Source organism: Solanum lycopersicum, chromosome 1 (genome assembly GCF_036512215.1).
Source record: "Solanum lycopersicum chromosome 1, SLM_r2.1".
Lineage (NCBI taxonomy): Eukaryota > Viridiplantae > Streptophyta > Magnoliopsida > Solanales > Solanaceae > Solanum > Solanum lycopersicum.
This window is the reverse complement of record NC_090800.1, coordinates 27,381,225-27,438,568: the sequence shown is the minus strand read 5'-3', so window position 1 is coordinate 27,438,568 and position 57,344 is coordinate 27,381,225. Positions and strand designations below refer to the sequence as shown.

General features: G+C 32.0%; 2 long non-coding RNA genes and 1 pseudogene across 2 annotated transcripts; 1 reads left to right on the top strand and 2 right to left on the bottom strand.

Moving 5' to 3' along the window:
- Positions 1-7,274: 7,274 nt before the first annotated feature.
- LOC104645985 (uncharacterized) lies at positions 7,275-9,751 on the top strand. Its single transcript, XR_740223.4, has 2 exons — positions 7,275-8,275; positions 9,098-9,751. It is a non-coding gene; the product is annotated as an uncharacterized lncRNA (long non-coding RNA).
- A 1,827-nt stretch (positions 9,752-11,578) lies between these two features.
- LOC112941099 (uncharacterized) lies at positions 11,579-18,097 on the bottom strand. Its single transcript, XR_011220837.1, has 2 exons — positions 12,491-18,097; positions 11,579-12,401 (listed from the first exon to the last, which is right to left on the bottom strand). It is a non-coding gene; the product is annotated as an uncharacterized lncRNA (long non-coding RNA).
- A 24,188-nt stretch (positions 18,098-42,285) lies between these two features.
- Positions 42,286-45,146, bottom strand: LOC101256405 (dirigent protein 22-like; annotated as a pseudogene).
- Between the last annotated feature and the right edge of the window lie 12,198 nt (positions 45,147-57,344).

The following is a 57,344-nucleotide window of genomic DNA, read 5'->3' as shown; positions in this document are numbered from 1 at the left end:
CTGCTAGCAGGCCTGATATTGTTTATAGTGTTGGAATGAGTGCCAGGTTTCAAGCATGTCCTCATGATTTACAACTGAAGGCTGCAAAACGTATTCTTAGATATCTGAAGAAAACAGGGGACCTGGTTCTCTTCTATCCAACATGTGACACATTTGATCTAGTTGGTTTTGCAGATGCTAATTTTGCTGGTTATCAAGTTGACAGGAAAAGTACTTCTGGAATGGCTCATTTCCTTGGATCATTACTTATCTCTTGGGGAACGAAGAAGTAGAACTCTGTGGCTCTCTCAATTGCTGAAGCTGAGTATGTAGCTGCTGCAGCCTGTTGTTCACAGTTGCTGTGGATCAGAACTTGGAAGATTTTGGGATTCACATCAAAGCAATTCCTCTTATATGTGACAATGCTAGTGCTGTTAGTATGGGAAAGAATCCAGTCCATCATAAGAGAACAAAGCATATTGATGTTAGACATCACTTTTTGAGAGATAATGTTGAGAAGGGAAATATTGTGCTTACATATTGTCCAACGGAGGAGCAAATTCCATATATCTTCACCAAGGCTCTCAGTAAAGATCAATTTGAGAGAAATCGGTTGAAGTTGGGCATGTTGATCTCTAAGTGATGTTCTTAGCTTCCAACAATTGAATTCCCTTTATGGCTAAAACTGTAGTGCAGGTATCCTTTGTGTGAATATTAAATATCTGAATAAAGATCCTTTTTGTACCTTTTGTAGGTATACTTTCAGGAAGGACTTGCTTAGCAAAGAAAATGACTAGAACAACTGGGGAATGAGGATGTAACTGTGTTATGGTACCTGGTGCCTGTCCAGGTTAACATTTCTACATTAATTTGAAACTGATAATTATGACCGTTGATAATGCCACGTGTTAGTCATCGGTCAGTCTGACCGTTAGTCCCATCGCTTCTCTCTCAAGCGACACATCCAATCACGGACCTGGCACCTTTTCATGCCTTTTAAAAACCCTCTTTACTTCTTTTTGAAATCCACATCCGTCCTTTAGCATTCCTTTTGTTTCAAGAAGGGTTTAAACAAAAGTTAAAAAGGCAAACTTTGTTTCTTCTTCTTCCTCTCTCTGTTAGAAAACCTTTCTTCCTTTGTCCTTCAAACATGTCTTCTCCTTCTTCTACCTCTAAACAGATGCTAAATGCTCTTAGCGAAATAGAGCCACTTGCTTTCTACTCTCCGTCTACTGTACAGTCCATACCCAATGCCCCTTCTAGTTCTCAGCAAGACACACCCGACAATCCCTTCTATGCCATAGATCTAAACACTACATGCTTTCCTACTGGACCTGGTCCGTTGCAAGAAATGCTGCCTGATAATCTCTTTGAAGGAGATCTACCCAAGCATAAGGCATCTGAGTCCAATATATTGGCAGCAAGTGAAGAGTTGGTGATTGAGAGCTTGGCTATGATGCTGGAAGAAGCAAGGGCTGAGCAAACTAAAGTTTTGCAGAGGGAAGAGGTAAGAAACACTCAACCCATTTTTGATAAAACTCCTGATATTGGAAGGTATTGCTCTTCCTCCTCCTCCTCTGAAAGTGATGAGGAACCTTTGAAATGGAAGGTTGAGTGAAGAGAAGTTGAGATATATAGAAAAGGGAAGGAGAAGGTTGTAGAAGAGACCCCTAGGAGAAGACCTACCACTAGGTCTGCTGCTCAAAAATTGATGGCCGATGCCTTGAAGGCTAGTGCACGTTCTACTGCTGCAGTTAGAAGTGCAAGAGCCTTCAAGGTATCAAATTTCAAAATACCTGAGACTTATGTTGTTGAGTTGTCCGCTGAGGAAGTGGAAAAGAAAAGTAAGAAGAAAAGGGCAGAGAAGAAAAATGGGAAGGTTTCAAAGAAGGTTGAAAACACAAAGTCCAAAAAGAAAAGTTCTGGAGGCAAAACGAAGAGATCACAGGGACCTGGTGCCCAAGTCAGGATATATGAGAGTGTCAACATGCAGGAAGTTGTTGACAGCCTGAGAAAGCAAGCCGTCTTGGCTGGGAGAGTTTTGATATGGGAATCATAACTCTTCCTGGCATGGACTCTATTCATGATATGGTTGAAATTCAATCATGGCTGCATTTGTTCAACAGAAAATCCCCCATCCTCTATGAAGAAGAAGTGCGCGAATTTTATTATAATGTTCAATTCAAAGAAGATGGGAGTATCCTCACACGGGTCAATGACATTGCTGTATATCTAGATGAGGGTTTTGAGCAAAATTCTCAGGGTGCCTAGAGAGGAGACCCGGTCTGTGCTAGGAAGAACTTGCTCTTGTGAGTTTGCTTCCTTAATTTCTAAGATACCCCAATCAAGGTTGCTGGAATTTATAAGAAGATCATGAAGAGCGAGTACCAGTTAGTCTTCGAGTTCATCAACAAAGTCCTCCTTCCTTGCACTGAAAAGAGAACCTCAGCAACTGTTGCTGTCTTGTTTGTGATGGAGATGTTGTGTAGCTTCGAAGCCCTGAATCTCCCAGGTCTTATGCTTGAGCATATCTACAAAACCGTCATCGAGAGGAAAGGTGTTCATGGAATGGGATACGGGTACTTTCTAACGGAAGTATTCAAGCATTTTCAAATTCCTCTCAGTGTTAAAAGGGTTGGGACGGTTAAACAGACTATCTCAGAGAGTACCCTGGTCGAGTGTGAGTATATTGAAGGGAGAGGCAATCCCAAGAGCAAGATGACTCAACTCATCGAAGATCAGGATCAACTTAAGCATGAGGTTGAAGAGCTCACTGTGCGTTTGAGTCGTAAAGAGGACGAAATTGCTATACTCAAAGCAGAACTGCTTACTGCACAGAATGAGGGACCTGGTTCTTCAGTGGTACAAGCTTTGGAGAGAGAGAATGCAGAGTTGAAGGCTAAGATCACTGCCTTGCAGGAGAAGGCTATTAAAGATAATGATGCTGCCAATGCACGAATCACTCTTATCATCCAGTCCCTGTCTCATCCTCTTCCCTCTTCCTAGCCTATTAAAAACCCTCCCTTGTGTCGTTCTTTTTGTGGCTTATATTTGTGTTGTTGAATAATCATTTTAATTTTAATGTATTAATGTTATTGTGGAATGCTTGTTAACTTATTCCTCTGTTGTTCTGATTATAGTCTTTTGTGAATGCTTTTCCCTTCTTGATCGATTGCTTCTTAGCTTTGATCTTATTCTGTATTACTGTTGACATCACTGGTTTACTGCATATCTTTTTATGATGCCAAAAGGGGAAGTAAAACTGGTAAGTAGCTGAATGATCATACAGTGAGGGGGAATACAGTGAGGGGGGAAACAATAAGGGGGAAAACAGTGAGGGGGAATATAGTAAGGGGGAACAAAAGTTGGAGGAGATCTAAGTCCATTGTTTGTCATCATAAAAAAGGGGGAAAATGTTATTTGCAGTTTTGATTATTTTACAAACTTAGGGACCTCGTAAAGGTACCAGGTTTCTTACTTGAATGTTGAAGATGAAACAAACACAGGGACCTTGTAGAGGTACCAGACTCTCATTGTGACGAGCCAGTTTTTTGTCAGCTGGAGACGGTACAGTAAAGTAGGTGCACACTTCCCGATGGCGTCAGAAAGTGAGACTTCTCCAACCAATGGCAAAGAGTTTAAGGAAAGTGAATTGTCCATATAAAAGGCACATTCCTAAACATGTTTCATAGTTTTTGCAACTTCAGATAGAACTTTTCAAGAACAATTGCAAAGGCTGCTAGTAAACAAAAGGCAGAATTAGTCCAAGAATAGCAGTAATCTCTAGAGCTTTTAGTGTAGCTTTTAGGAATATATTCTCTTGCTCTTATATTGTAAACTATTCCTGAAACTATAAAGGAATCAGTGGGTAGTGTTAAAAGTCTAGGTTGTCCAAGTGGGATAGCTTAGTGGGTAGATTGTTTTCTACTTAGGCTTGTTAAGCAATAGAGACTATTTCTTAAACGTGAGATTAAAAACTTCTTCTCACATTAATTGTAATCGTGTTTTACTTTTGCTTTTGAAGATTAGTGAAAACGATTGAAAATCATGTGAGACAGGTCGTGGTTTTACTCCCTTAAGCAAGGAGGTTTCCACGTAAAATCATTGTGTTGATTTTTCCTGCATATTAACTTTCTGGTTATATTCATTAGTGTAGTAAGGGACCTGGTCCATTACTCTGTTAAGTGAAGGCATATATTCTATCAGGACCATTGATCAAATTCGGATGAGCGGATGTGATTGACTCCTGGAGTTTGACGAATCTCTTTTAGTGTTTGTGTGTGTGTGGATAATTGACGGATATTTTCGTCACTATATAATAAGTTTTTATAAAAATATATTTAATAGTTTAGCAACCTTTTTTCTGTCACTAATTTCGTTGCCCAATATTAATTATATTTGTTATCATTATTTTGTAACTAAATTCGTAGGAAAATTTAGGCGCCAAATTTTCGCGCTAATATTTAGTGACGGATTAAATAATCCGTTGCAAATCTGTTGCTATATTATTAACCAAAAAATTATTTGTCAATTTTGCGACAAAATTGTTATTCCGTCGCAAATCCGTCGTTATGTAGTGACGAAATATTTTTCGTCGCTAAACGCTATTTTTTTAGTAGTGATTCATCATTGGTTTTGTGTCAGTTATCATATATTTGTAGCTGTGTGCTATCAAATATAGTACAACCCGCAAGTAACTCTCCCAAAATGTTTATGAAAAAACTTGTAGAAAGGGACAAAAGAGAAGATAAATTTTCAACCATCCTTATTGAAATTCTTAGCAGAGTCAAAAAAATCACCAAACTAGCAAATAAAAAATGTAATAGATACACGAATTATTATGACTTACAGTAAAAGACTAAGTTTCATTATATAGGGGGGAATAAAACTTTGAGGAATGAAACACATTTCATAAAAAGTTTAAATAATTTATTTGAATTCGAATGCCCTATGACAAAAATTAAAAAAAATTACAAATAATAGTGGCAGAAATAAAATTATTGTTTACTAAAGAACCAAATGAACGAATTCAACCATTTCAACAGCGTTAAGAGTTGTGAAATGAGAGATGCAAAATTCTTAATGTCGCATTGCAATAAAAAATCTATTTATTTGTTTATACGAAGAAACCTGTAGAAAGAAACAAAAGAGAAGATCAATTTTCATTAATCTTTGCTGAAATTTTAACAGAGTTTTAAACAAGTCACCAAAGTAGCAAAAAGAAATTGTCATAATTACATGAATGACTATGGCTTAAAGTAAAATTTAAACTCTATAAAATAGAAGTAAGGAAACTTTCAGAGATGAAACAAACTTCATAAGAAGCTTAATTTATTTATTTGAATACGACTATCCTAAAGCGGAAAAACAACTACAAATAATAGTGACAGGAAATCCTTCTATTTATAGACAACAATGGATAGTGTGAATACATTCTTATTATGCCTTATTTAAAAGGTCCAAACTATTTGGAAAAGTTACAACCCTTCGGAAAGGTCACAACCTTTTATAAAAGTCATATTTTTCATAAAAGTCACAACTCTCCATAAAAGTCACAACTTTTCACAAAAATTACAACTTTTGATGTAGAAGTCACAACTCTTCATTAAATTCATGACTTTACATAAAAGTCACAACTTTATGGAAATGTTATAACTCTTTGGAAAAGTTACAACCCTTTAAAAATGTTACAACCTTTCATAAAAGACACAATTTTTCATAAAAGTGACAATTTATCATAAAAGTTATAACTTTTCATAAAAATCACACCTTTTAGTGAAAGGAGAAGGCTAATTTTTGAAATAAAATAAATTCAAAGGAAATCCTTGTTTGTAGTGGCGCCACATAGGCAGACTTAGGGTTCTCTTATATATATATATATATATATATAATTTTTTATTTTTTTGATATGCAAAAAATTGTAATTTATTATACTTTTCATATAATTTTTGAATATCTATTTTTTTAAATTTAAAATATCGAGCTAACGTAATCTAATTTAATTTTGAAATAAATCAAATTAATTTTCAAAAAGCGTAAAATGATAGATAAAAATCGACGGAAGGAGTATATTGTTGCACCAAACTTTACCGAGAATATTACATTTATGTGATTGGAGACACTTTCTGCGTATGTGTTGCTTACAAAGTAAGCAGAGTTGTAAATTCAGTAGTGGTGGTACCAACAATATCACATGCATGAATTTTTGTAAGTTGGGTTGACATTTAAAAAAAAATACATAAATAAATCATATAGATCTACTATACTAATAAGAATTATTTAAAGTAAAATAATAAAACGTAGATCTAAGTAATTAATATAACTTCCATTAATGAGTTAGGTTTTGCTTTATTGTGGTGTTCGATTTTTCTTTGGACAAGTAACGTTGATTTGTAATGTTATATTCCATTTGTATTAATTTATATGAAATAGTTTAATTTAATATATAATTTTAAAAAGAAAAATATTTGAAACTTGTGATTTAAATTAAGTCATATGTATTTGTGTGGTTAAAATTATTTCATTACTGATAAATGAACAGTGAAAAAGTTAAATTATTACTAAATATAAAAGTATGTCATTACTTTTAGTACTAATTAAAAAAATGAATCATATAAATTGATATGAAGAAAATACGTAAATTAAATCACAATTACATTAATTTTAGAGAAAAACACCCGCACATCTGTTTACGAGTTAATATTAGAACCTTAAAAGTTACTTATAGTTTTTGTAAATAACTATTAATAAAATTTTAATTACAGGTATTAACAGATTAGGACTCCCTCGGTCTAATAATAGTTGTCCACTATATTATTTTAGGATGTTCAACAATACTTGTTCACTTTATGACATCAATGAATAATCTTTTTAGTTCCTAATTAACCCTTATAATTAATTATAGTTATTTATCTATCACATTTGTTAAGACAATGTATTTATTATATTTAAAGGGTAATGTAGTAAAATTATTCTTCTATTTATAATTTCTTAAGAAGCGTGTAAAGTCAATAGTGGACAACTATTATTGGATAGAGAGAATATTGATTTATAAATTAATTAATTATAGTTTATTAAGTACTACATTATTATAATTAATGTTTCTTCAATTAATGACGACGAATCAGGTGTATAGTAATAACAATAGGCGAAATAGTCTTCTAAACTCTTATACTTGACTCAAATTACGAACTAGACCATTCGATCCCACAAAGTTTAAAGTAAACACTAAATTCAAAAAAAAAATAGAAATCATAGGCCTCTTTGACCATTAACCGACCTTATGTGGCTCTAATACAGATGAATTGGGAAAACGCAAATCAACAAACAGACAAAGGGAAAAAAAGATGAAAAAACCCTTTCTTCTTAAAATCCATCCACCCTTTCTGAAAAATAGCAAATCACCCACCTTCTATATATATCACCATCCTCTCAATTTCAATTATTTTTTCTTGTAATCTCACTTCTCCTCATTTTTCAAATGAAAATTCCACATTCATCAAAAACCCAACAAGAAAATTAATTGAAAGCGAAAGAAAAAAGCTTTCGAAAATTGAAATACCAAATCGAAATGGATTTATATATTTGAAGAAGGATTATTGCTGTCACTAATTATTTCTTTTTACTTTTTTTCAAAAGCAAAACTTTTAAAAAACAAAGAACAAATTTTCATCTCATTTTTTAAATTGAAGATACAACTTTGAATATTTTACTGGGTAAGGATTAGGAATAGTTGGGTTTGAATGTTTTCTTCTACATTAATATTAGTTTTGATGAAATTATAAGCTCAAATGAGGCTATTAATGGGCTTTTTTTTGAGTTAGGGTTCTTCAGACCATGGTGAAAAATTATTTTTTAAAAGTACAGGTTGTGATATTAATTCTCATCTATTCATTTATTATGATGCAAAGAACAAAGTAAAATATGTTACAAAATATGTTACAAAGAGGATTCATTTTTTGTTCCAAATCAAAAACATTTGTAGAATGTGATGTAATGACCATTAATGCCATTAACATTCATATTGCGTTATCAAAATTAACTTTTGACTTTACAATAACTACTATATAAATTTCCTATATAAGTAATGCCTTTATAAATGCTAACACAACCAATAGAAGGAAAACAAAACATTTTTCTCCTTTCTTCTTATTCTCAGAATATTTTTGGACAATTGATTTTGGGCAACCTCAAAACTGTCAGCCACGAGTGTACGTATTTGAGAGTAACTGCGGAACTTTGGGGAGCGATCAACTACAATGATTTGTGCCGGAGTGGAGTCGAAATCGCTCTGAAGGTATGCTTGCCACAACATTATGTTTGTGATAATACATTTCTTATTTTATAGTTCCTATTTAATATCAATATTCTAGTACTTTTCCAACAATTTGAAAGTGATTTTGTAACATGCAATATTAATAAATGGATATTTCTTTGAACAAAATATTTTCTGATTTGTCAAAACTTGAGCCTTTAGATGAAAATAATTTTAAATGATGGTAACAAAAAAACTATGATTTTTTTTTGAACAATTAGAAGTTGATTATGTTTTTATTTAAAGAACCTTCTATAAATGATTCTAATACCACTACTGATTCTAGCAATGTTTCAACTGTTGATGATGTTGATAAAAAGAAGTTTTAAAAGGATAATAAATCTGTGAGAGGACATTTGTTAGATCATATGACTAATACTTTGTTTGATTTATTGTTAACCTATAAATTTATCAAAGAAATATGAGATAGTTTGGAAAAGAAATATGGTGCTGACAATGAAGGAAAGGAAAAATCCATCAGTCGATTAAATTTCAAATGGTTGATAATAAACCAATAATGAAACAAGTTCACGAGTATGAAAACATGACTACTGATATTCTCAATGAGGACATGAAGATGTGTGAGATATTTAAGGCTTATCTTATGTTTGAAAAATTCTCACCATCTTGAATTGACTATAGAAATTAACTGTAACATAACAATTTTTTTTCAACTCTCCAAGAACTTATTAGTCATATGAGGACTGAAAAGACGAAACGTCTCAAAGATAAGATGGAAGAACTTTCTCTTATTTCTTCTAAAGCTAATTTTATTGAATCTTCTAGTACTATTGTGAAAGACAGGTTCAAAGGCAAATAAGAGAAAGTCTCGAAAAAGGAATATATGAAGAAGACAAGTCAATTCGACAAGTCGGAGAGTCAAATTCAATACATTAATGGTCCTTGTTTTGTTTGTGGAAAAGTTAGTCACAGGGTTGCCAAGTGCTATCAAAGAAAAGGGTAGGACTCAAAATAAGGACGAACAAAGTGATGTCCAAGATCATCTTATTGAGGGTAATGAAGTGATTGTTGTTGTAGTCTTTGAGGAGAATCGGATGGCTAACTAAACTTATTGGGTGCTAGATACAGACACTTCAAGGCATTTTTGTGCCAATAAGAATTTTTCATGACATTGAGGAGTCTAGTGATGGCGAGAGTGTATATATGGGTAAATCTAATTATTGTTGTAGTAACGGGTAAAAGAAATTTTTTATTTAAATTAACTTCTTGAAATACATTCTCCTTGAACAATGTTTTATATGTTCTATCCCTCCATAGAAACATAGTTTCCGGAGCACTTCTCAACAAAGTAGGCCTTAGACTTATTTTTGAAGATGGTAAAATAATTATTTCTCGTGGAGGAGACTTTGTTGTGTAGGAATATCTTAGTGGAGGATTATTTGTATTGAACATTGTTCAAGAGATTGTCAAGAGTGAAAGTATTTCAAATTCTGCTTATATTGTTGAGTTTATTAATTTGTGACATGGTAAACTAAGTCATGTTAGTATTGCTTCTATTAAAAGCCATAGAAAAATAAAATTAACTCCTATGATAAAAACTGATGAGTTTCATAAACGTATTGTGTGTGTAGAAGAAAAGCATGTCAAGAAATCTTCAAAATCTACTAAGTAGAAAGATTGAATTACTTGAACTAATATATTCGAATTTAGCAAATTTCAAGGACACTGTTAGTAAAGGTGGAAAAAAGTATTACACTAATTTTTTTGATGACTTTTCTAGATATACTTAAGTATGTCTTCTTAAGTCTAAAGATGAGGTTGAAAGCATGTTTTTGAAATTCCAAGCAGAAATGAAAAATCAATTAGACAAAAAAGCAAGAGATTTTGATCTGATAGAGCAGTGAATATAGTATTAAAACTTTAGAAGATTGTTGTGAGAAAAATGGTATTATACATGAGGTTAATGCTCTCTATACTCCCCAAAAAAATCGTGTAGCTGAACGAAACAATAAAACCTTAAAGAAATGATGAATTCTACGCTTTTAAGCTCTGGTCTATCAGACAATATGTTGGGAGAAGAAGTCTTGATGGTAAGCCATATTATTAATCAAGTCTCTCATAAGAAGTTACACAAGACGTCATATGAGTTGTGGAAAAGATTTGTTCCTAACTTAAAATTTCTGTAAGTGTGGGGGTTTTGGCTAAGGTTTATATACCTCAATTTAAATGCGTAAATGTTGATTCTAAAACTTATGATACTATCTTTATTATTTATGCTCAACATAGTGTTGCATATAGATTTTGTGTCTCTAAGTGATCATTCTGTTTGTTGATCTAAAGATGCAAAAATTTTTGAGCATATTTATCCTTTAAAAATTAAGGTGTCAAGTAATGTGCAAAATATGCTTCTACATCTATATAAGTTAATTCTCATATTGTGTGTTCTTCAAATGTTATTTCTAATGAGCATAAAAATGAACTCAGAAGGCAGGAGTAAGATGAATATTTGAGACTTATTCTGGTCCCGATTTTATCACCACTTCTTATACACTACTAAAAAAGGGCAAAAAGATACCTAGAAAAGAGACCTCATGAAAAAAGAGACCTCAACGGTTGGTCACTATAATGCAGGTCACTTTTTTGTAAACACCTCATGAGGTCGCCGAACGGAGACCTCACGAGGTCACCAATAAATTGTCCGATTTTTTTAAAAAAGAGACCTCATGAGGTCACTACTTTATTATTTTATTTAATTTTATATTTTTAAAAAGAGACCTCATGAGATCACTATTTTATTATTTTATTTAATTTTATATTTTTTTTAAAAAAAAAACTCATGAGGTCACTATTATATTATTTAATTTAATTTAATATTTTAAAAAAGAGACTTCATTAGGTCACCACTTTATTATTTAATTTAATGTAATATTTTAAAAGAGAGACCTCACAAGGTCTCCTTTCTTCATTTTTTGAATAGCGACCTCATGAGGTCTCTAATATAATGCAAAAAGACACCTCATGAGGTCTCTTTTCTACATTTATAAATATAAAATGTTAAATAAAGACCTCATGAGGTCTCTATCATGAAATTTCTTGAAAATTTAATGCAAAAAAGAGACCTTATGAGGTCTCTTTTTCTGGAAAAATACTGGCAACTAATTATTATTTCTGCGGCTTCTCATCACCTATCATTTTAATTGAGTACCCAAATCAAGATCAAAGAGCTTTCAAAAATCAATTGAACCAATACATTTACTAAATATTCTCTTATCAACTCACATTCAACATAATTCAATACAAAACAAAAACTAAGATATCCACAAGTTATATAACACATTGCAATATTATCATGTATTCATAAAACAAATAATTCTCATCACAAAATTATAAAGTTAACAAAATTATCCATAAGTTAACTTAGATTATCTATCACAAGTCTAAACTTCACTAATGTGGTAGTGTGTTTGCGACATAATCATCATTTTCTTCATCACTACTAGACTCATGTGTCATATTTCTTTGTGACCAACACTGGATATTGAGTAGGTTGAGATTGAGGAGGTCGAGGAGGGAAAGTGACATCACCAGAACAAGGGGAAATCCCTTCTGAAGCAAGTAATGCATCAAATTGAGCCTTAAGACCCGCAAACTGTAATTCCAATCGCCTTTCCCTAGCCCGTGATTCTTTGGCTTGGCTAGATAGCTCAACAATCTTTTGCCCCATAGCCAAATTTTTCTTCATTGATTTATCATGATATGAACTATTTAGGCCTTCAAACTAAGAAAAAATTCGTGAAAGTTTTTCTGCGGCATTCCATATGCATACCCATATCTACCCGGCTCACCAGTCAAGTCTAACCAAACTCTCTCAGCCTGTTCTTGAGTAAGTGACATACCTCAATTTTCTTCCAGCAGAGTTTGTTGTAAATCCTCCAAAGCTTGAAGATATCGATTCGAAATTGAATTTTATTATATTAGAATATAAATTTAGAAAATAAGTAATTATTTTTTAAAATTAGAGAATTACATAGGTCACTTCAGCTCGTGGTTCAACCCACACATCTGGATCTTCAGGATTTTTCTTCTTTCTAATGTGTGTTGCCTTAAATGCCTCAGCCTGAGTTACCGGTCTTCCTAGTTCCTTTTCCTACATATAAAAATAATAAAGTTATAATCAAGAGTAATTAAATATTAATAGATAAAATATAAAAAAAAATAAAGAAAAATGATACACACCAATTTCCTCCTCATACTTCCTTGACTTTAAGCCCCACTTGTGTGTAGAGAACCACCCTTAGTAGATGATCTTGCCTTTTTACCGATCTCACTCATCTACTTAAATCTTGTATCATATTTCCAATGCACAAGTAATTTTTTCCAATCCTCCGATAGAACCCAGCTAGGTTTCTTATTATCTCTACGAGCTTTATTAAACAAACCAACAAGAGTATGCATATCTTTCTTGTGAAATTATGCACAAATTTTGGCCCTCATGTTTCGGACGCCAAGCACATTTTTTCTACAATTAAAGCATAATTTTTTTAGTTAATAAGTATTAATGAAGACAAGTATTTTAATAGTGTTAAACAAATAAATTTGAACATACCCTGAACTCCAAAATATTTGTCTCTTGAGATTGCTAGAGATCTTTCCCCATGTAGGATAAGCATCTCTATAGAGTTCTTTGATTGCCTGAGAAATGATCCCCACAACATCATCTGGATTGAAATTGTAATACAAAGTTTTAACATTTACAGGTTAAAATAAAGACAATTAAATGATATAATCGTAAACATACCATACTTTTTTAAATAAAACTTACGTGTAGTCTTCAGGCTCGATGACAAGTCTATTATGAATATCCCTCACGTCAACTTGTGTATTGTCATGACCAGGTGTATTTGACTGATTTGTGGTAGGAGTGTTAGGCTCAGAACTATTACCTTGAATGCGAAGACTCGACATCATAAGTTGTGAAGCAGATGATGACGATGGTTGTGAGTCTGCAGGGTTGTGAGTATTAGTGTGAGAGACACTAGACGTTGGTCGATTATCCTCTTGAGGTAAAACACTATATCCATGTGGGGTAGTATACCCTGATGTGGGCATTATCAGAAGTACCTGAGGGGGCGGCTGAGTATATTCCAGTCGTGGATGCATATAGGTCGAAGGAGGATTAATATGTGGAAGCACGGTTGGCCTAGAATAGCAATGTGGCGGAGTGTCTCTTGGTGGGAGAGATGTTGTGTTGTCTGATCTTATATGTATACCTGTCTGTTGTCTACTAACCATACTTCCTTTCTTTTTTATTTTTGGGGTCATTATCAATATCTTTATTCTTACATTTACCTGTCATCTAATTAGTAACAAAAATATTCAAGTCAAATAAGGTTAGATATTGAAGATATGAAAGACAAACATCATCCAGTAGCTTATCTAGCAGTTCATCACTTTTTAACATAAAATAAAGCCACAACCACTAGTACAAAATAATATGGAAAACAACATCCAACAAAAGGCACACAAGAACATATGAAGTTGAACTTTTTGAACTAAAAATCATCTTTTTATTGAAATTAAATCAAAAGGCACACGAGGATAGATTAATAAATTACTTTATGTATCATTAATAAATCTATAAAGCACTCAATACAGAGATACAGACAAAGAGGGATTGCAATGGTAATTACTAATCCTCCTCATCCTCGTCCTCATCTTCATCTTCATCATCATACTCATCCTCATCCTCAACATCATCCTCATCCTCATCCTCATATTCATCTTCATCCTCATCATCATACTCATACTCATCCTCATGAATTGTTGCATTTGCCCCTTCATTTGTTATTTCTTCCATATCAACCTCTTCTGATATATGTTCCAAATGCTCTAAATCATTTTCTAATTCAATATCGACGGTGTGGTGAACACTTCATAAATCATCATTTTGGTATGCAACATCCAACACGTTTTCAACTTCCACACGGCCCATGGGTTTGGTTTTAATCACCACCCACCAATCAGCTTTATCTGGGCGCAAGGGATAAGGAGCATAGTACACTTGCTTAACATTTTGTGCAATAATAAAAGGATCATACTTCCCTTGTGTGCTTTACTTCAATGATATTATATTGTTTGATTTCTCTCGTACCTCTTTTTGGGGTTGGATCAAACCACTTGCATCTAAACGATACAATTTTTGTGTAGGCCAACCGGAATACTCCATTTCCAAAACCTCCTTGAGTACCCTGTAATAATAAACTCCATCTAGATTTCCATAACCACCTTTCACCCAAACTCCACTATTTTTAGTTCTTTATATTTGGAGTATTCTTCAGTAGTGAATTTAAAACCATTAACAACATACTTATTCATTGAGTAAGTCTTGATGGGTCCCCAAGAAATGTCCTTCGAAAATTGGTCAAATTGACCATATATTGTTTCATAAATCTATAAATATTTAAAAATTAAAGTAGAAAATTAGCATCAATTAAATATAAATTAATTTAATAAAAATAGTATTATGAAAATATTATAAGGCTTACGTAATCTTGAAACCACTTTGAGAAACGGTCAAATACTCTTTTATTGCTATATAAATGCACAAAGTAACTGTCAAAAAAGATGGATATTGAGTTAATTGATTTGTCTTGTAATTTCATATTTTAGTGCAAAAAAATAAACTTACTCAACAAATGGTTTACTTGTGGACAATTCAATAAGACATGTGTAGATGCAGACTGCAACTCCATGGCACTAAGATTCCTCCTTGTACATTTTTTTGAACCTTTGCCTGGTTGGTTGAAGATTGATAGTGTCTTCATAGTTTCACCACCATTGTCATGGAAATTGGGTCTATTTTGAAAGCATGACACACTTCTTTTAAAGTAATAAGAACCAAAATTAATTATCTCCCTACCAAGATGGAATTGAACCATTGAGTCTTCAACTTTATGATTTGTTTCATGCCCCATTTAGACTTTCCAATAGTCCTACATTATAATTGTTATCATTGATTTAAACAACATATTGATATACAAATATTAATACTTATATATTTACCTCTCACATATATACATTCATCTGTATTGAACCGGACCTCCGAGGCATGCTTCATGCACTAGATGTACAGGAAGATGCTCCATCGCATCAAAAAATCCAAGTGGAAAAATCTTCTCTAACTTATTTTTAATTACAGGAATATTCTAATCCATCTGAACTAGGTTGTCTTCCTTTAACGTATTAGAATACTAGTCCTTGAAGAACAAATTGATTTCAGTCATAGGTTTCCAAATTTTATCGGGCAAGACACTGAATGCAATGGGGAGTGATGTTTCCATGAAGAAATGACAATCATTACTTTTCATTTAATGTAATTATCCATTCTCCATATCGACACATTTTTCTAAATTTGAAGCATGTCCAACAGGCATCTTAAGTTGCTCGACCCATTCACAAATTTTATGCTTGATACATTGTAAAAGAATAACTAGCCTTAGGCTTGAAGAACTTGTTGTTCTGTTTCTCTTGCAACCATAACTCTTTTCGCCTGCAATATTCAGGTAAGTTCATCCTAGCTTTAACATTATTTTTTGTCCTTCTGTGTTAAATAAATTATCAAAGTAATTTTTTTCAATATGCATGACATCAAGATTATGTCGAAGAAGATTGTCCTTCCAATATGGTAACTTCCAGAATATGCTTTGTTTTGTCCAGTTATGAGCAACACCATATCCATCAAATTTGTAGGGCTGCTCTTATGTAACCTTTAGAAAGTTTTGAACCCTCTCCCAAACTTTTTCTCTAGTCAAGATTGGAGGAGGATAACATTGTTCAACAAAATTCTTTCTGAATGCATTTTTCATACTCCTAAACTCATGATCCATTGGCAAAAACTGTCGATAACAGTCAAACCAAGAATTTTTACGACCATGTTTCAAAGTGAATGATTTAGTATATTCCATACAATAAGGACAAGCTAACTTTCCCACTATCATCCACCCTGACAACATTCCATATGCTGGAAAATCATTAATAGTCCACATTAAGACAGCCGACATATTAAAATTCTGCTTAAGAGACACATCAAATGTTTCAACCCCTTGAATTCACAATTGTTTCAACTCATTAATCAAAGGTTGCAAGTATACATCAATCAATACTTTTGGATTCCGTGGTCCAGGAATGACACAATTGAGAAATATATATGGACTGATCATACACATCTCAGGTGGAAGATTATATGGTGTTACAAATACAGGCCAACAAAAATATGGTGCAGCAGAAATAGAATGTGGCGTGAATCCATCTGAACATAAACCCAATCTAATGTTCCGTGGTTCAGCTGCAAATTATGGATATGTTCTATCAAAATGCTTCCAAGCCTCTCCATCGGATGGATGACACATAACTCCAGGTGGTCTTCTATTTTCATGGTTCCATCTTATATGAGGAGCAGATCTATTAGACGCATAAAACCTCTTTAACCTCGGTATAAGAAGTAACTAATGCATCGCCTTAATAGGAACTTTCTTCCCACTAGCAGATTGCTTATGATGAGATTTTCCACAAAACTTACATGATTCTAGACCAATATCATCCTTATAGTATAACATTCAACCATTTTCACCACAATGAATTCTCATCGATGACATTCCTAACTTTGATACCAACCTCTTTGCCTTATAGAAGTTATCAGGTATCTCTAGATTTGGTTCGACTAAATCATGAATAAGGTCAATCACAAAGTCCATTGCCCCTTGAGGAACATTCCAGTCTGATTTGATACTTAATAATCTAACAGCAATAGACAACTGCAAATGTGGACTCCCCTCATATGAAGGCCGACTAGCAACTTCCAATTGTTCAAAGAAAATTTTACATTCAGCATTAGGAGCTTCTTCACCTTGATTAGAAAAATCAAAATTACAATGCACACCAAAAGCATCTTGAACCATGTCATCCATTCTATAATTTTGTGCATTAGAATTCACAGTGCTACTACTTTCACCAGGAACATAATGTTGAAATACACCAAAGTTATTATCAATTTCTCCATGACTAGTCCACACAATATTCCTTTTTAAACCCATTTCAATAGATATGAAGCTCAACAGTATCTGGTATAGAACATTGACATTTATTACAAGGACACTTAATCATACCACTACGTTGAAAATGATCTAATGTCTTAGCATACTCCACAAAACCAGTGACACCTTCTACAAATTCAGGTCTTAGCCCCATTCGACCAAAATTAGTCATATTATACATCCAACTACAATCCATCTACATAAGAATCATAAAATTAAATTTGTCAAGCACTAGATTATGTAATAATTTATTGAAAAACAAATTGTACCAATACTAGTAGGGATTGATTAACGAGGCCTTGTGCAAATGAATTTAACTTATTAACCTACTTAACAAATTTCTAAGTCTAATTACTTTAGTTTTATCTTAATTCTAATACTATAGTAACAAGTTTAACATATTGACCAACTTAAAAAATTTCTAAGTCTGATTAGTTTAGTTTTAACTTAATTCTAACAATATAGTCACAAATTTAATTTATTAACCAACTTAACAAATTTCTAAGTCTAATTAGTCTAGTTTTAACTTAATTTTAACATGTTGGTAAGTATATATATTTCGTAATCATAAGTTCATAACTATCTGTGGAAAATGAGAATTTAAATAGACCAAGAGAAAAATCTGAACATAATACAATATGAATTATGCAAGAGCATTAAACTACAAATGTCAAAGACTTTCTTCACTTCTTCCACAATATTCAGATAAAATACATACAGATTGTGCTCTGCCGAGACCCTATACACCCTCTTATGGCTTCTGAAATTCAGTGTTTATACACACTGGGAGGCACACTACATAAAGTGGAGATATAACTGACTCAGTAGCAAACATGGTGTAGCAACTTTTTTGTTAAATAGTGAGTTATCACAACCACTGCAGTCGCTAAATCCACCACCACCTCCATCCCATATATATTTTCTTGTTCCTGGACACTCAAGTCAGAGTCTCTCTATATCTCCTTCCCTCTCTTCCTCTCCCACTCTTTCTCAATATATATAGACTATGGTGTATATATATAACTTTCCTCTCCTCGATTAAAAAATAACTAAAATACATACAGAGACATGAACCAAAATGATATCCGTTCTAAATTTAAATCAGAATTCAACAAATGATTATAAGAAATAATTTAGAGTGAGATATAAGGTATAATAATCCCAAAATATAATATAAAATTTTCATAACAAATTTTATTTTTTTACTCTTAAAGATTACTACCCATACCATGTATCTTCTTCTCAATTATATAATATAAAAGCTTACTTGAATTCATGTTAATCATCAGGAGAAGCCAAAACAACACATTAAGATAGAGCACATTAAGATAGAACAAGAGTAAAACCAAAATTTAATTATATGCTCATGAAGTGAAAAGAAAATCACAAATTCTACTTAATCGTGTTGTAAATTGAAAGATAGAGTTTTTGTTGATGGATGCTTGCAATAAGTAAACAATATAGTTACAATATGGTTTAAAGTTTGAAAGATTTACCTTTATATGCAGAGAAAGAAATCGACAGAGAGAATGCAATCGACGACTACGTTTGTCCTCCAACCCAGCTACTTCGATGGTGAAAACGAAACTCAATTGACGGTGAAACTGAAACTTCAAACCAAGATGATCGAGGCTACACATCTGTAAAGAATTTATGTGGAAGAGACAACTTAGTTTTTTTTTAGCTTCTAGGTGAAGAGTGGGAAAGGAGATGAACAAAATTAAAAAAACCTCTAATTTTATAAAATATTATTTAACAAGTTTGACTGATAAAAGGAATACTATAATTTAACAAATTTGACTAATAAAAGGAATAATATTTAACAAATTTGACTGATAAAAGGAATATTATTCAATAAATTTGACTAATAAAAGGATACCTCACGAGGTATCTAAACTAAAATAATATTTTTTTAGGTTAACAAATAGTGACCTCGTGATGTCGCATGTTTTATAGGGATCATACAATAAATTTAAGAATTAAATAACCCACTTATAGAAAAATAATTCATGAAATTGACCTCACGAGGTCACTCCTGTTATCACCAAAAAAAAATTATTGATGCAAATAGCGACCTCATGAGGTTTCTTTTTAGCGACCTATTTTGAGGTCTCCTTTTTAGATCTCTTTTTTCCCTTTTTTTAGTAGTGTTATATGAAAATTTTGATATTGATATTTTATATGATGAATTATTGTCTATCAATTTAATAAAAGAAGACTCTACGGGTTATAATGAAGCAATGCGATCAATAGATGTTATATTTTAGAAAGAGGCTATTAAAAATAAATTAGACTCTATAATTTCTAGTAAAAGTTGAGACTTGTATGATTTACCCAAAGGATGCAAGTCTATCAATAGCAAGTGTATATTTAAAAAGAAATAGACCTAATGGTACAATTGATAAATATAAGGCTAGACTTCTGATTAGTTATTTTAGCCAAAAGAAAGTTGTTGAATACTTTGATACTTATTCTCTTGTGACTTAAATAGCAACCATTAGGACTCTTATTGCTATAGCTGCTATTCATGATTTAGTGGTACATCAAATGGATGTCAAAATAGCATTTCTACATTGTGATTCAAAAGAAGATACCTATATGACTCGACCTAAGGGATTCGTGGTTCCAAGACAAGAGAATAAAGTATATAAATTGAGGAAGTTATATTCACTAAAAAAGGAACCTAAGCAATGGTATGAAAAAAATATCACATTTATGGATAATGGCTTTGTTGTGAGCTCATATGGTACCTATGTTTATTCTAAAATGATAGCTTCAAATTGTGTCATTATATGTAGATGACGTGTTAATATTTGGCCCTAATATGAATGTTATTAATGAGACCAAGAACTTTTTGTCTTCTAAATTGAATTGAAAAACCTTGGTGAAGTAGATGTGATTTTAGGATTTATAATCAAAAGATCTGCTAAGGTTTCTCTTTGTGACAGGCTTTTTATATTGAATTTTTTTAAAAAAAGTTTAATTGTTTTGATGTAGTTCTAGCGAGAAGTTCTTATTATCCTAGCATAAGCTTGAGGAAGAATGAAGAATATAGTGTTTCTCAAACTAAATATGCTAAAATAATTAGGAGTGTAATGTTTCTCATGAACTTTACTTTGTCTAATAGCTCATGATGTTAGTAGATTGAATAACCATCATCCCAGTAGTAAACACTGGAATGCTCTTCATCGCTTGCTAAGGCATTTGAGAGGTACTATGAATTGGTGTTTGCGTTATAACAAATTTCCTGCTCTTTTAGAAGATTTTGGTGAGGCAAACTAATAACTGATGATGGTGAAGTTAGATCCACCAGTGTCTGTATTTACTTTGGGTGCAGGTGATATTTCATCGAAACCTTCCATATAGACTTGTATAGAACGTTCTACAATGAAATAATAATACATTGCTCTCGAGTTGGCATGGCTGAAAAATGTTTTGACGATATACCATTGAGGGAAAGACAAACTTCATTAGTGTCTCTTCATTGTAACGCACACACAACAACTGAAATTGGCTAAAGTTGTGTGTACAATGAACAAAAAAAGACATGTTTGCATCAGACATGGTGCAGGTAAACAATTATTGAAATTGGGTGTTATTTCTTTAGAATATGTAAGGTCCGAAAGAAATTTGGCAGATCCTATAACCAAGGGCTTTACAAGGAAAATAATCCTTGAAACATCGAGGGGGTGGGACTAAATCCCATTGATTAAGGTAATGTGGTGTACCTGGTGGGCCACAATATACACCACATTTTCTATCCCTATGTCGTGAGGCATTGTTTTATGAGGTTGAGCCTCATTTTGTGCTTAATGACTTTATGGCTTTAAGGTGGTTTATTTGAGATAAAATTGATGGAATCACGTACCTGAGTGTAAAGATGTGGTCGCCTCTTATGAAAGACTTGGGTCGTCTTCCTATAGCACTCATAAGATCTAAAGTGTGTATGCATGACCATAAATGCACTTTGTATCACAGAGGTTGCTTAAATTTAAGCATATATTATGTGTTATGGGGGTCTAAATTTATATTCAATTAGTTCAAGAGTACTTCACTTTGTGTATATTAATGCAACATCTCTCAATTCGAAATAAGCTAGGAAGAAGAGATAAACTAGAAATATTTGTTTTGGAAATAATTAAAAATATGAAAATTTACTTGGAGTTTACAGTCAACTTCAAACAACTATATTCTCTAGATAAGGACACTTCCATATATGGTTGTGATGTACCGTGGTTTTATGGTACTTTTAATGTTTTTTCCTAAAGATTGGTGTGTGTCTAGAACCTTTTTGTACTAAATTTAATGTGTTTTTATCTTTGTTTTGCAGGAAAGGTGTCCAAATCCAAAACGCAAAAGGCTGTGGAGATTTAGTGCAGAGGTGACCCATGAAGGTCATCGATGCTCGTTGTCCCATCGACGGACCGTAGATGGTGACCGTCGATAGAAAGTTCAGGCATCTGGAAGCAACTCGAGAAATTCTAACCAAGTGTGGCGCTACACAAGGATCAATGGTTCGTCGATTGATCGACGGACCGTCCTGTTGAATCATCGATCAGATTAGAGAAATTCTAGTACCCAACGTTGAAGAAAAGCTAAGTATGGAATGATGAGAAGCATCAACGGACCGTATGTGAATCGACGGACCGTGTTGTTGGTCCATCTATTCGATCAGAGAAGATTTAAGTTGAAAGCTAAAAAATATGCTAAGTCTGGACTTATGGAGGCAGTTGACGGTCCGTAGTTTGAACTACCGACCGTCTATGAGGGTCGTTAATTGAACTCGCATTTGTTTGGAAAACTTTCCTTATTAGAGTTCCTTTTGGATAGAAAATAAGGAAATTGGGTTGAAGATTAGATATAATTTAACGTGATTTTTCTATAATTATTATAAGATTATTAATGGTCAACAATTAAATAATGATGGCAAAATTGAATAGGGAATGAGAAGTCATGATGATTGAATCATAGGAAAAATGTATGTTTTAGGGAGTTATTTTATATTCTGTATATTTCATGGTAGACGTGAATAGTACTGTTATTCATCGTAAAAGCTCATTGGTTCTTTTATTAATTTATTTTTTCAGAATTATTTTTGAGGTTATCATATAGATTCAAATTTGGTATATTGATATAAGTAATTAAATATTGACTACATTATATTATATGAAAACTATTAGGGTTATAGTGTTTGGAGAAATTATGACTTAACTCTTGACTTGAAATTTAAGAAATATGATATTTGACTTATTGGTTAGAATCAAGATTGAGAAACTTTATTATAAATTTGGATAAATTTTGGGTCAAAGTTAAACAGATTGTAATATGAGTGTTGTAAGTTTTTAAGTCTTATTGTGGTTATTGATTTGAATAGATTGTATTGATTTGAAAGTACAATGATGGAGGAAGGCTGAAGTCCCGAAGTGATTTTTTGATAAACTGAGGCAAGGGAATTTCTAAACACTTGTTAAGTGTATGAAATGCGTGTATTTCCTTGTGTATATGTTTGGGAGTAATGAGATTGGTGATGGGTTGACTTGTCCACATTGATTAATTATAATGATGAAAAAAAGGGGATGACAAAAGGCAATGTGATTAATTGTTTATGTGTGATGTGTTGAGAAAGGGTTGAAGGATTGTTGAATCATTGTCGATGTGACTTCATGTTTGTGTGGTTGTGAATTGTGCGATGTTATGAAAATGGTCATCTCCTCATTATTTGTGTGAATTTGTCATCTGCATTATTCTGAGGCATTGATTGTGACAAGTGTTATGTGTACTAAGAAAGAATGAGTACTTAAGAGGATGTACCATTTTGAGGGATGTATCGCGCGCCGCGATGGATATTGTATTTCGAGGGACGTATCGCGCACTGTGATGGTTACTATTATCGAGGGTCGTGTCGTGCGCCGCGACAGATGCATGGACAGATATGTCCCCCATGGGTCCCGAACTGAGAGACAGCTGGTGTGTATCACTAGGTCAGAAATGCATCATTATACTTGACATTGCATTCCATTGCATTGCACATACTTACCATTAGTGAACTTGATATCTGGTTTTTGCTGATCTTCTGATTGCCTTTGTGCGGAACTTGTGATTGATCAATATTGAGCTTGTTATTGCGAATATATAATTTGTTGAAGTATTGTTGTTGAGGATATGTAATTTGTCTAAGTGTTGTTGTTGAGCTACGTGTTATGTAAACTTTGAGCTGTTAGGTTAGGTTGATTTTACTGCAGGTTGTAGTTGTGGAGGTTCGGTTGGGGGTGGTAGGAGTACCCGTATTTCATTCTCTTAGCTTGTGTTTAGAGGTTTACTTGCTGAGTACCGTGTGGTTTGATACTCACCCCTTGCTTCTACAAATTTTTATAGGTTATGAGCCTGAATTTTTGTTGTACTTGTCATTCTCTTCTTTTCCGAGGCTTCTTGGAGATTTGTGAGGTAGTTGTTTCCATCTCAGCAGACTTTCTTCTCAATAATTATGATCTTGTTCTATTCTAGAAACAAGTTTATTTGAGACTTGAGTTTTTCTTTTAAATCAATTGTAATACTTTAGAGGCTTGTACACGTGATTACCAGGTTTTGAAGGTTTTATTAAGTTACTTATATTTTATTTCCGCACTTTATTGTATGGTTGAGTTTTAGGCTGACTTGTCTTAGTGGGATAAGACGAGTGCTATCACGTTTATTTTTGGGTCGTGACAATTTTAAAATGAAAAAATTAAAAATAAAAAAGAATAAAACTGGAAATTTTGTAAGTACATTAGGGGTCCTATTTTTGTGGAAAATTATCAAATGTTTTATAGTAAAATTTTAAAATAAGTCTTCACAACTAATTTGTAGCAAACACAATATAAATTAATAGTTACCTTAAAAAAAATCTCAACATAAAAATAGACACATGCCAATACACAAATAATGAAAACTATCAACATTTTTAAAATACATTTTATATTTTTTTAAATCCAATTTATAAATTAGTAAAAACATATTTTTTAAAAAGAAAAATAACATACTATTATTTTAAATAAGTAGATTAGTACAATATCTATATGTAAAGTGTTTAATATCTTATAATAAGAAAGAAGGATAATTCATTTAGATATTAAATCCTCCATCAGAAAACCAATAAGAATTAGATTTATTTTGTACCAAAGAAACATATTAGTATTTAATATAATCTAAGCGTTACTATTTATATATCTATACTTATCTAATTTTTAACTTTTAAAAATGTCAAAATATAAAGAAGCTAATGGTTGCAAACACGAAAAAATTATGGACATAAAATTTGCAAAATAGTAAAAAAAAATTAAAAATTTAAGATTTTATTTTAAAATAATATAAATTCCTAAATTAAATATAACAAATTTCATTAACTTTAAGCATCTCCCTTGCAAAGAACTCCAGAACTTCATTTTGTCCACGTAAGTTTTCATATATTTTTAAATTACTTTTTGTTCATCAAACTAAATAGTAACTAGCCTTATTTTTTTGTGGTTTTACTTTTGTAAGCTGAAATGATGATAATACATTCTCAGACAGTTGTGAAGAAACAAAGAACTATATACGCGAGTGAAAAATAAAAAATTACGTGTGAAGAATGTCACAATTGAAACCTTGATGAATATTGTTGCGCATTGTGAGAACGAGATGGTCTATGACACTCAATTTTTTTTCTTTTTTTATTTTCTCTAAACATAATAAAAAAAAACAATTTTCTGTTTCTTTGTATTTATATTTCTAGATTAATATTTTTTTTGTGTGTGTATTTTTTAAATAATTGCTTAAAAAAATATATTTCTAGATTAATAATTTTTTGTGTGTGTGTATTTTTTAAATAATTGCTTAAAAAAATTTATGGCTTAAAATATTAATCTATAAAGTACATATAGAGTTTTTACTGCTTCAACAAGGAATTAAAAGGGATGTGTAATCTAAATTACTGTAGAGATAACAAAAAACATGTTAGTAAACCACATCAAATACAATTTTTTTAAAAAAATAAATAGTTATTTGCCTTTTTTTTCTTTCTGTTTTGTTATTTTTTTTGGCTAATGCTGATAAAGAAACTACAAATTTATATTTAGAGTTACATAGATTTATAACACAAATAAATTTAGCCTATTCTTTTGTAACAATGTTTAACAAACTTATGATCCTATAATTTAGGATTGTATAGCATGAGAAAAAAGGAATATTGAAATATTATTATTTTTGTTTTTTTCTAATTTATTATAATTTTGCATAAATTTAATATAGAAGAGATATTTTGAATCTTTTTTGGATTTTGAATAAAACATATACAAAAAATATATAAACATGCCATTTAATTTCATGATATCAAATATTTTATATGAAATGCTAGAATGAGTAAATTATTAACATAAAATATTTTATTCAAACAACATAAAAAGAATGAAGTACAAAAACATAAAAATATTTAAAAAATATTTCATACTTCATCAAGAAAGAATAATATATATATATATATATATATATAATAAAATAAATTATCGATTAATAATATTAATTAATGTACTCAAATAAGTATTAATGATTTGTACAGTATTATTCTTATTCTTATTCTTATTCTTATTCTTATTTATTTATATCTATTATTAGAAATTAAATATATTATTATGTTCATGATACATTTTATTAGTTATTTTAATTAAGAAATTAATACATTTTAAATTATCCGCGCAACGCACGGGCACATACACTAGTAATGTAAGAGTAGATGAGAAATTCCCTATTTCCAGCTTGAAATAGTCAAGTGTCACTTTCAGTTGTAAGGTTAGGAAAGCCAGGTATGATGATATCTTCTTTTCAAATATGAATTGATTTGATCTTATTATTAAAATATTCAGACTCAATTGAATATTGATGTTAGTGCACTGAAAGAGAGAGTTGTTAGCAACTTACATAATTACCAACTCTTCATTTCACCCATAATTTTATCTTTATTCATGTAACTTATTTAACCTATAGGCCATGCACTTATCCAAATTACTACTCGTTATCTTCCGATTCATTGCAAGGAAGAATTTATCACCCTATATTAGCGTCTTCTTTTGGGTTGAAAAAGTGGAAGTTAAATAATGTAAGAAAAAATGAGAAATTTATATTGAGGTTAGTGCATTGAAAGAGCGAGTTGTTAGTAACTTACATAATCACCAACTCCTCATTTCACCTATTATTATATTTTTTTTCCTGTTACTTATTTAACCTATAGGACATTCACTTATCCAAATTACTATACATTATCTCTCTATTTATTGCAAGGAATAATTTATTACCTTATATTAGTGGTCTTCCTTTGGGTTGAAAAAATGGAAAGTAAATAATGTAAGAAAAGATGAGAAGTTTATATTAAGGTTAGTGTAGTGAAAGTGAGAGTTTAAACAAAGAAAAATACTATAAGTCTTCAACTGTATTTGTAGACACTTATATTTTTTACCAAACGTAAGTTCTACATCATTTTTAGAGCTTCAATATTTTATAAAAATCTAGATTAAATATTTTGACTTTTATTTTATTGTATTAAGTTTATTTTAGTTACATTGTTAGGTAAGTCTTGTTTTCAATCTATTAAAAAAAACTTCCAAAAATATATGTTATATTTTAATTTTATATTTTTATAAATAAGTTAGTGTTTTAAAATATATATATATATATATATATATATATATATATGTCGTATGATCTATGTTGTATAGTTAAAATATGTATGTGTGGGTATAGTTTGTTGTGGTTGTAGTCTTTTAATGAGAGTAAAGGTTAAGGGGTTAGGGTGTGTATATATGCCCACACAAAATACTCTTAACTATACTCTCACTAAAAGAGTACAACCACAACAAACGATACCCACACATACATACTCTAACTATACAACATAGATCATACGGCCAATAGGAATAATACCCCCCTCCCCCCCTCCCTTGTCCAAAAACAACTCCAATAATCAAATTACTCTCAAATAAATCCTAAACAAAACACCACCCAAAACCACCATGAAATGAAAAAGTGATCATTTTCTAACTAAAAGAAGAAGAAGAAGAGGAGAACTGGAAGCTTTGATTGGAAGTGCTTTGAAAGGTCCACTCTTCAATCTTCATTGTAATTCTTGTATTTCCCTATTTGATCTTACTGAATATCTATTTTACTCGTAATTTATATTTCATTTTTAAGTGCTTTTGATGTCATGTTTTTTCGGTGCCCTACTTAAAATTTCACTGATTTTCTTAAACAAGTTGTCAATGTTTAATCAATTTAACATAGCGAATATTTAATTATGTGAAGTGAGTGTAGGATATTATTTCTGTTAGTAAATTTAAAATATGTGAGAATGTAATACATATCTATTCTAAATCACATTTAAAAAATTTAATGAAAAGAAAAGCGTTAAAATTAGTACGAATAACTTGTCTTCAATTTGCTGAAGAAACGATAACATTCCTAAAGGTAGATAAATTTGAAAAGGATAAAGTATCTCTTTCTATTAAGAATGTAATTTCACATTTTCTTTGAAACTCTTAAAATAAATTTAAGGATGCGTTGACGCACCTTGTCCAAAAAATATAATTAACTTTTCATTACTTTAAGTAAGACTCATACACCAAATTATTAGGTGTGATTCAAAGAAGACAGTTATGTCTCTAAATGTCAAAACCAACAAACAGTTATGCATCTAATTAGAGACCAATAAAATTTCAAAAATTAACATGTAAACAAATAACAATGGTAATAATATATAAAAAATAATTTAAGATACGCTTATGTAACGATCCTCTTAGTGTTTTTATGAATCTTAAGCATTGTTTTTATATTAATCCTTTTTAGTAGCTTGTATAAATAATTTATGACTTATAAAAATAAGAGACATGATTTTCATATTTAATAAAGGATTATTTTGTTGCTAATAATAATAGAAAAGAAAACATAAATATATAATTAAAAGAAATAAGGGTCAAAAGCCCTAACTGAAACTTGAAATAGCTGCTGGCCAAAAAAAAAAAAAAAGAGAGAAGAAGAAGAACGAACGGAGCGAAGGAATGATGGGAGCACTCCATCCGGTATAATATTAATACATCTAATTCATATATTGGTGATGCCGTATTTTAATTATTATTATTACAATGTTAGATGTTAAAGAAAGTAAAGCCACCGTCCAAGAAGTAGCAGCAATTGTAGTTTGGGGTAAAAAAAAAAAGAATAGATGAGTCCATGCCTAATCATTGTCTATTAATGGCCTAATCATTGTCCAATGATGGCCTAATCATTGGACAATGATGTTGCAGCTAATAATTAAGTGTATTAGTGCTTATAATTGAAACAAAGAAATATGTTAGTTTGGAAAATTTGGTTCCAGGTACGCGACTATTATATGGTATTACTTGATTATTTATTTATTATATTATGATTCAAGTTTTGATATATATAAAGATATATAATTAAATAGTAGGTGTATGGTAGTATATGAAGATCATTAAATTTATGTTATTTGGAGATATTGATGCTAAATCCTAGGCTTGAAATTTGGAAAAGAACTTGAAGGAGTTTAAATATTAATTGACATCAAGATTAAGACTTGATTATAAATTGATTAGGTTTTTGGGTCTAAGCTAGACATATAGCATATGGGTATTTTTAGTTTGGAATCTTATGGTGATTACACATTTAAATAGATTGCATTTATTTGGAAGTCTAAAGAAAAGGCAAGGCTCAAGTCCTGGAGTGATGTTCGGCTACTTGAGGTAAGTGGATTTCTAAACTCTTGCTAAGTGTATGAAATGTGTGTATTTCCTTGTGGTATATGTTTGGGAGTAATGGGACTTGGTGATAAGTTGACTTGTCCACATAATTAATTATAATGATGAAAAAAAGGGATAACAAAAGGCAATGTGATTAATTATTTATGTGTGATGTGTTGAAAAAGGGTTGAAGGCTTGTTGAATCATTGTCGATGTGACTTCATGTTTGTGTGGTTGTGAACTGTGTGATGTTATGAAAATGGTCATCTCCTTATTATTTTTGTGAATTTGTCGTCTGCATTATTCTGAGGCATTGGTTGTGACAAGTGTTATGTGCATTGAGAAAGAGTGAGTACCTAAGAGGATGTACCATTTCGAGGGACGTATAGCGCGCCGCGATGGATACTGTATTTCGAGGGACGTATCGCGCGCCGCGATGGTTACTATTATCGAGGGTCGTGTCGTGCGCCGTGACAGATGCATGCACAGATATGTCCCCCATGGGTCCTGGACTGAGAGACAGCGGGTGTGTATCACTAGGTCAGACATGCATCATTATACTTGACATTGCATTACACATACTTATCATTGGTGAACTTGATATTGTGTTTTGCTGATCTTGTGATTGCCTTTCTGTGGAATTTGTGATTGATAATACTAAGTTTTTTATTGAGGATATGTAATTTGACAAAGTGTGGTTGTGGAAGATATATATGTAATTTTTATAAGTGTTGTTGTAGAGTTACGTGCTATGTAAAATATGAACTGTTAGGTTAGACTAAATTTTATGCAGGTTAGAGTTGTGGAGGTTCGGTTAGGGAGGTAGGGGTACCCGTATTTCATCCCCTTAGCTTGTGTTTAGACGTTTAGTTGCTGAGTACCATGTGGTTTGGTACTCCCCCTTGCTTCTACAAATTTTTGTAGGTTATGAGCCTGAATTTTTGTTGTATTTGTCATTCTCTTCTTTTCCGAGGCTTCTTGGAGATTTGTTAGGTAGCTGTTTCCATCGTAGCAGACTTTCTTCTCCTTAATTATGATCTTGTTCTATTCTAGAAACAACTTCATTTGAGACTTGAGTTTTCTTTTGAATCAATTGTTATACTTTAGAGGCTTGTACACGTGACTACCAGGTTTTGGGGTTTTTTATTAAGTTACTTATATTTTACTTCCGCACTTTATTGTAATGGTTGAGTTTTAGGCTGACTTGTCTTGGTGGGATAAGACGAGTGCCATCAAGCCCATTTTTGGGTTGTGACAATATGGTATCAGAGCCAGGTTCACAGGTCTCACGTGTGTACAAGTCGAGTCTAAATAGAGTCTCGATGATCGGTACGGAGACGTCTGTACCTATCTTCAAGAGGCTATAGTGACTTTTAGGAAATATTCTCACTTCTTGGATCTCTATTGTGCGTACTTGGTCCCATTTTAATTATTATCGCTTCACTCCATTCACTCTCATTTATGTGACAACTCGTGTGTAGTTTCTTATGTGAATAGTTGACGTGTCGTGTATTTGTTTGATGTTAGATCTAGTATTAAGGTGGAAATGTTATAATTTTGAAATGAATGTGTGATCATAATTGAAGGGATTTAGTAAGGTTACTTATCATAGTTAAAAAAAACAGTTATCTGATATAAGCAATATCCAGAGTGATTCGACAATTAGAAGTTAAATGTTTGAAGAGTTGGCTAGATAATAAATAGAGTAACCTTGAAAAATACTGTTAATATAGTTGTCATACCATTAATGGGTTGCTTAGTGAATGATGTTGCATCAATTCAGGTCAGAATCTCCTCTGTTTTTTCACAGATTGAGTGTTACCAAAAAAAAAAAGGTCGTGATACGACTATTATAATGATACTGATAGTTAACTGTTTAGAATTATGGAGTGTCTTACTTTGGTTATCGACATGTCCTACGAAATAATACATATAGCTTGGGCTAGATATGAAGCGAATTTGATAATATGTTAAAGTTATTCGATAGGTAAAAATGTGTGGGCTATTTGGGTACAATCTTCCTGATAGGTATGATCTGTTCTAGTGGTGGATTTAACAGACTTCACAATATGTCCCTAGAGGTATATGAAAATGGATATGTTGATTGTTAAGTGTAAATAATAAATACCTAAAGAGTTATTAGTTGTATCACATGCTCAGATAATTAGATTTGATGTTGAATTCAAGGTTTGAGAAACCAACTATTTTGTTACTACGGATGCTTGAGCTAAGCGTAATTTATAAGGAAGCATTTAGTAGTGGATCTTCAGTACGATATTAATGTGTTGAGTTGAGAAGTGTATTCAGAGGATTCTAAATGAGGATCAATAATTTCATCTTAAGGTCCAAGGGAATGGATAGATACTATAATGACAAGCTTATGGGTAAATGAAGTCCCAGAGAGTATACTTGTGTGAAGGGAATTGAAAATCTTACTAAAAAGTGCATATGATATTGGGTTAGTCTTGTGAATTTTATTGGTAAAGTTGGTTTTGAGATCTCATGGCAATGACAAAGATTACTTTATGGTGATGGCAATGGCTAAACGAGCATAATGGTAGTAAGAGTTTGTGATGGATTGAGATTGGAATGAGCTATATGACAAAGATAGTTTGTTAAATGGACTTTGGTATAGTAATGACAACTCATAGTAATGACAACGTGTGAGTATATAGTATTATGGTTTTTTTATTATTTGGTGAGTATCCTGGTTGCAAGTAAAGTTATAGGAGGTGTTGAAACACTGCTCGAATAGAATTTAAAGGAGCTAGAGTCATAATGAAAAAAAAAATAATAAATAAATTAGCTGATATAATGTAGCCTTTGGAAAGAGGTGAGAGTAAGAATATTTTCTTTGATTGCAAGGGCTAAAGAGATATATTCACATGGGTTAAGAATATTTTCTTTGATTGCAAGGGCTAAAGAGGTATATTCACATGGGTTGAGAATTGGATTTAAGAGATACATGATTTCACCCATATTTTCTTTAATTATGGTAATATATAGTGTCACAAGATCATCAGATTGGTTAAAAACTATTGGATAAATCTTGAGAAACGAGTGAACGATCGTTCATCTCGTGTATGATAATTAGTTCTTTTGTGGTTTTGAGTTTGATAATGAATATGGTAGAAATTTTAGAGAAAGATATGATAAGGTCGATGGAGAGGTGATCAATGATAAGCTAAGATACGTGAATTCAAAAAGAAGTTCATTATATGAACTAATGTTGGTAGATAATGGGATTGTGTTACATGGTTGGGATTAAAAAAAAGAAATTAATTAAGTTTTTCATGGTGAGTTTATGTTCATGGTAGATGTTTTTTCAAGGTATGAATTGGTAAGGTAAGGAATGATCGATAACATTGAGTATGAAAATTTGTAAGTACTTAAAAATAATTTAAATAGTAAATTTGGTTACTTTTGATTGTTATACCTAAAGGGCGTTTCATGTAATGTTTTGATTTGGAGGACAATGTAAAAAAAATATATTGCGTTGTTGGTCAAAGGATAAGATTGGTAAGTAAGTCAACAAAAGGAACAAGAGTCTAGCGTATTAAAAGGTTCAATATATTAGGAATTTTATGTCATGGGAAGAATTTGAGAAAAGTGAAGGAAAATGACCTCTTGTATAAGCCATTGATTTGTAGTTGAATTTTTTTATTAATTTTTGTCTATGAATATAGATATGTATGTGAGAATTAAGATATTAATGTGAGACGTGAACTAGTTCGGTACTGACTTGCTAGGGGTTTATCATCGAAGTTGTATAAAAATTAAATTTTAATTGGGTGACAAGTAATCAGGTGTGGTAGGTTTTTATGTCTAGCTAGATTGTTCAAATTAGAATATGTAACTTATGGATATTCGGCAGAGTGGACCTACAGTTCTACATGGTTAATGGGTATTTTAAGGGATTGAAACACTTGATAGCGATATAAGCAGTTATGATGCATTACATAGGTCTTTTATAGTGAGTAAATGTTATGAGCTTATAGTATATCAAATTATTGGAGTTATAAAATTTTTCTTAGGTGTTGGTATGAGGTGTATGATGGCTTTGAATATTAGTTGCAATTTGGTATCTTAAAAAAAATATATGTGGAGTTGACATTGAGTGTGATTCAATTGTTGTATCTCGATGGTAAAGTACTTTTAGATTTGAAATTAGTGTTATGAGCCTTAGATGTGACATGTATTTGTCATGAAATGCTTAAATGGAAAGAGAAGAAGCCATAGCTTAAAATTTTTAAAGGCGATAATGTGTTCGCTTAGAAGACTTTGATACCAGTGGTGGTTTGAGAGTAAGGTAAATAACTGGTGTAGTTATGATGTTGTTTGTATTAAGAGTGTTGGTTTCAATGGAGTAATATGAGAAGTATGTGGGGTTTGATGAATCGAGTATTTGTAATGTTGCAATTGGGATTAGACTAGGTGGCTAAAAATCGAGAGATGGAGTTTGATAAATGGAATTACTTTTATATGGGTCCTATGGAAGGAGTATCTAGTGTTATTCGACCTTGCTTCTATATATTCTTATGTGACTAACTATTTCGTTCTAGAAATGGTTTAGAGTATAATTCGCTTTTTATGTTCGTGTGTATTTTTGCTTCTATGGGTGAGTTCCTAGTGGTGGATCGGGTGTACCGTTCCTAAGATTTTCCTCCTTGTAAGGTGACATCCTTGGTAGAACTAGTTCATTTCACGTATGGAAGATTTGGTGTTGTTTGAGATAGTTTAAATATACTAGTGATTCTACATGCACGACCTTGCTTATGAGAACTTATAGAAGAGCTTCAGCGAATAGTAATAGTTATCCGACATTGTTGTTAAAGGTAATGCATTTTGAGGTGTACCGCTTGTTGGGTGGTTACTTGATCTTATTCTTCTTTGGGTTAGATAAGTTTGATTCTCATTTGACAAAAAAAAATCGATGTCTAAAATCATATATTTATAGCTTAAGCTCATGAAAAGATTATGTTGTGAGAGGAAAATCTTGATAAGAGTTGTGATGGTTTGTTCATTATAAGTATGTGGTGGTTGGATCAACTTTACTTTTGGTTGTATCCAGTAATGATTCAGAATTTTGTCGTGGTTATGTAAAAAAAATAAAAAAAATCATCATCTAGACGATTGTGTTATGGACAAGAGGTTTTCCGTTCAAATTGGGTTCATGAGTTAGTTTGTGGCTTGATAATCACTCTTAATTTATAGATCTTCTAAAGTTTGATTCGAAAGTTCAGTTCTTAGTAGGGCATAACTCAAGTTTTTGCTAACGTTGGTTGTTCCTTCTTCTACCCTATGTTCGAGGACGAACATGATTAATGGTGGATAATGTAACGATCCTCTTAGTGTTTTTATGAATCTTAACCATTATTTTTATATTAATCCTTTTTAGTAGCTTGTATAAATAATTTATAACTTATAAAAATAAGAGACATGATTTTCATATTTAATAAAGGATTATTTTGTGGCTAATAATAATAGAAAAGAAAACATAAATATATAAATAAAAGAAATAAGGGTCAAAAGCCCTAACTAAAACTTGAAATAGCTGTTGGCCAAAAAAAAAAAAAGAGAAGAAGAAGAACGAACGGAGCAAAGGAATGATGGAGCAGGCCGCACTCCATCCGGTAAAATATTAATACATCTAATTCATATATTGGTGATGTCGTATTTTAATTATTATTATTACAATGTTAGATGTTAAAGAAAGTAAAGCCACCGTCCAAGAAGTAGCAGCAATTGTAGTTTCGGGTTAAAAAAAAAAAGAATAGATGAGTTCATGCCTTATCATTGTCTATTAATGGCCTAATCATTGTCCAATGATGGCCTAATCATTGGACAATGTTGTTGCAGCTAATAATTAAGTGTATTAGTGCTTATAATTGAAACAAAGAAATATGTTAGTTTGAAAAATTTGGTTCCAGGTACGCGACTAATATATGGTATTACTTGATTATTTATTTATTATATTATGATTCAAGTTTTGATATATATAAATATATATAATTAAATAGTAGGTGTATGATAGTATTTGAAGATCATTAAATTTATGTTATTTGGAGATATTGATGCTAAACCCTATGCTTGAAATTTGGAAAAGAACTTGAAGGAGTTTAAATATTAATTGACATCAAGATTAAGACTTGATTATAAATTGATTAGGTTTTTGGGTCTAAGCTAGACATATAGCATATGGGTGTTTTTAGTTTGGAATCTTATGGTGATTACACATTTAAATAGATTGCATTTATTTGGAAGTCTAAAGAAAAGGCAAGGCTCAAGTCCTGGAGTGATGTTCGACTACTTGAGGCAAGTGGATTTCTAAACTCTTGCTAAGTGTATGAAATATGTGTATTTCCTTGTGGTATATGTTTGGGAGTAATGAGACTTGGTTATAAGTTGACTTGTCCACATAAATTAATTATAATGATGAAAAAAAAAGGGATAACAAAAGGCAATGGGATTAATTGTTTATGTGTGATGTGTTGAGAAAGGGTTGAAGGCTTGTTGAATCATTGTCGATGTGACTTCATGTTTGTGTGGTTGTGAATTGTGTGATGTTATGAAAATGGTCATCTCCTTATTATTTGTGTGAATTTGTCGTCTGCATTATTCTGAGGCAGTGGTTGTGACAAGTGTTATGTGCATTGAGAAAGAGTGAGTACCAAGAGGATGTACCATTTCGAGGGACGTATCGCGCGCCGCGATGGATACTGTATTTCGAGGGACGTATTGCGCGCCGCGATGGTTACTATTATCGAGGGTCGTGTCGTGCGCCGCGACAGATGCATGGACAGATATTTCCCTCATGGGTCCCGGACTGAGAGACAGCGGGTGTGTATCATTAGGTCAGACATGCATCATTATACTTGACATTGCATTACACATACTTATCATTGGTGAACTTGATATTGTGTTTTGCTGATCTTGTGATTGCCTTTCTGTGGAATTTGTGATTGATAATACTGAGCTTGTTATTGAGGATATGTAATTTGATAAACTGTGGTTGTGGAAGATATATATGTAATTTGTATAAGTGTTGTCGTAGAGTTACCTGCTATGTAAAATATGAAATGTTAGGTTAGACTGAATTTTATGCAGGTTGTAGTTGTGGAGGTTCGGTTAGGGAGGTAGGTATTTCATCCCCTTAGCTCGTGTTTAGACGTTTACTTGCTGAGTACCGTGTGGTTTGGTACTCACCCCTTGCTTCTACAAATTTTTGTAGGTTATGTGCCTGGATTTTTGTTTTATTTGTCATTCTCTTCTTTTCCGAGGCTTCTTTGAGATTTGTCAGGTAGCTGTTTCCATCGCAGCAGACTTTCTTCTCCTTAATTATGATCTTGTTCTATTCTAGAAACAACTTCATTTGAGACTTGAGTTTTCTTTTGAATCAATTGTAATACTTTAGAGGCTTGTACACGTGACTACCAGGTTTTGGGGTTTTTATTAAGTTACTTATATTTTACTTCCGCACTTTATTGTAATGGTTGAGTTTTAGGCTGACTTGTCTTGGTGGGATAAGACGAGTGCCATCACGCCCATTTTTGGGCCGTGACAGCTTAAGTCAATAGAAACGACCATGCTAGAACCAGGAAACTCGATGGATGCTTAGTACCTTCCCCTCAATCAACACATTTTCTTACCCTGATTTCTAGTTTGCGGATCAAAATAAAGAGGCATTTCTTTTTATTTAGGAATTCTTTAAAAAAAGTAACTTCGAACAGTAACTCAATTTCAAAGGGCAACTCTGAAAAAATAAAAATAATTCAAATCAATATCGTCATTTTAACTGGAGAAACTCTATCAGTTGTCCAAAAAGGGGTGTGACAATATTCAGTATACAAAAGAGAGTAATTATATGCTGAAGGAAGGTATTCTTATGTGGAGTTTCGGATGCTTAAACTAATACAGAGTCGTTTCAGTTGTATAACGTTGTTGGGCTATAGTATCCTAAAGGAAGAAGTCAAGAGTGTTACTACTGGATCAGAGTATATTATATTACAGTGAACTTGAATCTTCTTAAAGAGAGCAAGATATCCGTCCCTGAGCTTGAAAACTTTTTTATTCATTTTTTGTTCATTTTATTTTCAACAAAATTTAAGTATTTGCATTCTTATTTTATTTGGGTGTATCAAATCAGTTTATTTTAGATGTTTTAAGTCGAAAAGTTTTAAAAACTTTTCTAGTGTTTGAAAATAAGATAAAAAAAAATACTTTAACCATTTAATTTAAGATGAAACAATAATAATAAATTAATAAGTCATAACATTAAGAATTATAACTTATAGTTTATGCTTATCCCATACATCTAACTTTTATATATATATCTACCAAAATGGGACTCATGCTAAAGTATACACTATAGAGTATCGGTATCTCGGGAAAGACCCGAATGGGCGTTATCAGACACAACTTCATCATTTTTTTGGTATTAATATATAACTACAAATAAAATAAATAACATTTCTTGAATAAATGAATTGCATTAGCTGATTGACTTAGCGTCTCACAAGGGTTGTGATCTGCTCGAGTTTGAGCCTTAGCAAGCAGAACATGTTGTGTGATTTTTTGGCTTTTTCAATTAGATCTCATGTCCTGTGAAAAAAACAATGTTTTAAAGGAGTTTAAAACCTTCAATTCTTAGTTAAACTAGGGAACATTTCCGCGCGAAAGGTGTGTTAGGATGTTTTCTATTCTGGATTAATTATATCATTAAATTATTTGAGCATATCATTATTTTTTCATTTGAAATGATTATGCATAATGAAACTTGCCAAATTTAGTATCTATTTAATGAGAATAATACATTCTTAATGAAAAAGTCAGAATATATACTATTAAAAAAATACTTTATTTTAATAGCTAAAATATATAAATACATACACAATGGCCCTATCATTTTTTATTAGAGTGATGTTTAGAGAATATATTCTCTAATCAGAATTTATTCGAGTTCCCTGTTACATGGAAACTAATATTTGAAAAATGTTAATGTCATTCTTTGTTTGTTTGATATTGCAAAGCTCCTCTCTATATGTATTTTTTTAATTGCTCTTGTTCCTATCTGAAATATGCAATTCTCATGCATAATATTTTCATTCATCAGTTTAACTGATTTACTTGATTGTTCAGTTATATCTGTATTCAAAATTATTATAGAAGAACAATTTTATATAGTCATGAATATTATCATTAATATTTTACCTTGATAATTCTTTGAATTGAGTACCTAGGGTCAATTATTATATTTTTAATTCATTATAGTACTTCTGTATAAGTATTTGTCAAAGTCAAACTAAAGATAGAGTACTGCAATAAATGGTATGTTCCATATAATAATATTGACTACTGAAAAACTAACCACAATTAACCATTATGAGCTGATGGTGACTATGAATGATAAATAGTGTGTATGGATCTTTACTATTTTGTTTGTGGTATTTATACCACTTTTTTCATCTATTGGTTGTGCTACAATTTAATTGTATGAGTTAACTATTTGAATTTGTTAAATATTTGTGTAAAGGTTAGTGTGAAAAATTTATAAATAATTGGAGGAAAGTTGAGAATTCGTACTGATATTATTTATTTATTATGAAAGATATGGTATAATATTGGTAATATAGTAAATAAGAAGGTGTGTGAGGAATATGTATAGATATGTTTTCACATTGATCCTTTAGATCAACGTTAATATTTTGAAATTAAAAATAAGTGTATTTTACAACATTTTCATTGATTGTGATCTCCATCTATTCTTTTAAATAATGAGATTATTTATGAAATTGTTAAATCTTGATGTAAAAATAAGTGTAAGACATTTTAAGAAAACTAGTCAAAAAGGTTGAATTTTGTAAATATTTTATTAATTCGGGTAAAATTTGTAGAGAGTATTGTGAGAAACTTTTAGAGTCTTTGTCAGAGGTATGAGATACACATTTTTTTGGTTGCTGATTTGTTTTATAAATACAGAAAACGTGGACACAAATTGCTTAGTATGATTTTATAGTATATAAAGTAATCCACGAATATGAGATCATGATATAATGTTATATAAATCTTGAGATTTAGAAGATATTTACAAATTTAATTAAAAATACTACTAAGATTTTCAATCATATCTCTGGATATAATTTAATTTCAAGCACTCATCCATGAAAACACCAAAGGCATGATTAAGAAATACTTATATGTTTGTATCCTTAATGTTATGTAATTTAATTTCAAGCATTCATCCATGAAAACACCAAAAGGCATGATTAAGAAATACTTATATGTTTGTATCCTTAATGTTATGTAATTTAATTTCAAGCATTCATCCATGAAAACACCAAAGGCATGAACATGAAAGAAATACTAATATGTTTGTATCCTTAATGTTATAACTGAAGATTGATGTATCAATTTAAGAAAATATATATTTAAAATATCTTATTTTTCATCTCTCCTCATCATTACTACGATAATTTATTACACTTCTACCTTCTATCTTTATAATTGTTAAAATATTTTTTAATTTATCTCTCCAATTTATTATCATAGTTAATTATTCTTATTCACGCAATTTTATTTTTACTTGTAAGTTTTCTTTGATTTATAAAATTTGAAAAAAAATAAATCTCACGTATTTTCTTTTTCTTTTTCGTCATATTACTGCAATCTGTTACAATTTTTTATTTCTTCTCATTGTTATATTAAAAAAAATAATTCATCTTCCCACCTCTATTTCTAAGGTTTTCTAAATAAAATCATATTTATCTCTCATTCTTATTATCATTACTATTAAATTATTATTATTATTATTATTATTATTATATTTATTATTATTATTATTATTATTATCAAATCTTTTTTTTCTTAATTTCCCTCTCAACCTATAAAATATATATAAAAAAGAACAAAAAAAATCTCTTCACCAAAAATCATAGTTCTCTTTTTGAACATATTTTTATTTATATTTTATGTTAAAAAAACTCAAAAGAAGTTATAAAATAGTGTCTAACTTAATATTTTTTTTGGGAAAAAGATTTGAAAATACTCTAATTTTTGTCAAAATTATTGTTACGGTACTAAATTTTATGGAGGACCCTTTAAACCCTCCCTTCCCCTCCAAGCTATTTAATGGTGTATTTTAAAGGTGTATTTGTGCCTGTGGACATATTACTATTTATAATTATGAATTATTTTTTTATGTCTTAGTGACACATATATACTTTTAAAATGCACAATTAAATAGTGTAGGGGTAAAGATCCTTTTCAAAGTTTGGTATTATTACAACAATTTCAGCAAAGTTCGAATACATTTCAAACCTTTTTCCCATATTTTTAAGACATTGTTTTGATACTCACCTTTATATTATTTTTATTATATATATTCACCCTATCTATCTCTCTTCTCTTTATTGTATTTCTTCGGGATAATGCACAAATACCCCCTCAACCTATGCCCGAAATCTCAAAGAATAAATGAGTAATGAGATACAATGCAATGTGACACCATGAAATGTTATGCCTCAGATGCCAAGTATTCTCTCAACCGTATATACATGATACTCCTTGGTAATACATCAAAAATTTATGACCCGTGAAGGACTCGTGAGGTCAATATACTGACGCAGACGATCTCCACATGTCTGTGAAGAAGATCTCAACGCACTGTCATAAAATCAAACAATTTTCACATGGAAGATATCCACGTGCCCAAATTATGATCTTAACATCTCACCGTCCCTAGCACATACGATCTCCACGTGCCCAACTTATACTCAATCTCATGTCAATGCATGTCCACAATATTTTTTCAATAAAGGGGATGATGATGCATCTCAATCAATCAAATATCAACATAATACATAATCATCTTAATTATTACAAATATACAGGTTTAAGTAAGAAACATAATCACACAAGGAAATAAAGTCAATAATGCACCAGCTAATGCCCATATGGTTTGACATTGTCGAATTACAATGTGCCTATTGTAGCAATAAACTTTCTTTTTTGTAACACTGATACTCGTATAAATGCCCGAAACACCATTGATACGAGGACCCCATCTTTAGCTCATACCCATGGACTATCCCATTTTTAATGTTTTATTAGAAAAAAACCCTTCCAAGAAGTCTGAAAGTCTTAACATACCTTAAATGTCAAATCCGTACCACGAATTCTCAAGATTTGTCCTTCCCTTTTCACAAAGCTTCAAAATGTTTCCAATCTACCAATTATGTAATATTCGTAAGTAAGAGAGTTCATACACACTCATATTACTACACTTCTAACCTAAAAGAAAAACTCATCAAATTGCTATAATTCAAGCTACTCATTTTGATATAAATTATATGTCAAAAACATATTTGCTAAATTTCAAGCCTAGGGTTAAGTAGTAGTCCTACCAAATTACATAATTATAATAATATTTATATAATGCGATACACCTATTGTTAAATTATGTAAACCAAAATTATCAGAACTTAAATTCTTATGCATTATATAACTCATGGAACATTTTCTGATCTTAATCAACCATCTAATACTCCAAATATTATGCAATTATTTCACTTAATCACTTTTCAGTGATATCCTTAATATGGACAGACATTTTTTTCCTACCCTAGTCCAAAGACACCTTATCAACAAGTATTTTTTTTCGTAGGATACTGTGCCTTTATGCTTCTATATTTTTATCTCCATATATAGAAGAGATATGTTTCCTCAAATATTAAGCATTTAGAGCCAATACATATTACTGGTGATATTTCTAGCTAGTTTCTAGGTAACAAAATATTCCTCCCCCTCTAAACCCAGAATCCAACACTAACGCTACACTACTGCCAAGAATTAATTTCCTTTAGCTAACAATTATTCACGTGTACAGTAATATTAAACTCCCAAAATTTTGACTTTATTTACATGTTTTCTTTCCAAGAGAAAACTTATGCTATTGGTCAATAGTCATTAATGGTTAATTATAACCTATCAGTGATTCCTTGGAAACAATTTCTACCACATATGCCTATCCCATAAACCAAATATAATATCTAATAATTCAATACACACATAAACAATTAATTTATGGTGGAGCTATTTTCTTTTTCTACTTGGATACTTCTGTTCTTGCTCTACTAATGCGGTAATTCTCCTAGTCGTTTGCAGATAGAAGTTAAGGTGGACTGTGGTATGACAAAGAAATATAAACTCTCAATTGATATTCAATCTCTTTACATGGGTCGAATTACTTGGATATTAAACGAATTATAGACTTGGTCTACTAACTATTAATTATATTAATTATATTAATTATTTAATAAAAATAGCATAAGTTATTAAATAGTTCAAAATATTCATTTAAAATTTTACTTAAAGAGTCAAAATAATTGTAGTTCTCAAAACCATCTAGTGAAACTTTACAATAAGACATAAACATCATATTGAACAGTAGCATCTCCAGTTCTAAAATCCCATGAATGAGTACTAGCTTGAACATATCCTCTAGCAAATCGGAAAAGCCCACTCCCTCTGATCACAGCCATCTCTCTCACCATCTGGAACATCGAATTTCGACCAAGTATAGTAAAAGTACTTCCATTATATTTCCCTTCAATAAAAGCAAAATTCATAACCCCCATTAATCCAACATCATTAAGTGAAGCAGCACCATAAAACCCTGTACCCTTCCAACAATCTTGAAACATAATTTTGGTCCTATGGTTAATGCATTATCTATCATATTCATTTGTCCAAATCCTGTTGTTTTGTTTTTAGGTGGTAGAATAATCATTATTGGAGTTGATTTTGAACCACTTAAAAAATCATGTCAATAAAATTGAAAATGACTGAAAATTTTCTTTTTTTCACCTTGTAATTTTTTTATTTATGAATTTTCCAAAACTATAAGAATCTTCTTCTCCGCTGGATGGAAAGCCTACCAGAGAAAAGAAGATGGAAATGGTGAAGATTTGGAGTATTAGTTTGGCTATGGAATGGAAATAAATTCTTTGAGTCACTTTGGTGGAGAATGGAATGATATGGTGTGTGTATACTTGTTTTTATAAGTAAGTTAAGGCAAAAATTTTCCATATTTTAACTATCGACACTTGAAAAATTATAAAATTTCAAACAAATCTACCTCTCAATTTTATGATTTACGCCACATAAAGTGGTGTATATATTATATATATAATTTATGCTCTTTTTGTATAATAAATGGTGAATATATATCTTCGTTAATTAACAAATGGTATATTTACTTTTTTTTATTAACAAAATAAATATCTTAAGTCTAATATTAAAATTCTTCTAATGTCACTTGACTTCAAAAATATTACCTCATCATAATTTTTGCTTACAAAAATATAGAGGGATGAACGGAGAAAGTATAGTGGACATGTGAAAATACACGGACTATCAATCAAACAAGTGTAAATTAGGTATATAGCATATTATGTAGTCACATTCTCAAGTTATGGTACAAGAGTTTGATTTTCATTCTATAACATATAATATATCAACTTATAGCATTTTTTTAAAATTAAAATATTGTAAATATTTATTCTGTAAAATTAGGAAGAAAAATAAAATTAAAAAATGATTAATTAACGTTGGATAATTTTCGTGAATGTAGTTACTGTTATTAACTGATAACAAAATGTGCACCTTTTAAGGGATTTTAAAATATATTAATTATAGAAATGCACCTTAATTATCTCAATCCGTTTTTAATGATAATTATTTTTGATTTTTTATCCTTTAAAAATTGTATTCTGTTATCTTTCTTTCCATAAACGTGTATCATTTTTTTTCCAGAAATTGAACTATATTCATATATTCGAATTCTGTCATATTTTATCATTTTTTTTTTGGAAAAACAATTTAAATTGAAGGTTGAAAAAGTTTAGATTTGATTTGATGGAGAAAATTGTGTCAATTTTAATTAAACATGGTGGCAAATGGAATTCATTAGGTTAGTTTTTTTTAATATTTTAGTAATGTGTCGTTCCCCCCCCCCCCCCCCCCCGTTATATTGCATATGTTAAATTGATATTTTTTTTTTTGTGAAACATTAATTCAGTTTTTCTACTAATAAATATTTCGTAATATTAAATGTATTTTCATGTGTAATTAAAACGAAAAATGATGTTAAATGTGATTACTGGTTAAAATTAAATTTTTTACAGTTTTTGATCAATTTAGCAAATTTTTTGTTTTTGAAACAGTAGAAAAATATCTGACATTTTGTATTAATAATGTATACATTTTGTATTTTAATGTATAGAAATAGTGTATGAACAATATATACGAAAATCAATGTTTATAGTTGTACGTAACTATTATTGATTTGTAATATATATATGAATTCTGTATAAAAATTGAATTAACTGTATATTATTTTTTTTATTAAATTGGATAAATTGAGTATGAAAGTGTATTTTAGATTGTATGTAGTAGTTAGTTGTGTAGTATGCAGTATGTATAAAAATTGTTTTAATTTTGTATTAATTTAAAATTTTGTTATTGCATATATATGTGACTTGTATATAAATTGTGTATTAATTTTGTATAAAATGGTATTAAGTGTGTAATAAACAATGTATTAATTGTGTATTAAATTACAATAGTGTATAAACAGTGTAGGAATTGTATATTAAATTATGTATGAAGTGTGTATTATTTTTGTATGATGTATGTATTAAACAGTGACTTGTATATAAATTGTGTATGAAGTGTGTATTAATTATGCATGAATAAATGTATAATTTTATTATGGGATGCACTGAATATAATTTAAATGTTGTGAAACAGGGAAATACGTCGACTTTGATATGGAGGGCATCCTATATGATACTTCTACTCTTTATACTGGTTTAGTTAATGGTATAGCAACTCAGTTAAACATAGAAGAAAATCTAAATTCTGTTGAGATAAAATATATAGTTAGCGAAATGTGTCCACCTATAAAAATTCATAATGATGTCGGGGTAAAGGTTTATCTAGATCAGATGAGGGTGAATTTGGATTTTTTTACAAAATACCCATTATGCATCACTTTGAAAGATTGTGGGCAGTATAACAAATGTCATAGAGTTATAGTTAATGATAGAATAAATTCTGATGTTAGATTATCACAGAATAACATAGATCTATACTCCATTAATTCTATCCGTTTGATCGGAATGGATTTAGACGGAGTTGTCAATGATAATAGTGAAGTAGATAATGATATAATATGTGATCATTCTAATTTATTTGTAGCTGATAATCAGATTTATAATAATATAGAAACCCTTAAGGAGGTTATGAGGCATGTTGGACTTGTTGAGAAGTTCAGCTTTCGGGTTGCACGTTGTAATGCATCTAAGTAAGTTTAAATTTATTTTTTATTTTTTTTTGTTTTGATACAATGTATATATATTGTAATGTATATTTTATTAAATTTTGTAACAATTATCACCTGAATTGTATTTCTAAGAGTTGTTCTTGGATGATGAGGGCATCTAGTTTGAATAAATCTAGTTTATTCAAAGTTCGAAAGTATATTGCTCAGCACACATGTTGTGTTAGAGAAAGAGTTTATGCCAGACGTCAAGGGATAACTGACGTTGTAGCTGTCTTGATAATGGATAATTATATTGATCCATCTAAGGTATATACTCCAAAAGATGTAGCTGATGATATGTTGAAATTGCATGGTGTTTCGTTGACATACATACAGGCATGGAGAGCTAAAGAAAAAGCAGTAAAGTTGGTGCGAGGAGATCCAGTAGAATCTTATGCAAGATTACCTGGTAATTTTCGAATATAATGATAAATTTAAACATTAGTTATTTTGTTGTGCAGTAACAGTTTCGTGTATTCTTTATGTATAAAATATGTATTTTTTATGTATGAATTGGACTGTTATTTTCAGGTAATTTCGAAAATAATTATCATTCAGCTTATTGGATGAATTTGAGAAACCTAGATATGTATTTATTTAATTCTTGAATTACACATGCTAGGTAAAATATTTCAGTTACTTGCGATATACATGCCTCAGTTATTAATTCATCATTATTAGATTAATTGGTGCATTCTCAATTTGCATGTTAAGTTTAGAGCCATTTAGTTTTTACAGAAATTTAGTCATAATCAATTAACTACTTAATTCATTGAGAGTAACAAAATACCGAGTTGGACTAGGGCTCAGCGTACCCAAATAGTCTCAGAATTACTAGCCAAGTAGGTTGTAAGTCCCCTCTGTGGTAATAGTTTTAGTAATCATGCCAGAATGCCTTTATACTTCTGGAAGGGTATATTGGGTCTTCTCAATGAAGCGTATACATCGAAATCCATATTTAGGTCATGTGGTTTTATTATCGGTTATTAGTATCTCTCACAGTCCACTCATATTCTATTAAATTAGACATATTTATAGTTCAGTTAGTATTCAGCCTCAGCATGTTATAATTTGGTCATTTCATCTAGTTATCTAGCATTCAATATATCATGTTTAGAATATTATACTTGCTTTTGTGCTTGTTTCGTTATGTATTATTTCAGCTTTACTCTATCCTTTATGCTCAGTACCTTTCAAGTACTGACGCATACGTGCACTACATCTTCTTCTGATGTAGGTTCAGGTTCTCAGTATCCAGATCGCGCTTAGATCGGTTCCCCATCTCTTGTTCAGCAGAATTAGTGCTGAGTCCTCATTCTTCTAGGACAAAAGTAATGAGGTTCTTTCTAGTATTTTTAGTCCTTTCGATTCACTTTTGATAGACTTAGTTGGGGCCTTTCCTATCATTTCTAGTCAGTTAAAGGCTATTTCCAGATATAATTAGCTTCAGCTTAGTATTGAGTTAATATTTTCTTTCTATTAAACTCATCACTTTTGAAATAACTCACTTATAGTATATGGGTATTCCCCTTCTTTTCATTTTAATTATTATTTATCTTCCGCATCAGATTATTATCTGTAGTAAGCTCATGATCATGCTTGCAGGGTTAGCTTGGGATCATTTGTGGTCCAAGGTGCTATGTCTGCGTCTCGGGGATAGCTCGGGGCGTGAAATCCAACAAGAACTTTTGCTTGTCCTTCAGCAAAAATCATGCTCAGAAGCTCGAAAGTGATGCCTCAAAAGTGGTTCACAAGGCTCAATATGAATGCACACAAAAAGACTCAACCTACTTATGCAAGAATCAATAGTGAACTCAGAAGTTCAAGTTGTGACTCACCATTACAAAAGGTTCTCAGGTTCACAAGACTTGATTTAGATGCAAGTTCAATATCAACAAAGGTACTCAAATGCCCTCACAACAAAGAATGGTTCCATATTCACTCACTATATTTCAACAATTTAAGCTCCAGAATCACAAACAACTTTCACACTAAAAAAGATGAACACATGCATGCATGACTTCACCAATAGATTTGCCCTTATTTTCCAGCCAACATTTGTTTAAGCTCACGCAAGATCAAAAAGGTCTTTAATGATTTGTAACGGTGCTGAGTGCGAAGGTATTTTCATTTATATTAGTGGTTGTTATCATCATGAAATATTGTATGAAAAACTTTCCTTTCTTTTCTTTAGCATTTTCATTTCCAACTTTCACTATTTCATTTCACAATTTTTTTCTTTCTTTTTCTGTGTTTTTATTCTTTTAAATCTCTCCCTTTTTATTTATATGCTGGGGTTCCAACTTTTCAATTTCATGAATCAAGGGGGACCTTTTCACATTTCATTATTTTTCTTCTCTTTTAACCACATCCATAACTTAGGCTTTTGACCTAAGTTGGCTATTCAAAGACATTACACTTCATGAGGATTAAGGCTGAATAGGCAATGAGAGTTATCATTTGCTTAAGTTCTTCAAAGAAATGGGATAAGGCTTAAAAGAGTTCAAGCAAGGTTCACGCAATCACAAGGTTGTCCACAAAAGAGGTATAATGTCAAATTGTTACACTCTTTGATATTGTTGTTAAAGATCGTTTCAAGAGTTTTCATCACTTAGTCAAATGGACAATTGGGAAAAATTCTGGGTATCATCACATATTGTTCACGGTAAGCTCATCACACAATGCATTTTCACAAATATCAAACAAGACTCCACACTTTTTTTAATGTGCAATGTTCATAAAAAGAGACTCAATTCGATAATCGTCTAGTCACAATGAGATCTAAAAAGTTCACATATTGTCATTGAAACTTCATTTTGCCTCATAGTAGCCACACAATAATTTTTTGTTCGATTAAGAGTACTATTTAAGTCATCGATACTCAAATTACCACGAGAATAGCCATATTCAAACAAATAAAAATGAGGCAAAAAAAGTTCTCAGCAGCGTACAAAAACCATTTGTAATTAACAAAAGGAGCCACAAGCTCAAACATACACATGAAAAAACACAATTTACAGTATATAACCCAACCTATGAACAAAAGCAATAATCACAAGAGAAACGTATGCAAATACCTCACCCTACCACAAAAAAGCAATTTGTCATAAAATGCAATACAAACACTAAAAATCAATAGAAATGACATAGAGTGAGGTAAATAAAGGTCCGATCTAAACAATCGCTCTATCTGTCGGGGCATCAGTGCCCGCTGCAATATCGCAACTACTAGTTCAACTTGACCTAACCATGGTGGTGTCTCTCAAGGAAGTCTGGCGCATAGTCTCAAACATCACATCATAAAGGTCATCTCGATAATCCTAAACAGTAGCATCTCGCTCCCTAAGGTGCTCGTCATCATTCTACGCCTTTTATGCATTGGCTGCATCAAATAAAGAGGTGAAGTCTGTAGACTGTAAATAGTCTACATCCTTTATCAAGATGACAACCTCGGCACTCAAATCCATCATCTCTAAAGTCACCCTTACCTAATATATCATGTCTCAAATCTTGCTTTGAGAGTTACAATAGATGCTCTTAAAGGTTTCAGTGTAGCTAGGTTATCATGCTTGATCATCGATAGTACTGCAATCTCCAATCGTGTAGCCCTTATACCCACAGAATGGGCTAAGTACCCCATTTTTAGGATTATAGTGTGAGTAATCCTAGCAGGCTGGGACATAGCAGAAACACTAAGAATCTTGTATAAAGTGGAAGTACGTGAACTCCTGGAGGTCAGAGTAGGAAAAGATGCCTCTATAGGTATAAAATCAACATACACATCTGGGAATGTCTCCATCGGAGGATTCTCTCCTCCTGTCTACCTCCTCCTGAGTGTATTTGTGTTCTATACACCGGATGTCTGTGAAGAATATAGTAGTGATCTCGATATCTCTCATCTCATCATGACGAACTCCATCACATTGACAAAACTCTAAGCAAGAGCTTAAATAGGCTACCTTTGCATGACGTAGAATTGATTCATTTTGTGAATGTATGATGTAGCTGATGATGAACTCGAACTAGTACCGTGAAGCTACGTTCAAACCCTTATCATTTATCTAGACTCCCAGCTCGACCAACCTTATAGAGATATAAAAAAAGGGGGGAGGGGCAAGCAAGACCTTAAGATCATCTAGGGACTAAGTAATCAGAAGAACCTCAAACTCGTGCTCGAATCAGGCATCTCTTTCATGTATAACATTTATATGGTTGATCTTGCACCCCTTCTCTTCCTCGGACAGTAACAACTCGTCTGAATGCACTGGCATTCTTATCGACATGAGGAACTACATCATTGTAAATAGAACTGGACTCATGGACCAAATGGGGATCTATGGGCATCGAACCCTAGTGAAGATGTTGTATCTTTGACAATTGAGTATCTTCCCTCTAGACCTCCGTGTATAGTAACTTCTTCTCAAAAATAGCACACAACATATAATCTTTTAATCTATTCAGTATCCTAGAAAGAGGGACATGTACTGAGGGCACCAGGGACACATTTTGTGCCAGAGCTAGAATTGTATTTGAATTAAGACGGTGGCCTCTGGAGTGTTTATATGACTGGGCGAGACCTTGTATGGATAATGACTCTCATAGACTGGAGAGTCTGATCATAATTGGGCTTAGACAATGCATCTTAGAAGTCAAAAGACTCTCTCTCGCTGCCGAAGTTATGATCTAGACCCTTAGAAATGGGCTTATTTCCCTCCCCCCCTTAGGAGGTGCGGTCTTCCCATTTTTGGGGGAACTGCTTCCACTTTATTTATTACTGTCATACCTTTTTATGGGGTGACATATCTTGTTTAGTTTTACAAAATCCGCAAAAACATCAAAAATAGTTAGATCCATTTCAAGAAAAAATCTAGAAAAAAAATAATTGTAGACAGATTTGCCGAATCACTTTAGACAGCATGATTGGGTTAACCAATATGAGTTGCTCAAGAGTTCCTAGAAAAATTTGCATGTCGGCGATAAGAGGGGCCTTTCGACGAATCACCCATAGAATTCGGCGAGCAAGGACTAGCCTGCCAAAATTTATAGTGTATTTTAAGAGTTAGTGACGCAGAAAGGTTGATCAAAGAAGACTTCCAACAAGTCGTCGAGTGGGCATGGGGAACTAAGGCTTCTCGATGAAAGTTACAAAACCTAAACACTAACTTTGCTGGAAAATAAAGGAGATCTAAGGGATTTTGTCTAACCACCAAGTTCTTCGGTGAGCTCGAACCAGCTTTTCAAACTTCCTAATGTGCCTACATTCTACCAGAACTTCAAAACTCAACCTCGTTGCCCACAAAAATAATAAAAAAAACCATACACTAACCCAATAAAACATAGACCAAAGAGACCCTAGCCCTAAGATACTCAAAACTTTTCCAGTTTGGCCAACATTGATAATTTGACAACTTACACCGTTAGGAATGATGCCAAAAACTCCATTGTCGGGAGAAATATGAAATTTAGCACAATTATGGGTTACTCAGGCGTTACCTATTTAGACCTAACATTATTTTAATGCACAACCCAAAAATTTTGATCAATTTTAAAGCATTAAAATTTGGGAAATAAACAATATAGGCATTTTAGTAAAAATATTCAAATTAATATCGACAAATAAATACAAAAACAATGATTCAGAGAGGCCCAAAACAAATCATTAATACCAAACAAATGCAAATGAGTAAAAACCGCTAAATACGAGTTTAGGGTTCACAAAAACATCGCGTAATTCAAAATATATAATTTGAAATGTTAGGCGACAAAGATTTCTAACTCCGAACACATAATTGACGACTAAGAAATAGTAAAAACACAAAAATAGAAGAAAATATAGTGCATGTATGATTTTTAAAAATTAAATAGTAAAGGAATGTGAACGAGTTTAAATGTTTAAACCTTTGGCCATAAAATTATCCATTTCTTTCCCTTTCGGTGATATTAATTTTTCTCACCTAACCAACTGGTGACACACCAAGTGGGTTCTTATCTCTCCAAGTTTTAAAGGACCTTCAGTTTACTTGGGGGTCCTACAGTGGACTAAGTCTTCATCATCGACCTATTTAGTAATACACTGACTAGTCCATGGGCTCGCCAAATTTGACAGACTCTAATCTTAAAATTTCTTGAGTCCAATAGCAGTCCAGGTCGGGCAAGCTGACCCCTTTGTCTCTTCGCCAAATGGACATATTTCTCGCCAACCTAAACTTTTCAAACCCATCCTACACTTAAATATGAAAATCAACACATGATTATTTTTAAGACAAAGTAAAGAAAACAAAAAATTGTGTTACCTCCCAAGACAAGGCCTTAGTTAACATCGTGGCACGATGCAAGTCCTCACTCAAACATTATTCTTTGGGTTTCTCATAGTGTCACTGGGAACACCCCCCCCCCTCCCCCAATTTTTTCTTGTTTAAATGAGACGAGGGCTGACCTATTCAGGTCTCCAACTGCTTCATAGAGACGGAATGAGCATTAACCATCTGGCAAAGGGTTGATACATCTTATTTCATCTCTGTCAAAACTTTATCGGACCCCTCAAACATATTGAGAATAGGAGATCACAACCTTAGACGAGACACCCTCAAAATATTTTGGCTTTTGACACAATTAGGAAAAATGTACTTGTCCTTTTCCCTATCCCATTACTTCAAAGTGGGGTTCCGATACCTCCACTCTCTATCACGATCTCTCCATACATCATTCCCTCTCCAACCTTGGATATCAACCTGCCTCTGATAGTTTGCGGGATAATAACCTCTTTGATTGGTTAGGAATTTCACCTTCTTGTTATCTAGCGCTTCAAACATGGCCTCTTCATGGTTTGCACACCCGACATCCAAAACATTGATACTTTGAATACAAGCTCCCATAACATTTTTGGACAAAATTTCAAGTTGGGTCATGATCTTTGGCATGTTTTTTCCCCTCTATTGGTCTTTCACATGTTTCTCCTTGGCGAATCTAAGTGTGATGGGGGTGACCGGATTCTTATGGGTGTACCATACCCGGTTAATTTTGGTCATACCATCCAAGAGTTGGGCTGCTATAACATAAGGTTGTTGGATCAAACCTCCCGGAGAAAGTTGGTTACTTACTCCCTTGTTCATCGAATCAAGGCTTTGCCAAAACTTTGCAGCATAACATTGTTGGGCGAACCATGAGTATTACATTGTAGCACCAACTTCTGGAATCTTAACGAAGTCTCATTAATTTGTTCACCCCCAAACGCTTAAATTTTTGGATGCAATCGCGAAGTGTCATCATCTTCAAACAAGGGAAAAGGCACACTTTAAATGCGGTCAAAAGTTCTTCCTATGAAGTGATATCGTCTCTTAGAAATTACAGCAACCACTTGTACAATTATCCTGAATGGGAAAAACCTCAACCGGACAGACTTTTTGGATATGCCTTGAAGGAGAATGGCCAACAAACATCAACAAAGTTTGGAATTTGTTCATGTGGATCCTCATGAGCAAACTCACCAAAAAAACAAATTTAATTGCAACAGCAGCATTATAATAATTGTGATGTATAACAAAGTGTTCCTTTCAATTGGAGGCAAGAGAGTATCACCAAATCCTCCAATTAGATTTGGGTCATTAACATTCAGCTCATTGACATCGTTGAGGTAGCTGATGTTATCTTGGTGGTCAACATGGCTACCATTGCTTTTCTTGAAAATCATTTCCGCTGTTTCAAACTTAAACAATCAAACCAAAACTAAAAGTAAGTAAATTCAAGTATGACTAACAATAAAAAAATCAAAGTCATGAAAAGAATCTAAAACAACACTACTTTTCGGCAACGACACTGTTTTGATTTAACGTATTAAAGATACTTCACCCGATTCTAAGTGTCAACAATCGCTAGTCAGTATAAAACCCAACTAAATGAGTTGGGGTCGAATCCTACAGGGAGTTGTACGTGATTGAGAATCAATTGGGATGTATGAAAAATTGTAAAATCAATCATAAGAATAGACATTATCGAATGAAAAAATTGTCCAAATTAGGGGGTGACACGAATGTCAAATGAAGGAGGGTTTGGTTATAGTTATCAACTACAACAACAACAAACACTAAAAAAATACAACAATTAGATAGGTTCTTGGGAAGTAATTTGATTATAGGCTAATAAAGACAAATGGGTAATTGAAATTATTAGGAAATAGTTGAATATTACTAAGTAAGCTAGGCCGTAGATGGAATAATTTTTTTCTCGAACAATTTACCCCGAACAAAGTTGATTTCTATCAAACATCAACAACGAAGGAAAATAAGTCCAGCTTACACCTTATAGTATGAAATCTCTCGAGTTCAATATGGTGGGACTAAGTTCAGGATTCACTCTCGATCTGAACCCATGTCAAACAAATACCCACTAAGCATCAATAATTAATATTGGTTTTAAAATCTCTGTCTCGATTAGGCGAAAAACACAATAGTAAAACTGTATATGCAACTATAATTCTTAAATTTAACCCACAATTACTCATTAAATCACATCTAAAAAACATTTAAATTAACAATTAGAAATACCCATAAAGTAAATTTACCCATAATCACATAATGACACCCCAATAGCTGGAGTTTTAGCTAGACATTATAAAATGATAAAAATCATTACAAAATTGAGTTTCCATCAACCAATAAGATTTATTTCATTCTTACGATGTTCCAATTTGAAGAATCTCAAGTATCTATTCGAAGACTTACCAAGTGAACAAGGCAATCATCGAGTGTTCTTTTCTTTGCTCGTTCCGCTCCCTTCGTTCCTTTTTACAAATTAGTCTCCTTGCATTCGTTCAGCTCGCTTTGTTCCTTTATACAAATTAGTCTCCTTGCTTATCTCCTCAATGCATAAACCTTAAGATCAAGGGTTTTACATTAGTTATTGGCATAAAATAAGAATTTGAGGAAACTAGTTCATTGCAAATAAAACTCTAAATAAGTCCAAATTTCAGACTTATGAATTCCTTTGTTGGAGAACCTTTTTTTGAACTTTTGTCTCCCTTGACCCTCAAATTTACTTTTGGATAAATTCCCATTATCGGTCCTTGATCTTTTTTCTTCACGATTTAGTTACATAGCTTTTGTTCCTCAATTTGTTCGCATAAAACATGAGACTTGAATTATTCATACATGGGATTGCCAAACGAATTTCATTGACTACCATGTGAGATACACCCATCTCACATTTGTTCCTCTTGGACCTCGAATTCACCACTAAGGTTAGAGTATACCTGGAAAATTGAGTGAATTTAATGCCATACTCTTTCACAATCAAACCCCCTTGCCGAAGATTTATTGACTCTTGCAGTTTTTGTTCCCTCAACTCTAGGGGAAATGATCTTTCAACAATGCCCGACTTTAACAATTTCCAATCTATAAGGCCGCTTCTACGGATCTTCTACTTTCCATTGTTCATACCATACTAGATCCACATCCTTCAATATGTAGGCATATAATTCGGCCTTCTCTTGTGAAGACAATTCCATAGCATCAAGCATTTTGTAACCTTCATCATAAACCATTGTGAAGCCTCTTCCACCATGGATCCATTGATTTCGGGACGATTCATTCTAGAACATACCATATGCTTGAAGAATTTTACTAACATTAGGGTTATTGTGAGTCCTAGTATCCATATTGACTTGGGCCGTCACGACTTGTGTTAATATTTTGGAGAGCCAACATTACTTCCACATTAGTCATAACCCCCGTGTCAATAGGAGCTTCAAGACCTTGGAGACTTATGGGAGTAACTCCCTCATTAACATTCTAATATTCAATCCTTATCATGTTCACCCTTCTTGTAGTCGTATCCTAAAGACAAAAGAGAAAGAGTAGGAAATTCATTTCAAAGTTAAAGCTGTAAGGCACGACTAAAGAGTAATGAACGAACTGAGATTTCCTAACATCTTATAACCTCTAAATCATAAATTTGGCGTGCTTCACACTCATGAACAAGACTCTAGATGACGTGGTTTATGAGAGATAATCCTAGAATGACACCAAAACTTTTGATTTTATACTAAGTTTATCGCGATCCAGGGGTGCCCCATAGATGTAACACGATATACTCGACTCTGAATGGGTTTTATACAATCCCTTAGCATATCATAAACATAAGTAATAGGAATGATGTAGAATAAAAACTTTTTACAATAGAAGTCTTTTCATAAAAACCAAAAGTAAGTCAAGACACTGTCTCAATAAACCATCTAACAATCAAGTATGAATAAGGGTCACAATCCTTTACAACATGGTCTCAGAAGAAGAAGTAGAAGAAACTAGAAATGAACAACTTCAATCCTCGAATCATGAGGACTCACCAAAAGCATTGAGACAATCAATCTAAGCTTTGCAAAAAGGTAGAAGTACACCTTAATGATCGAGACCTACACTTAAAGAATAATGTAGAAAATATTGGTTATCACAAAGTTTCACTAAGTATGATAGTCATACATAAAAATGCCTAAACAAGCTAAAAATGTAATTTAGTTGGAACCATTCATTTTGTCATGTTTAAGAGTCATCATGCACATTTATCAAGAAACATAAGTCAAACCCTCTCATAATAAACCTTAATCTATACTTGTGCAATGCATAGATAAGATCCCATAATCCTCTCAATGTACTATTTTAATCTAGCGTAATCATATATATTATACTTTGTCGTCATGCATATCCAATACTCATAGACAAGGAAACATTCAGGTTCATAACTTGTATCAAGTAAAGTCACTCTTAGAAACAATTCATATAATCCATGCATAAATTCATATATCGTCATAGAATAAGGAAACCACACCATAACCCTTTTCAATGTCTACTTGTGCAATGCATAAGTAAAGTCACATACCCCTACTCACACTAACTAGATATCATTGATAAGTCATAAGTATAGTTCATGTTCATGTTCATAATACATGTTCTTTTCACGTAGGGAAATATCCTTCAACGATAGACCATGTAAGCTACATGTAATCCTGTTTCATGCCCCCACACCAAAAAGATGTGTCCTACTTGCCTAAGCTAGAAGTCATGTTTTATAGCTTAGGTGGATCCACTAGCTAAAGACCTATGTTGGAACATAGTTACGAACAAACAGATTGCAACTAGAAACCTTGATTTAATGATGTAAAAGCGTTCCATGTTACAAAATAATGATTTGGGAATCAAAACTGACTGACGTAAAAGGAACCCATTCGGAGGCCAGACTAAGTGGGGTAAAAGCTTCCGTCTCATATTCCTATCCGCTTGGTTCTAGACATAATTCCCTTTAAATTTATGTTAAGACATTACTTAATTTCATGTTAAAGAAACAATGCCCTAAAACTCAAATCAACATGATATCATGATAGATTATTGATTTATTAGGTGAGAGTGGTCATTCAACCTTAGAATCATTAATATGTGAGTATACCTTTCACATCATATTCATAGTGTGTTCATGAAAACATATTTTCTATCAACACAAAAAAATATCATAATCATAGACATTTTTAAGGGTATGGGGAGAATGATCTTTCAATAACTACACTATAGTCATAGGATCCTCACTTTCTATGTAAATCATAAGATCATAGACTATTCTCATAAACATGTACAAACCCTTATAATTTTCCCTTAAAGGACCAAAAATAATATTCAACCCAAACTTCTAGAATTACTACATCAGGTATGGAGAATTTCATGATTCAATAACCTCAATCAATACATATATATTATAGTAATATGATTTTTATAATCAATCAACCCACATCATATAGTCACATTTTAGTAATATGGGGAATTCATGGGTTCGTGGGAGGATCTCATCATATATCAACAATTAGTCATCAGTACAAT